The 72,089-nt window shown below is 35.4% G+C and overlaps 4 protein-coding genes, 1 long non-coding RNA gene and 2 pseudogenes across 5 annotated transcripts; 5 read left to right on the top strand and 2 right to left on the bottom strand.

Annotated features, from left to right (window-relative positions):
• Positions 1-17,039: 17,039 nt before the first annotated feature.
• Positions 17,040-38,672, top strand: LOC120216926 (annotated as a pseudogene).
• LOC120216925 lies at positions 17,921-18,868 on the top strand. Its single transcript, XM_039214203.1, has one exon. The coding sequence runs from the start codon at positions 18,424-18,426 to the stop codon at positions 18,865-18,867; it is 444 nt and encodes a 147-aa protein (XP_039070134.1). The 5' UTR covers positions 17,921-18,423; the 3' UTR covers position 18,868.
• Positions 38,673-44,744: 6,072 nt separating the features above from the next.
• Positions 44,745-59,663, top strand: LOC120216924. Its single transcript, XR_005525105.1, has 3 exons — positions 44,745-44,846; positions 54,870-54,873; positions 59,653-59,663. It is a non-coding gene; the product is annotated as an uncharacterized LOC120216924 (long non-coding RNA).
• On the top strand, positions 56,158-59,601 carry LOC120216923 (annotated as a pseudogene).
• Positions 59,664-60,435: 772 nt separating the features above from the next.
• On the bottom strand, positions 60,436-61,055 carry LOC120217014 (non-specific lipid transfer protein GPI-anchored 11-like). Its single transcript, XM_039214252.1, has 2 exons — positions 60,716-61,055; positions 60,436-60,620 (listed from the first exon to the last, which is right to left on the bottom strand). The coding sequence occupies exons 1-2, from the start codon at positions 61,053-61,055 to the stop codon at positions 60,436-60,438; spliced, it is 525 nt and encodes a 174-aa protein (XP_039070183.1).
• Positions 61,056-63,057: 2,002 nt separating this feature from the next.
• Positions 63,058-63,767, top strand: LOC120217013 (chemocyanin-like). The gene is made up of 2 exons (XM_039214251.1): positions 63,058-63,235; positions 63,343-63,767. Exons 1-2 carry the CDS (start codon positions 63,058-63,060, stop codon positions 63,765-63,767), a joined length of 603 nt encoding a protein of 200 aa, XP_039070182.1.
• A 1,874-nt stretch (positions 63,768-65,641) lies between these two features.
• Positions 65,642-66,981, bottom strand: LOC120216922 (FCS-Like Zinc finger 6-like). The gene is made up of 2 exons (XM_039214201.1): positions 66,531-66,981; positions 65,642-65,992 (listed from the first exon to the last, which is right to left on the bottom strand). The coding sequence occupies exons 1-2, from the start codon at positions 66,887-66,889 to the stop codon at positions 65,833-65,835; spliced, it is 519 nt and encodes a 172-aa protein (XP_039070132.1). The 5' UTR covers positions 66,890-66,981; the 3' UTR covers positions 65,642-65,832.
• Between the last annotated feature and the right edge of the window lie 5,108 nt (positions 66,982-72,089).

The raw sequence follows: 72,089 nt of genomic DNA, 5'->3' as shown, positions 1-72,089 counted from the left end.
GAGCAGGCTGGAATCGGGAGAATCATCATCTTTCAAGCGCTTCAGGGTACCAAAAATGGAACCCAAAATTGAGCCTTAGAATAAGTGTAAATTATGGTTTCAAGCTAATCTTGTCTTCGTCAATTACAGAGAGAACCCGTCCTGCCACAAGCATCCAGTGCTGAACAAGTGAACAATAACCCTCCATCTCTACTGAATGATGCCAGTTCTCGAGCTGACATTAACAGCTTTCTTCTTAATCCAAGGTTGTTTAATTTTAAAAATTCACATTTGTTTATAATATATATCCTGAAACCCTGAATAAGTTTCTGTTGAAAATCCTAACTAAAGAGTACGATGATTTCAGGCCATTGCCAAATTCATTGTATGATCCAATGTTTGAGGAGCTTGGATTGCCGATTGATCCCCATTTGAGGCTCTTTGCTCAGTTTAATAAGGTATCCTATCTATGCTTGCACCCCAAGTGTAAAATGTTTACAAACAGGCAATATTATCAGTAAAAATGTGTTAATTCTGCATTAATTAGTGAATTACTCTTACAGGATCTGATTATTTACCTTCAATTTTGCAGAAATGAGAAATCGTGGGGTGTGTTTATCAAGTATGTTCGTTGATGTCAGCAATCACAGAATTCTGAATTTTCTGATTATAGTTCTGGATGATACCTTTATTATGTGTTTGGATTTCTGTTTCTTTGAAGTTTAATAATTACAATCTATCCATATGGATGAACTACAGAGATTTGATTTTGATGTTTTGATTTTAGAACCTGATGCCAATATTTAAACTCATTTCCGGGTCTTTAGAATTATTGTGTTTCGATTTTAGGCCTTTGGAATTTTCTAAAAGTAAAATTGTTATGCAAAGTTTCGATCAAGAATTATGAATATTAGACAATACTAATATTTTTCGTCGCTCTTTCATCAAATTTTATTTATAATTAATTTGTTATCTCAAATATAAAAGTAAAATTTGATGACAAGTAAGCTGTCGGAACCATCTTTCGGTTGGACCCGGAATTGGGCTTCGACTTGAATAATTGGGTTAGGTCGCCACAGACCATTTTAAAACAAACTTAGGTGGCTCGGACACTATCTTACCTGATCTGCGTTATACCAGAAACGTTTCAGGTTCGGGAGTCGGTTACGGTCAAGGAAGGATTAGCACCCTTGAACCGCCCTTTCGGTACCAATTAATTAGTCGGTTGTCTTTAATTGCGAATATTAAAAATTTAAATTGAAATTTAAAAATCTGATTCGAATTGCTTACCTTTGATCGATCGAAAGTATCCTTTTTTAAAAAATCAGAACACTTGTAAGGAAAAAAATATAATGAAAAATAAATAAAAGAACAATTACAAACACATGAAATAAATAAGATAAAATAAGGAATATAAAAAGGATATATAATAATAAAGAGAAAATAAAAATATATATATATGTACGTTAAAAATAATAATAACAATAATATTAATATATATATATATATAAAAAAAATATATATGAGAATTAAAAAAATATATCAAAAAGGAAATGAAAAAATGACTAATTTAAAATAAAATGAAATTAGGGGACGAAATTAAGAGGAAAAGCAACATTAGATTCGAATTAAAGGGGCAATATGAGCTCTTACAGAGGATGAGGGACTGGAAAGGCGATTTACCCCTTTTTACATGAAAACACGCAGACCCTAAGCTCTCCGACCCGGGTCGCGAGCTCCACGGGTCGAAACCGGGTTGGTATAAATGCCATTTTTACCCAAAAATTCTCATTTTCTCTCATCTCCCAAACTAGAACCCTCTCTCTTCTCTCAGATCCCCTCTCGTCGAAAGAGATGGTCGGCCCTACTTCGGTGGTCGGTCCGCCGTATGTCGCCGCTCCGGCCGCCACCATTGGCGGCCGAAAAAAAAAACAAAACGCCCCTAAATACTCATCTTCACCCCGTAATCCCAGATCTAAGCATCAAATCTCACAAAAAAGTCACAAAAAAATAGATCTACACTCGAAGCCCCGACTTTTTACCCTCGTCAATGGTGACTCCTCGGTTCTGCGACGTTTCGATGATGACCCTCGTTCTGCTCTGCTTTATTTTGTTTCTTTGTATTTTTGCGTGTGTTTTTTTACGTGTTTGTCTTCGGTATTTGGATGTTGGGGTTTTAATTTTTCTGTGTTGATGTTTGGTTTACTGCGTACTGTAGATGTGTGTTATGGTTCTATTTTTGTGGATTCTGTTTGTGGTGTACCGTGTTGTTGGCTTCTCGATTATTCTCTCGGTTTTGGCCGTGCTTCTGTGGGTTCTCGGTTGATGGCAGTTTGATTTTTTTGTTGATGGTTCTGTGTTTGATGGTTGCTGTTTGGTGGTGGGTTCTCGATGCCCGGTGATGGTTTCTGGTGAGGTCGGTATCTCCGTATCGTTTCCCCCTGCATGACCTGACCGGGGGCTTTTATAGTCCTGGTGTTAGCCGTTTTGGTCTCGAAATAAGGGGCTCGTGGCCGTTGTGGGTTGATCGGCTAAAACGGGATGGGTCAGTCTCGATTTAGCCGGGGTTGGTTGTTTCGTGGCCGGATTTTGATCGGTTTTCTCGCCTGGCAATGCGTACTATATAAACCCTAATTTTGGGTTTTGTTTTTAGGCTGGGTCAGGCCTCAAAACATACTGGACTTTAGTGGATTCCATTTTAGACCTAAACAAAAAACGAAATAAATTAAAATGAATACAATGAAATGAAATAAAAATAATAATAATAATAATATACTAATAATATGATATAAACTATATAATATATATATTTCAAAAAAAATATTTTTAAACTATATATTATATTTTTAAAAATTTCAAAACTATACATTATATAGTTTTCAAAAATGGTTTAAAAATATTATATAAGTTTTTAAAAATGTTTTTAAAACTATATATTATATAATTTTTCAAAAATATTTTTAAAACTATATATTATATAATTTTTCAAAAATGATTTTAGAATTATATATTATATAATTTTTCAAAAAAGATTTTAAAATTATATATTATATAATTTTCAAAATGATTTTAAAATTATATATTATATAATTTTCAAAATGATTTTAAAAATTATATATTAAATACGTATTTTCAAAAACTGTTTGCAAACTAGATAATATATATATGTGTGTGTGTGTGCGCGCGCGCGTATGTATAGATATATATTCACAAAATAAAAATAAAAAATAAAAAAAGGACGAAAATGAGTGTCTACAGCTGCCCCTCTTTGTCCTTTTTCGTTCGTGGAACGAAAAAATAGGACAAAGATAAAAATACACAAATTTTCGTTCGGTGGAGTTGAAGAATAACTCCCTGTCGAATTGAGTTGCAGATGGCTCCTCCGTCGCGAAGTCGAGTCCACCTTAAAATGATATGGAATTGAAGTCATAGTTCGAAATCAGGATATGGCTTCAAATTGCAACCCACCTCAGTCTTCTTCTCAGTTTAAAGATCTTGGTTGGAAAATTCGACTGGAAAGTAGTTCCTTGACTCTACCATGTGGTTGATAAGCCCTCTAGCTGAATGAAATCGAACTCGAAGGGTCTTTGTTGATAGATAGCTTTGATCTACTTAAGTTATGTTGCCGGGAAACGTTTTTCTTGTTACTGAGGCACGTTTAACTTGGGTCTTCTTCTCGACTTGAAAACCTTGATAACAACCGGACAGTAGTGTGATGTGTCATCGAGCTGAATGGAGTCGAACTCGACAAATTTATTTATAGATAGCCCTTCTTGCCATGAGCTATGTTGTAAATTTCGTTTGCCTCTGAGCTGAATGTAATTGAACTCGGAGGTCTTCGGTTGGGAGATAGCCTTTCTCGATTTAAGCTATACTGCAAATGATATGCCTAGGAGCTGAGCGTAGTCGAACTCGAAGGTCTTTGGCAGATAACCCTTTTTTACTTAAGTTGTGCTGCAAATGATATGCCTTAGAGCTAAGCGTAGTCGAACTCGAAGGTATTTTGGTGATAGATAACCCTTCTAGCCTTGAGTTATGCTGTAAATGATGTGCCCTCAAAGCTGAGTGTAATTGAACTCGAGGGTCTTTGGCAGATAACCCTTCTCGACTTAAGTTATGCTGCAAAGGATGTGCCTTGAAGTTGAGCGTAGTCGAACTCGAAGGTCTTTGGCAGATATCCCTTCTTGACTTAAGCTTGCTGCAAATGATATGCCTTGGAGCTAAGCGTAGTCGAACTTGAAGGTCTTTGGTTGGCAGATAACCCTTTTTGACTTAAGTTATGCTGCAAATGATATGCCTTAGAGCTAAGCGTAGTCAAACTCGAAGGTCTTTTGGTGACAGATAACCCTTATAGCCTTAAGTTATGCTGTAAATGATGTGCCCTCAAAGCTGAGTGTAATCGAACTCGAGGGTCTTTGGCAGATAGCCCTTCTCAACTTAAGCTATGCTGCAAATGATGTGCCTTGAAGCTAAGCGTAGTCGAACTCGAAGGTCTTTGGTAGATAGCCCTTCTTGACTTAAGCTATGCTGCAAATGATATGCCTTGGAGCTGAGCGTAGTCGAACTCGAAGGTCTTTGGTTGGCAGATAACCCTTCTCGACTTAAGTTATGTTGCAAATGATATGCCTTAGAGCTGAGTGTAGTTGAACTCAAAGGTCTTTTGGTGACAGATAACCCTTCTAGCCTTGAGTTATGCTGTAAATAATGTGCCCTCAAAGCTGAGTGTAATCGAACTTGAGGGTCTTTGGCAGATAACCCTTCTCGACTTAAGCTATGTTGCAAATGATATGCCTTGGAGCTGAGCGTAGTCAAACTCGAAGGTCTTTGGTTGGCAGATAACCCTTCTCAACTTAAGTTATGCTGCAAATGATATGCCTTGGAGCTGAGCGTAGTCGAACTCGAAGGTCTTTTGGTCACAGGTAACCCTTCTAGCCTTGAGTTATGCTGTAAATGATGTGCCCTCGAAGCTAAATGTAATTGAATTCGAGGGTCTTTGGCAGATAGCCCTTCTCGACTTAAGTTATTCTGCAAATGATGTGCGTTGGAGCTAAGCGTAGTCGAACTTGAAGGTCTTTGGTTGGCAGATAACCCTTCTCGTCTTAAGTTATGCTATAAATGATATGCCTTGGAGCTGAATGTAGTCGAACTCGAAGGTCTTTTGTTGGCAAATAGCCCTTCTTGCCTTGAGCTATGTTGGAAATGATGTGCCTTGGAGCTGAGCGTAGTCGAACTCGAAGGTCTTTGTTGGTAGATAACCCTTCTAGCCTTGAGTTATGCTGCAAATGTTGTCTTAAAAAATTGGTTTCCCTTCACAGGTCTAAGCCGATCATAGTTCTTCAGGTGGTTCCTTTGAGCGGGTCTGAACCAAGTAATATGATTTTGGGAATGACTCATCTTCACGGAAAAGCCCACTGATGAATTCTGTCAGCCGGATATCTTCCATTGTGGAATTGAAATCTAGCTTGAAGACGTTAACTGGAAACATGCTGCTCATTGTTGAGTTGAGCCGAACTGTATTTGTTTTGAATTAGTTCTCGAACCCACCTGAAGTTTATTGTCAATCTTTCAATCTGTTGAGTTTGTTGCGGTGTAGCTTCTTGTTGCTGAGTTAAGCAACCCCTATCAATCTTTTAAGGTGCTCTCGAATAGAGTATTCTTCGTCTTGAAGTCGAAACTTGACTCTAAAAAGCTACAAAAAATCATGTATGCTAAAATGATGAATGTGATGCACCTAAGTATGTCTAAGATGCATGCAACATGAATGAATTATGTGTTATTTCTTGAATGGAGTCCCATGTTTTGTCTGCCAATCTGGTCCTTGGGATCGATCGTGCCCCATTTGCTTCTCGAGCTTTGGCTTTACAGACCTTTCAAATCTGAGACTATTCTATTTGAAAATGTTTTTCTCCTTTTTCTTGTTTTAGGAGGGAAAATGATAGAAATATTGCTCCTTAATTCAGGCTCGCAATCGAATCAAATTATAAACATGAGTTCAAAGAATATCAAAGGAATCAATAGCTCGTTTAATGCTTCCAGAGTTATAGCTCTTTGACAAATATTCAAATGGATGAGTTGGTTTTAGGTTGACCTAAGGTTTCAACCATAAAAAGGTCATTTTTTGGAATGCTATTGCAACAGGCTTTTCTTCGGCTTGGCATTTTAATTGGATGCGGACAAAATGACGCAACTAGCCTGATCAATTACTAGACCTTCTATTTCGGTCCTATAAAATCTTCCATTTGTTCAAGTTTTGTAAGCTCTTCTAATAAAGGTAGTGCAGAAATATCGATCTAAAAATGAAATTCTTGAGTGCTCGTGTGTATTTGACTATAACAGGTGTTCCTTAACTCCCTTAGTCCATTTTACCGAAAATCCTTATTTAAATTTGCCATTAAATGGCTAGCTGGATCCATAAAGCCGGGGTGTTGACCAATTGCTCTAAAGGGACAATTTAATACATAAACACCTTTATCAGGTTAACTGAATCTTATCCATAAATTGGGGCGTTTAACCAATTGCCTTATAGGGACAGCTCAAGCTTTATTGTATAGTATAATTACCTTTATCAGGCTAGTTGAATATTATCCATAAAGCTGGGGCGTTTAACCAATTGCTCTAGAGACAACTCAAGCTTTATTGTATATATATAATATTATAATCTTTGTATACAAATCCAATTTCTTAAGTTTGTGAAGAAGAACCTGTTATAGTCTGTGTTTTTGAAAGTCAAAGAATCTCATCTTTAGAGCTCAATTTCCAAGAAACTGACCTAAACTAGATTTACCTACTCGACTATTCCATCTGTAAAGATTATGATCAGCACCGAACATCTTAAATAAAAAATATAGTAATGTCATAAGCAAAAGGATACCCCATGTTGTCCACACCTTATGAAAGGAAAAAGGTTATATTGGTTAATTGCAAGAGCAGAGTACGGTGTTTGGGGGTATATTTTGGGTAAGATCAAGGTCTTTGTTTTTAAAATATGTTACTTTGTCAAAGATCTGTAACTTTGAACCATTTACAAAGTTTCTTAATTCAATTGATATTCAAAGAATTGCAAGTTTGCAAATGTGATTCATTGCTCGTCATCATTAAAGTAACATAAATTTATTCAAATGTTTTTACAAAAAAAACTTGAAAAAGATGAAAAAAACAAACTCAAACAGAATTCCTCAAAATTGAATAAGGTCTCATCAGGATGCCCCATTTGCCATGACTCTTTCTGCTTTGGGAGTGTCATTGCTTTCATCATAAAATTCCAGCTCTTTTCTGTCCATCATTAGCTGGATCAAGGCTCTAAATTTGGCACATTCTTGTACATTATGTCCATCTTCATTGTGATAATAGCAATGACTGTCACCTGTGGAATCTGATGTGCTAGGATGTGGTGTAAGAAACCTCGCATTTATCATTTGCCTCCATACCCAAGTAAGAGGTGTCTTTACTTCAGAAACTCTGGTTTTGGCCTTTTTACCCTTTCCCTCGGTGATTGCACTTTCCTTATTCTCTTGATGATTAGGTAGAGGGCTCTATGCAACGTGGGTGATTCTGAATTGTTCAAATGAATCCAACCCCGGTTGTGTATCCTTTGGATAACCCTCTTAAATGGGAGGCAATTTTCAATAGCATGCCCCAGAACACCGTCGTGATATTAACAGTGCGCATTTTTGTCATACCACCTGGGGTATGGGGGCTTTATAAGTATCTCGGGATAGGGTAACACCACATGTGCGTCAAACAGTTGTTGGTAGAGCTCCTTGTATGTCATGGGAATGAGATCGAAATGCTCCTTTTTTTCTCCTTGGTTCTTGCCTAGAAGAGGGTACAGATGCAAACAATTTTGAAATGTTGATGATCTCTCTTTCTTTCTTCTTCAGAGGAGGCTTTCCACTCGTCCTCCCTCCTGGTTTAATGGTAATTTCTACCCTTGTTGTTTTGACCTCTTCATCAAATTTCGAAATGCGGTAACTATCCGAATTATCTTGAACTCCTGGTAAGATTCTGGGTGAGGTAACCACTTGCGAGGTAGGTGGCATGGTTACCCCTTCCGATGAGCCTGCCCCAGGGGCACTTGTCTGACGTAGGTCAGTTAACTTGGCGACGGTCTGATCGACCAAGGACTCCTGGACTTTCGTGATTGCATTTAGGGTACTCTGGCTATTCTGATTTATATTTTCTTCTAACTCTCTCTAGAGCTTAAACATGTTCTCTTCGAGCTGAGTAATTCTGCTTCCATCTTCTTTTCAATTTGAATGAGAATGACATGTGTTCGAAGCTTTTGGAGGTATGTCCAGTATTTGTACCCTTCCGTTATGAAAATCTCTTGTTAGTTCATGTGAATGCAATGAAAAAAAGAAAATTATACGAAATATGCAAGAATGCATGATGCATGAAATGTTCGAGGCATTGATCCGAAAAATGTGTTTGTTATTATAAATAATCCTTATTAGAGACAAAAGTGTTTTATCTTTTAAGAGACAAAAATATTCTGATATGTTGACTAGTCTTCTGCCTTCGTCTGTCACTGGTTGAACAACCTATCAAACCGCTCTGGCTTCTCTGGATGAACCATGCAAATGTTGAGTTGCTTTTTGCACTAGCCCAAGAAGTCTTGAATGACTGTATCTCTGGCTTTTATCTTTTGTTGAACCTTTTCCCAACGAACACGTCATTGGAGCCCTCAATTGATAGGAACTATATGAAGTTCATTTGTCTGTTTCTTGAATTCGTCAGCAATTGTCTCCAATTTTAGCTATCATTTTTTCATTGTTGCCTTTGAAGGGACTCCCAGGATCAATAACCTTCATCTTGCCCCTGCAACCTCTGCCAGTCAGTTCTTCAAAGATAGGCTTTCATTGTGCTTGATGTAGACCCAGTTCATTCTGAGTTCTTTTATATTGCAGCAGAGTGATATACTCTTCAATTGTGGGCACCACGTCTTCTGGATTGAATGTGACACAAAGTCGACTTGTAGATTGTCCTCTGCATTTTCATCTCTTGTATTACAACCCCTTTGTCCATTAATGCAGATTATTCATGTTTAACACACACGTTTTTGGTGGATCAACACCTCTTTTAAATGATGCAAGTGATGAAAATAAAAGAAAAGAAAACATAAATGAAAAGAGTTAGTGAGATAAATAAAAATGAAAAAATCCTACCCCACATGCTTTAATTCCTACCCGGACATGATCTCTATCTTGCATGCTAATTTCAAACAAATCCGCATATTTGTCTAGTTCGCACGCTTTAAACTGAAAGTAAAATAGGAAATAAAATAGCCTAGGGTTTGGAATGAGGTTTTGGGGTGGGCTCTAATTCCCTGTACTCTCCCGATTTAGGTTCTAAAGAGGGTACTCGAGTTCTCCTTGTCGATGCCCCCTTCGGCTTGCCAGACCATTAGTCCTAATCCCATTACAAGCTTGTGTGGACTAAGTTAAACTCGAGAGGACACATTCCCTTATGTCTGTGCGGTGAATAAATTCACACGAAGACATAAGGTATATGAATCCTAAAGGCTACTTGCTAGGCTTATGCGGTGAATAAATTCACACGAAGGTGTCGCTTTCACCCCCACTTAAATAGGGTTTGGAGCTCAGGTATAAAGCCAAAGATAAAAGTTTTTCAAATCTCTGAAATCATTGAAAGAAAATATCAGTACAATTATTTATTTGAAAAATAATCAAAGGTAAATAATTGGAATTAAATAAATAAATTTAAATTTATCATTTTCGCATAAAAAGACAACCAAAAATTAATTTTGGCCTACTCACTTACCTTTCCCCAGCGGAGTCGCCAAACTGTCAGAACCATCTTTCGGTTAGACCCGGAATTGGGCTTCGACTTGAATAATTGGGTTAGAATCCTCATCGACCATTTTAAAACGAATTTAGGTGGGTCGGACACCATCTTACCTGATCTGCGTTATACCAAAAACGTGTCGGGTTCGAGAGTCGGTTACGGTCAAGGAAGGATTAGCACCCTTGAACCGCCCTTTCGGTGCCAATTAATTAGTCGGTTGTCTTTAATTGCGAAAATTAAAAATTTAAATTGAAATTTAAAAATCCGATTCGAATTGCTTACCTTTGATCGATCGAAAGTATCATTTTTTAAAAATTCATAACACTTGTAAGGAAAAAAATATAATGAAAAATAAATAAAAGAACAATAACAAACACATGAAATAAATAAGATAAAATAAGGAAAATAAAAAAGGATATATAATAATAAAGAGAAAATAAAATATATATATATATATGTGCGTTAAAAATAATAATAATAATAATAATAATAATAATAATAATAATATAATATATATATATATATATAAATGATAAAAAACATATATATGAGAATTAAAAAAATATATCAAAAAGGAAATGAAAAAAGGACTAATTTAAAATAAAATGAAATTAGGGGACGAAATTAAGAGGAAAATCAACAATAGATTCGAATTAAAGGGGTAATATGAGCTCTTACAGAGGACGAGGGACTGGAAAGGCGATTTACCCCTTTTTACATGAAAACACACGGACCTTAAGCTCTCTTGATCCGGTCGCAGGCTCCACGGGTCGAACCGAGTTGGTATAAATGCCATTTTTTGCCCAAAATTTTAATTTTCTCTCATCTCCCAAACTAAAACCCTCTCTCTTCTCTCAGATCTCCTCTCACCGAAAGAGATGGCCGACCCTACTTCGATGGCCGGTCCTCCGTATGCCGCTACTCCGACCGCCAAGGTGGAGGCCAGAAAAAAAAAACCAAAACGCCCCTAAATACTCATCTTCACCCCGTAATCCCATATATGAGCCTCAAATCTCACAAAAAAGTCACAAAAACATAGATCTACACTCGAAGCCTTGACTTTTTACCCTTGTTAATGGTGACTCCTTGGTTCTGCGGTGTTTCAATGATGACCCTTGTTCTGCTCGGTTTTTGGTTGTTTCTTTGTATTTTTACGTGTGTTTTTTACGGGTTTTGTCTTTGGTATTTGGCTGTTGGGGTCTTGATTTTTCTGTGTTGATGTTTGGTTTACTACGTACTGTAGATGCGTGTTATGGTTCTGTTTTTGTGGATTCTGATTGTGGTGTACCGTGTTGTTGGCTTCTCGATTATTCTCTCGGTTTTGGCCGTGCTTCTGTGGGTTCTCGGTTGATGGCAGTTTGATTTTTTTGTTGATGGTTATGTGTTCGATGGTTGTTGTTTGAAAAATTCAATGGGAGAAATTTCTCATTATGAAAATTGAAGATGAATGACATCCTGAGGAAAGACGGTTGTCTAGCAGCTATCAGTGAAAGGCTCGTAGATTTCACAGATGAAAACAAATGGAACGAGATAGACGAGAATGTTATGACAAACTTTCATCTAGCATTAGCAGATGAAGTATTTTCAAGCATCGAGGAGAAGAAGACATCTAAGGAGATATGAGATCATCTCACCAAATTGTACGAGGCTACATCGTTACACAATAAAATTTTCCTTAAGATGAAATTGTACACTCTCCATATGTCAGAATCTACTTCAGTCACGGAGCATTTAAACACGCTGAACACTTTATTTTCTCAGCTCACATCTTTAAGATGTACAATAGGAGAATAAGAACGTGCTAAACTTCTACTTCAAAGTTACCTGATTCGTATGATCAACTCATCATCAACTTAACAACCAGTAATGTCAACAGTCTAGTCTTCGATAACGTTGCAGCTGCTGTTCTACAAGAAGAAAATTGGCGCAAGAAAAGGAAGACAAACAAATAAATCTGCAACAAGCAGAAGCGTTGACAACGATGAGAGGAAGATCAATGGAACGTGGCCAAAGTAGCAGTCACAAACATGGTAGATCAAAGTCGAGAAGCAAGAAGAATTTAAAGTGCTACAACTGTGGAAAGAAGGGTCACTTGAAGAAGGATTGTTGGAGTCTAAAGAAAAACTCCAATCCACAAGGCAATACCACAAACACTTCAAATAATGGAGATGCTCTATGCTGTGAAACGTCAACCACCGTGGAAGGTAGAAAAATATTTGCAGATATATGACTCATTGATTCGGGAGAAACATATCACATGACCTCAAGAAGAGAATGGTTCTATCATTACGAATCTCTCTCAGAAGGTTCTGTGTATAGTTGCAATGATCATGTCTTAGAGATCGTTGACGTGGGAACAATCAAATTGAAGATGTATGATGGAACAATTAAAGTTGTTCGAGATGTGCGGCACGTGAAAGGCCTAAAGAAAAATTTATTATCCTACAGATTGTTGGATAATAATGCAAGCAAGATTGAAACACGGAAACAATCATGAAGGAGTTTTGTAGAGCACTTGTGGTGCTAAAAGACAAAAAGATAGCAGCAAACTTGTACATACTGAAGGGAGAGACTTTGCTAGAAGAAGAAGCCTCTGTTGCCTCATGTAGTTCAGATTCTGCGATGCTATGGCATCAGAAACTTGGACACATGTCAGAACAAGGAATGAAAGTCATTGTGGAACAAAATCTACTTCCAGGCTTAACAAAAGGTATCACTTACTTTGTGTAAGCATTGCATAACAAGTAAACAACACCGGTTGAAATTCAACACATCAAATTCTAGAGGCAAAAGTGTTCTAGAATTGGTTCACTCTGACGTATGGCAAGCACCAGTTACATCCCTAGGCGGAGCAAAATACTTTGTCTCATTTATTGATGACTACTCCAGGAGATATTGGGTGTACCCTATTAAGAAGAAGTCAAATGTGTTTTTAACTTTCAAAAACTTCAAAGCGCAGTGGAACTTGATTCTGGAAATAATATCAAGTGTTTCAGAACAGATAATGGAGGACAATACACAAGCGAAGAATTTGATGACTTTTGCAGGAAAGAATGCTTTAAAAGACAGTTCATAGTGGCGAACACTCCTTAACAAAATGGAGTGGCAGAGCGGATGAACATAACCTTGTTATAAAGAACAAGAGCAATGTTGAGGGATGCAGGCCTAGAAAAATTATTCTGGGCATAAGCAGTCAATACCACCTGTTATTTAGTGAATCGAGCTCCATCAACTGCAATAGAGCTGAAGACACCAATAGAGATGTGGACTGGAAAACCAGCTGATTATTCAAACCTCCATGTATTTGGAAGTATTGTTTACGTGATGTACAACTCCCAAGAAATTTCAAAGTTGGATCCAAAATCCAGGAAATGCAAATTCTTGGGGTATGTTGATGGTGTAAAGGGGTATCACTTGTGGGGTCCCACTGCCCATAAAGTGATCATCAGTAGAGATGTTATCTTTGTAGAAGATAAACTACAAAGAAAAGAAGACGATGATAGCACTGAAAAATCAGAGACTACACAGATACATGTGGAAAAGGAGTTTGAATAAGGAGATCTTCTGAAGCAGAACCAGCACATGATGAACAAGAACCATAGAGTTCTGAAGCTCCAACAACTCGTCAATCAGATCGTGTGAGAAGACGTCCCAATTGGCACTCAGATTATGTTATAGAAGGTAATATTGCATACTGCCTTTTAACAGAGGACGGACATACCATGAGGCAATAAACAGCTCAGATGCTTCACTGTGGATGATGGCGATGCAAGAAGAAATTGAAGCCCTTCATAAAAATAATACATGGGACCTTGTGCCACTACCACAAGGAAGGAAGCCAGTTGGTAACAAATGAGTCTTCAAAATCAAGCAAAATGGTGACGATCAAGTTGAGAGGTATCGTGCAAGACTGGTGGTCAAAGGATATGCTCAAAAAGAAGGTATTGATTTCAATGAAATATTTTCTCCTGTGGTTCGACTAACAACAATTCGAGTAGTCTTGGCAATGTGTGCTACATTGAACTTACATCTAGAGGAGCTAGATGTTAAAACAACTTTTCTTCATGGAAATCTTGAAGAAGAAATTTACATGCTCCAGCCTGAAGGTTTTGAAGAAAAAGAAAAGAAGAACTTGGTTTGCAGGTTGAACAAATCTTTGTACGGTCTAAACCAGGCGCCGAGGTGTTGGTATAAGAGATTTGATTCCTTCATTATGTCTCTTGGATTCAACAGACTTAATGCAGACCCTTGTGCTTATTTCAAGAGGTTTGGTGATAAAGATTTTGTTATATTGCTATTGTATGTGGATGCCATGTTGGTTGCAGGACCCAACAAAGATCATATTGAAGAATTGAAGGCACAACTGGCTAGGGAATTTGAAATGAAGGTCTTGGGATCAACAAACAAGATTCTAGGGAACAAATTCACCGAGACAGAAGTAATAGGAAGATTTGGCTTTCACAAAAGAATTACTTGAAGAAGATCTTGTCAAGATTCAGCATGCAAGATTGTAAGCCAATTTCTACCCCTCTTCCTATTAACTTCAAATTATCCTCCAGTATGAGTCCTAGAAGTGAAGAAGAGAGGAGGGAGATGTCTCGAGTACCGTATGCATCAGCAGTGGGAAGTTTAATGTTCGCTATGATATGTACAAGACCAAACATTGCACAAGCAGTGGGAGTGGTTAGTCGGTACATGGCGAATCCAGGCAAAGAGCATTGGAATACAATAAAGAGGATCCTGAGATACATCAAAGGGACCTCAAATTTTGCATTATATTATGGAGGATCAAACTTACTAATCAATGGGTATGTAGATTATGACTATGCAGGGGATTTGGATAAAAGCAAATCTACTACAGGATATGTGTTCAAAATTACTGGTGGAGCTGTAAGCTGGGTTTCAAAATTTTAGTCAGTTGTGGCTACATCCACAACAGAGGCAGAATATGTAGCAGCTACACAAGCCAGTAAAGAAGCAATCTAGTTGATGATGCTATTGGAGGAGCTTGGGCACAATCAAGAGTATGTCTCTCTATTTTGTGACAGTCAAAGCGTCTAGCATCTAGCAAGGAATCCAACATTTCATTCAAGGAAAAAGCATATACGAGTTTAGTACCATTTCATTCGTGAAAAGGTGGAAGAAGGGATGATAGATATGCAGAAGATCCATACCAAAGACAACATAGCAGATTTCATGACGAAGGCAATCAATACTGATAATTTACCTGGTGTCGATCCTCCTATGGCCTGTCAGAAACGTAAGCAACATAATGGTAGAAGGTAGAAAGAATGGTGTGAAGATATGATTGTTCCAATCAAATATTCAAGTGGGATATTGTTGAAATTGTTTGGTGCAAGTTGTAGCACCGAAAGGTGCAAAATTAATGCACCAAAAAGGTAGCTGGAAATTTATTATTTTTGACAATGGTAAAATCTCAATTTTAGTCATTGTAATTTAGGGTATTTATAAATTAGTCCTTAAGCTTCAACTATAAATACCCTAGCTCATTTAGCTTCAAAATCATCCCAAATCATTCTAGCTTTCTCCCAATACTAGAGAATTTAGAGAGTTTCTTGAGAGTTGTTTTCTCCTTTTTTATCAAGAGAGAATTATCATTGTTTTCTTCTTGGTAGATCGATAGAGGTTGTAATTCCTATTTTCTCATAGTAAATTCTTTTACCGTTGCCCGTGATTTTTACCTATATTATTTAGGGATTTTCTATGTAAATTTTGTGTCTTCTTTATCTTTATTTTTATTTTCTCAAATTAACAGTTGCAATTTTGTTTTATCCGATAGCCGTCTTCCGCAACACCATGCAAAGTTGGGAACCAAACAGTGAGCCTTTGAATTGATTTTTGAGCATTTTTTTCTTTCCTTTTTGTTATGTATTGTCCCTTCGACCTCCCTTTGCAGATATTTTTGAAGTAAAGCTTCTTTAGGAAGGTCGCTGGGGAAGGATAGTGACTTCCACTATGAATGGCTTCAATGCATGTGAAGTATATGAAACGAGGACTTGCTAGCTTACCCATTATTCTTCCTCCTTAAAATGACATGCAATATAGAAAACATATATATTCTCTTATGAACCATATATCAACTCTTTTTTGATGGAATACAAATAATGGGATGTTAATCTTTACCGAATATGATGTGGCTGCTGAAATCGAGATTTAAAGTAAATGAATTGGAATTGCCTGCTACTTTCATGCATTGCATCAATTGACAGTTCAAATGCATTCTTTAATCTAGTCAAATTTACGTTTTTGGTCTTGCCAAGGGTCATCGTTGAATTTTTTCAACATTTTTTTAAGTATTTCATCTTGCTCTCTTTTAATTAAATCGTTTATTTTGGTACAGCATATATTTTCCAGTAACCCAATTTTTGAAAGGGAAAACTCCATCTTTATTAAGCAAACAATTGGAAAAAGAAAACAAAAGACAATAATGGCCGGTTGCGATGGACAAATTCCCCCTATTTCTACATCAATATTAGTTACGTGCATTCCACGTACAATATATTCTTTATTGCCCGTATTTTTCCTGGGAAAACTTTTCTTGAAGAAATTATATATAGTAAGTTAGGAAAAAAAAGATACCCAGAAAGATATGGCTAAAGTATTTGCCACCTGCGCAGAATATAGTCAACATTTCCCTTAAGAGCATATTTTACACAATTATGGAAGATAGATGATCAGCCGCTTACATCAATAGCTGTGTTGAATACTTTGCAATATTAAAATTTGTTACCAGTTGATTATCTGTATGTGAAATGTAAGAGATCCAGATTCATAAATTATTATTACTTATCAATTTTGTATCAAATGTTTGACTTTCTCTATTGATATAAGCAATATCTTCCCTAGCTTCTTTTCCAACTTTAAAAGAACTCGCTGAGTTCTCTAAATCCCATCTGCCCATATCCACCATCTTTGGTTAGCTTCTAATTATTTCTTTTTCACTATTAGCTCAATAGATTTTCATCAATTTTTAAGCCTGACGCGATGTTCCCATGTTAAAAGTACATGTTTTAGAGAAACATTATGGCATGCAATAACTAACAAGATTATTACCTTTTGATTAGTGCACTAACCTTTAGCCTTCCTGTCAGTTTAAAATTCTATTAGCACTGAGATATTAAGCTTTTAGGGTTTCAATGGATATTGACTCGAATCTTGTTTCTGTATCACTTTATGTTTATTAGTGATGTTTTTGGTTATACTCCACTGTAGTCTGTAAACATACGTAGAACCACGTAAACTCTATACCTAGTCAGTTTATGTTATCTCCAAAACAAATATTTCTTAATCATGTCTCGCATTTCCTGTGCTACAGATGTGATATGGCTTGGAATCCTGATTCAAATAATGAGCAAGCCGAAACCAAGGAGATGGACATTAGAAGCCTGTCGACATCTCGGCGTCTCGTGCACAGTGAACACTATCTACACAAGGTGGCGGCTCCGCCTAAGCAAAAGCTGTTCCAGGAATTCAAATCCACTGTGAAAGAAACATTGTTTGCTGATGACCCTCTGCGCGCCTTCAAGCATCAACCCAGGTCTCGAAAGTTCATCCTGGGAATCCAGGCCATCCTCCCCATTCTTGAATGGGGAAGGAGTTACACCTGGAGAAAATTTCGTGGTGATATCATTGCTGGACTCACTATCGCCAGTCTCTGCATTCCTCAGGTTCTATATAAGATATACACCATTAACATAAACACCATTAACATATACATAAACACTTAGTTTCCTTATTTAACTATTCGATTAAATTACTTGAAAAACAGGACATAGGTTATGCAAAGCTAGCAAACTTGGATCCGCAGTATGGACTTTGTTTCTTTTTTATGTTGTAGACACTCATTTTCGTCGGGATTTACAAATTATTATTATTATTATTATTATTATTATTTTATTTTTTATTTTTGTAGGTCAATGTTCAACCCTCACCTTCCACTACCCCATTTCCATTCACGTTCTCTAACTCCACTACCCTACCCATTCCATTCCTATCCATTTTTTTCACTACTCCCACTAACTAAAAAACAAATCTACTTTTGGGGCTTTTAATATTTAAACATATTATTCTCATCATTTCAGGGGGCCTTCTTTCTCTTCCTTCATGGTATCCACTTTCCAGTATCAAATGGCAATTCCATTCCCACATTTAATTGGCGTTAGTCTCACGCTCTCTGGTGGCTCAAATTTCTTTGTCTCTCTTCTTACTTCCCTCTGCTTCAATAATTGAATTCAAGTCCAGAATCTCTCACGTATCATTCTGCAATTATCTTCAAAGGGATTGGTAATTAAGGAAGAGAAATGGGGTTGTCATTTGCGAAGCTTTTTAGCCGGCTTTTTGCCAAGAAGGAGATGCGAATTTTGATGGTGGGTCTTGATGCAGCCGGTAAAACACCATCTTGTACAAGCTCAAGCTTGGAGAAATTGTTACAACTATTCCAACTATCGGATTTAACGTGGAGACCGAGAATCCAAGTTCCAAAGCTTAGTAGAAGGGTTGGAGTCAAAAGATCGGATTAAAGTTTGCGAGTCATTGAATGACGTTCGGCGTTTCTCTTTATATCACTCCACACTACTGCTTCCAATCTTAGAGAAGGTAATATCGGTAGTGGTGAAGGCAATGAGTAACCCGAGAAGTGCCCTTTGCAAGACCTCGATTATGGCTGCTTCGGATATCTTCAATGCATTTGGTGAAAAGTTGCTCGACTTAACCGCTTCCGGTGCATTTGATCGGTTGTTTCTGCAATTGTTACTTAAAGCTTCTCAAGGCAAGAATTTTGTATGTGAAGAAGCAGATAGGTCACTGAAAGCAATGGCAAACTTCATTCCTCCTTTGCCTCTGCTTAAGAAGCTAGGCAGATATGTTACCCATCGCAACCTTAGAGTCCGAGCTAAATCGACTGTTTCTGTTTCGAACTCTGTTTCCATGATGGGTGTGGAAGAAATGAAAGAGGTCGGGTTCGTTACACTGCTTCAACTGGCTATGGATTTGTTGAACGATAGACTCCCCGAGGCCAGAGAAGTCGCAAGAAGCATTGTGTTTTCGGTATACAAGGCTCACTGAAAACGGCAATAGATGAAAATTCATGGATTGTTTTCGTTAGCTGATTCATGGTAATTTTCTGACGATAAGTAGTGTTAAAGAGTATCTTGTGCAAATCGAGAATATTTCATATAAATGTTGAAATTCGCTGCAACTTTCTAGTGTAGTTTCAGTTTGTAATGCTTTCATTAATTTCCTTTAATTTTATTTTAGTACTTTATTATTTATTATTATTATTATTAACATTTTTACTAATTTTTATTTATTTTTTTATTATTATACTAATATTTTTTCATTTTTCATTTTTATTTTATAATCTAATAATATTTTTGACTTTAGAGATACTTTTCAACCAATTCGAGGTAAGTAATTTGAATCGAGTTTTTTTTTTAATTTAAATTTAAATTTAAGTTTTATTTTCGTAATTAAGACAACCGGCAAATTAAACGGTACCGAAAGGGCGGTTCAAGGGTGTTAATCTTCCATGACCGTAACTGACTCCCGAACTCGACATATTTTTGGTAAAACGCAGATCAGGTAAGAAATTAAGGTATCAGATCAACCTATTTGTTTTTTAAAATAAATAATCGGTGGCGACTTCAATTAATTTAAATCCAAGTCGAAGCCCAATTTTGGGCCCAACCGAAAGACGGTTCCGACAGCTTGGCGACTCCATTGGGGACAGGTAAGTGAGTCAGGCCGAAATTAATTTCAGACTGTCTTTTTGAGCGAATTACAAGTTTAAATTTTAATTTATTTATTCGATTCTAATTATTTATCTTTGATTATTTTTTTTCAAATAAATAGTTGTACTGACGTTTTTACAATGATTTCATATTTTTAAAATTTTAATCTCATACTTTATACCCGAGCTCCAAACCTTTTTTAAGTGGGGGTGAAAGTGACTCCTTCGTGTGAATTTATTCACCGTGCGGGCCTAGCAAGTAGCATTCGGGATTCATATACCTTATGCCTTTGTGTGAATTTATTCACCGTGTGGGCATAAGGGAATGTGTCCTCTCGAGTTTATCTTAGTCCACACAAGCTTGTAATGGGCTTAGGACTAAGGGTCTGGCAAGCACAAAGGGGCACCAGCAAAGAGAACTCGGGTACCCTTTTTAGAACCTAAACCGGGAGAGTACATGGAATAAGAGCATGCGAACTAGACAAATATGCAGTTAGAATTTGTTTGAAATTAACATGCGGGATAGAGATCATGTCCGGGTAGGAATAATAAGCATGTGGGGTAGGACTTTTATTTTCATTTTTTTAATTATTTTTACCTCACCAACTCTTTTCATTTTTGTTCTTTTTTTATTTTCATCATTTGCATCATTCAAAAGAGGTGTTGATCCACCAAAAACGTGTTTGTTAAACATGAATAATCTGCATTAATGGACAAAGGGGCTATAATACAAGAGATGAAAAACTCAAAAGTCCAGTTATGGTCAGAAAGGATTCAGAACAAACCTGGATTACACCGAGCACGCCAAAAGTAAACTTTTTGAGTTAACAAGAGTTGCAGGGGAAAAGGTTGTTGACCTAGAGAATCCTTTCAAAAACAACAAGAACAAGATGGCGAAACCCTAGCCAAGCTGGAGACCATTATTGACGAATTCAAGAAGCAAACTTCGGATAGTTCCCATCGATGGAGAGCCCCAGTGGCACTTTTGTTAGGAACAAGCTCAGCAGAGGGTAAAAGTAGGAGATGCAGTCATTCGAGAATTTTTTTTGGGGCAAGCAGCTCGTCACTTGCACAACTTAGCCAGAGGAGCCGAAATAGCTCGATAGGGTATTCAACCGGTGGCAGAAAGGACGGAAGACGAATCAACTTGTCAGAGGCTGTTCGGGATCTATACCATCAAAAACTTTTTTATCTCTTCAGACGTAACACTTTTGTCCCCAATAAGGATTATTTCTAATAATAGACACATTTTTTGGATCAATGCCTCAAACATTTCATGCATCATGCATTCTTGCATATTTCACATAATTTTTCTTTTTTTTCATTGCATTCACATGAACTAACAAAAGATGTCTCATAAACAAGGGTACAAACACTGGACACTCCACCTCAAGCATTGGACATACCTCATTCACATAACACTCGTTCAAATAGAAAAGAACAGGAATTTTTCGATGAAAGCAAGGACACTTCCGAATCAAAGATTTGTTCATCTGAGAGTACATCAAAAGGAGCCCCGACAAGTGAAAAGGTTGAAAGATGGGGAGTAAGTGTAGATGAAGGCACTAATCCTCGACATTCTGGAAATAGTAGGGCATCCTAATGAGGATTTATTCCATTTTGCAGCGTCCTGTTTGGACTTGTTTTTTTTACCTTCTCATATTTATTTTTGTAACTTGTTTTTGAACTTTAACATATTTCTTTTTATGAGGTCATTTCAATGAATTTGTGTTGAGCATTGAATTAAATTTACTACTTGAAATTCTTTGAATATCAGCTGAATTAAAAAACTCTGTAAATGATTCAGAGTTACAGATCTTTGACAAAGTAACTGTTGAGTTAATCGATTGACGGAATCGGCCAAGAGGGGGGTGAATTGGAAATTAAAAATTTGGTGGAAGCTTTTGTAGAAAATTGAAAGTAATTGCAAAACGATTTAGAGTGGTTCGACTTTCTTAACCAAAGTCTACGTCCACTACCTTAGCTATCCACACTAAGTATTTTCCACAAATTCACTAATTTGTCTTTCTTTTGAGGACAAAGAGTAAACTTACAAACCCTCAAGAATTATACTCCAAATTCTTGAGAACACTCTCTCCCAAAGAGAACAATACAAATTTGCAAACTTAAAAGGAAATCCTCACAAGGTAGATTGTTTGTACAATTCTAGAACAAAGAAAAGAACACTCAAGAATGAATACAATTGAGTACAAGTAGTGTTCTTGAATGCAAAATGAATATTGAATGAAAAATAAGCTTGAAATGCTCAAACTTGAGGTTTGATGCTTTCTCTTTGATTCTCTCTTGATTCTAGTTGCTTGTTGTTTCTTGTTATTGATCAATGGCTTATAAGTTTCTTGAAATACACCTTGAATCACTTCTGAACGTTGGGGATCATTAATGAAGTTATTGGAGCCGTTTAATTGTGAAAACAATTAATATTTCTATTTGAAGCGTAGGGGGAATCGGTACCCCCTCATGGGGAATCGGTTCCCTAAGTGTAAAATTCAAATATTTCGACCGTTGATCAGGGGGAATCGGTACCCCCTTGGGGGGGGAATCGGTTCCCTCTGAGCAATCTGGAATTTTTGGCTTTGAAATGGTTCGAAATATTTTGTAAAATTGTTTTGAAATTATTTTAAGATTAAAACTTAATTTTACACTTTAGTAAGGATTAAAAATGACATTTGAAAGATTTGGAGTAATATTTTGATATTCGAATAATTATATCGAATATACTTAGAAAATCTTTTTGGAAAATCTTAAAATTCATTTAACTTAATTTGTTGTATCGAAATATCAAAATGTTTTCAACAATCTCCCCCTTTTTGATATAACAAAACATTTTAGTAATTTTAAGATTTTATTTTGAAATCAAGTTTGAAATTACTCCCCCTTACTCTAACACTTCTCCCCTTTAAAACATTTTTAACATTTCTCCCCCTTTTTGTTAAATCAAAAAGACTCTTAAAAGATTTTAAACAAGGTTTTGAAATCATTCAGCCAACTGATTATATATAGATAAATAGCTTAAGCTGCTAAGATCACAATCAAGAGAAACGTTAGCCATTAGTTTCATAATCAATATTCATAAACAATGTGACATGGCAAAATTGGTCATATATCTAATTGATGTAAATGATACAATAATGAATAAATTTAATCAAACCAAATATATAGAAATATAAGTTCAAACATCCATAATTTATCAAATTAGTTCAAATATCCAACAACCAAAGTAAAAACAATCCAAAAACATTCAAAATGTTGAAACAATAAGCTTTAAGTTCAAAGTACTAAAGCATAACACATAATCAAGCATCCGTAAGAGGATCGGAGGAGGAAAATGAGCTCGTATAGCGGCCATATCATGTGAGAGTGCATCAATGCATTCATTCATAGAAGCGTTGTTTGTGCGCATCTCCCGGAGAATTTCCAATTATTGAGCTCCCATTGTGGATAAATGAGATTCTATGGAAGTGAAGCGTGAATCCATGGAAGAATATCAGAAATCGAATGTCTCCATAAAGGATCGAAAGTATGGAGGCATTTGATCCTCTGGTTGTGCTTGTTCCTCTGCTCGTGCTTGTTCCTCGTGTTGTTCTGGTTCATCGTCGGAGTCGTCAACTTCATGCGGTTGCTCACCGGTACGAACCCAAAGACCAGTTTCTTCATTGTTCTTCCATCCTGATTTAGTTAAAGAGAATAGATTGATTTGGTTTTTGAGGGGAAAGGAAGCATCAAGACCAACTCTAAGCCCAGCCTTCTTAAACAGATTACTAAGAATGCAACCGTAAACTAAAGAAGAACACAATTTCTTATTAGGAACAAGATTTACGATTTCAACAAGTTCAAAAATAATATATGGAAGGTTAATTTTGTGATTATTTTGGACACAATGAAGCCAAAATAGATCTAAGACGCGAAGAGTAGAGTAACGACCCGCGGATGGTCGAAACCACCAAGAGATCATTAGGTGAAGAAAACGGTCATGAAGGTCTAGAACACTTGTACTATCCCTTCGTTTATACTGAGATCCTACCGTAAGTTTTTCATTGTCTAACCCTTCATTATCTAATCCTAATGCTTTGGCAATGGATTCCGAGTCAAGATGAAAGAATCGTCCTAGAAGATAGGATCGGATCCCTATGGTTAAGGTTTCCTATCGGTTTTTAATACAAACGGCATTAGAGTAGAAGATACGAACAAGTTGATGGTAGACAATTGGTTCAAGCTCGAAGAGATTGTCAAATTTCCACTCATGAAGAGTAGGAAGATGACGAAAATTGATGTCTAGCATGGCTTGAAGAGGTGAGATACGTTCTTCCTTGATTTTGTAGGACTCAAAGTATTGACAAAACCTATAGTAGAGATTTTGTTTACGACCGGGTTCATTGAAACAAGAATTGCGAATGGTCATGTTTGGATCATCAGGATTAGGAATAGGAATTTGTGGGATAGGTGGAGGATTTGGAGTTGAGTTTGGAGGTTGGCTAGAACGACTAGAGGAGGCCCTAGAACGTTTATGAGACATGATTTAAGATAATCGGAATGGAAAGATAACCTGCAATTTAAAAAAAATATATGTATGCAAAATAATCAATCCCAAAACTCAATTGAGTCCTCAATATTTCAAGGTTCTCTAAACCAATCCTAATGGGCAAAGTTTTTGAAAACTTATTGAAAAATAAGGTTTTTAAAATCAATATATGTATAGTTTTCATAACAACAACGTAATTCAATCAAAACACAATAATTTGAAAAACAATTTTTTTTATTTCGAAAATTTCAAAGAATTTTGAAAATTCTTGTGTTTTTGATGAAATTAGTTGTAAAATCTAGTTTCTAATCACTAAACAATCAATGTCCGATCTAAATTTCAACCTAGAACTAATTAAAACTAGTTCTAAAATTAAAAATTGATGAAATAGAGGTTTTAAAAAAATACCTTGAAGAATTTTGGATTTGAGTGAGATTAGATGAAGTTTGCACGTTTTTGATGATTCAAACAGGTTTAGGAGATGATATTTGAAGAGAATTCCGATTAAAAATGATGTTTTGATGAAATATGGAGATAGGGTGAGTGTAGAGAGGAGAAACGACGTGAAGAGTTGAAGAGAGTGTTTGAGTTTTTGGGTGTTCTACCCGTGTTAAAAACCAGAACCCCATGGGGGTATCGATTCCCCTACAAGGGGGAATCGATTCCCCTTCAAAGGGGGAATCGGTTCTCCTTCAAGGGGGTATCGATTCCCTCTGCACTAAAATGCTAAAATCTGATTTTTAAATACTCAAAATGCTAAATTAATTTTCTCTAGTGGTATTGGCAACTCATATATTGAAAATTAATCATGTTCAATCAATCAAATTTATCATTAAAAATTATTTGAACATAAAGTTAATTTTCACCAAAAATCATAAACTCCCCCTAACTAAAAGCAATGAATGTAATTAAAAAAATTACTATTATATGCATTTTTCATTTATTATTAAAAGTGCTAGAATTATTTTAAACACTATGTGAAGATAGGTTGGTCAAACCTAATTCTCTCCTAAGTGTCCAATATCTTTTCTTGTATAAAGGCTTTGTAAAGATATCCGCTAATTGATGCAAAGTATCAACAAATTCTAGAACTACATCTTCCTTAGTGACATGGTCTCTAATGAAGTGATGTCTTATTTCAATGTACTTAGTTCTAGAGTGTTGGATGAGATTTTTAGTGAGACAAATAGTATTGTCACACTTGATAGGAATATTACCTACTTCAATTCCATAATCAAAAAGTTGTTGTTTCATCCATAAAACTTGTGCACAACAACTACCGGTTGAAATGTATTCCGCTTCAGTGGTAGATAATGCAACACTATTTTGTTTCTTTGAAAACCAAGAAATCGACATATTTCCAAGGAATTGGCAAGTATCGGAGGTGCTTTTCCTATCTAATTTGCATACTCCATAATCTGCATCAGAAAAAGCATGCAAACTAAAGCTAGAGTCTCTAGGATACCAAAGTCCTAAACTAGGAGTGTCCTTAAGGTATCTAAAGATTCTCTTAACAGCTAGTAAATGTGATTCATTAGGGCATGATTGAAATATAGCATATAAGCAAACACTAAACACAATGTCCAGTCTACTTGCAGTTAGATAAAGTAAAGATCCAATCATTGACCTATATAATTTAACATCTACATATTTACCTCCTTCATCTAAGTCAAGCTTTGTTGAAGAGCTCATTGGAGTGTCATGAGGCTTGCCATTTTCCAGTCCAAAATTCTTGAGCATATCTTTGACGTACTTAGCTTGATTGATAAGATGCCATCTTTTCTTTGCTTGATTTGGAGTCCCAAGAAAAATGAGAGCTCCCCCATCATGCTCATTTCGAATTCGCTTTACATTAGCTTAGAAAATTCTTGGCAAAGAACATCATTAGTAGAACCAAATATTATATCATCAACATAAATTTGAACTACTAATAAATCTTTACCTTTATGCTTTAAAAACAATATAGTTCAACCTTCCCTTTTGAAAAACCTTTTTCAATTAAAAAGTTTGACAATCTTTCATACCAAGCTCTAGGAGCTTGTTTTAAACCATAGAGTGCTTTTGTCAATTTAAGAACATGATCCGAAAATTTTGAATCTTCAAAACCTAGAGGTTGTTCCACATACACTTATTCTTTTATAAAACCATTTAAAAATGCACTTTTAACATCCATTTGATATAATTTAAATTCATGAAAACATGCAAATGCTAATAACATTCTAATTGCTTCCATCCTAGCTACAGGAGCGTATGTTTCATTATAGTCTATGCCCTCTTCTTGAGTATACCCTTGAGCAACAAGTCTAGCCTTGTTTTTCATTATATTACCACTCTCATCAAGCTTATTCCTAAATATCCATCTAGTACCTACAGTAGATTTATTACTAGGCCTTTCAACTAATGTCCATACTTTACTTCTCTCAAATTGATTTAACTCTTCTTGCATAGCCATAATCAAATTTTCATCATTTAATGCTTCTTTAATATTCTTAGGCTCTATGCATGAGATAAATGCAACATAATTACAAATATTTCTAAGAGAAGATCGAGTTGTTACCCCTTTGGATGGATCACCTATAATCTCACCATCCTTGACATAGTTGTACTCTCTTGGATAAGATACTTCCCTTTCTTCAATGGTTGGATTCTCGAGAGGATCATGAGTCTCCTCATCTTTCGTTCTTCCTTTGATGATGATTCTCCAACGTCATATCTAACGTTATTTGTATTTATAATACCCACATCATCATTCAAACAAGAATCCTTCCTCGGAATGAGATTATCATCGAAAACAGCATGTATAGACTCTTCTACAACCAAAGTTCTTTTATTAAATACTCGATAAGCTTTAGAATTTAAGGAATAACCCAGAAAAATTCCTTCATCACTTTTAGCATCAAATTTACCAAGATTGTCTTTACCGTTGTTTAAAACAAAACACTTACATCCAAAAGAATGAAAATAACTAATGTTAGGCTTTTTATTTTTAAAAAGTTCATATGGAGTTTTCTTTAAAATAGGCCTAATAATTACTCGATTAATAACATAACAAGCGGTATTTGTGGCTTCCGCCCAAAAATACTTTGGCAAATTATTTTCACAAAGCATAGTTCTAGCCATTTCTTCTAAAGTTTGATTTTTCCTCTCAACAACTCCATTTTGTTGAGGGGTTCTAAGTGCTGAAAAATTATGGCTAATACCATTAGAATTAAAAAACTCAGTAAATCCAATATTTTCAAACTCGGTTCCATGATTACTCCTAACACTAGTTATAGAGTAACCTTTTTCGTTTTGGATTGCTTTTGAAAACGTGATGAATTTTTCTAATGCTTCATCTTTAGTACTTAAGAATAGAACCCAAGTATATCTAGAATAGTCATCTACCAAGACAAATGCATATTGTTTTCCACCCAAGCTAGTAGTTCTAGATGGCCCAAAAAGATCTAAGTGGAACAATTGTAATACTCTACTAGTTGACACATCATTAATGGATTTAAAAGAAACTCGCTTTTGTTTTCCTTTAGCACAAGCATCACAGATTTTATCATTATCAAATTTTAGTTTAGGCAGCCCTCGAACCAATTCTCCTTGAACTAACCGTTGCAAAACACGCATGCTAGCATGTCCTAGTCTCCTATGCCATAACCAACTATCATGCTCATCTTTTGCAACTAGGCATAAATTAGTCACATTAATAGAATCTAAATGCACCATGTAAATGTTTCCTATTCTATAACCAATAAGCATAATCCAATTAGATGCAATGTCAATAACTTTACAACCATTAGTTTCAAACATGACATTGAATCCTTTATCACAAAATTGACTAATACTCAAAAGATTATGCTTTAATCCATTCACATATAAAACATTTTTAATTTTTTATGGAAGAGGTATTACCTATTGTACCTATACCTTCAATGTGACCTTTTGAATTATCACCAAAAGTTAATCCTCCTCCATTTTTGGCGTTAAGCTCTATGAACCGGTTTTTGTCCCCGGTCATGTGTCTTGAGCATCCACTATCAAGATACCATGAATTTGAATTTGTTTCCCATGCCTTATAACAATGCACCTTTCCCTACAAACATAGATTAATTTTTGATTTTTGGTACCCAAATTCTTTTGGGTCCATATTCATTAGTTTCCAAAATCCTAGTCCCCTTAGGTATCCATTTGTGTAAGATATCTTTATCTTTAGTAGTAATGAGTTCTTTAGGAACCCACATACTTCTAACGATTTTTCCATTAGAGGTTCTTTGGGGACCTCTATGATTGTAGTTTTTAAAATCTTTTCTAACAAAGTTGGATTTTGAATTTTCTCCTTTTTCAAAACGTTTTGTTCCAACTTTATCAAAAGAAGTTTTAAGATCATCAATTTTCTTTTGATGATCATCATTGACCTTTGAAAGTAAATTTTGCAAACCCAAATTTTTCTTTTCAAACTCTTCTAGTTTGATTTACAAATATTTGATTTTACTTTCAAGATCGTTGTTGGTTTTGAATATGAGTTTGTTTTCATTTTTCAATTTTGAAACATCATTTTTATATTTTAAAAATAATTTCTCATAATCCGAAGCCAACCCATTATATTCCTCTAATAGCTCATCATAGGATAAATCATCAAAATTAGATGAGTTAGAGGTTACCTTAGAATCTTCCCCGAATGCCATCAAGCACAAGTTTGCTACTTCTTGTTCCTCTTCTTCGCTCCATGTAGCCACATGAGCCTTGTGTTTATTCTTTGATTTATCATTTCTCTTCAATTGTGGGCAATCATATTTGACATGCCCCGACTTTTTGCATTCATAGCAAATGATCGGGTCCTTCTCTTTTGGTTCATTTTTTAGGCCTTCATTTCGTTTGAATTTTCTTCCTCGGTAAGGTCTCATCATTTTTCTAAACCGTTTGGCAAACAATGTCATTTCCTCGTCATCGTCATCTTCATTCGAATCACTCTCATCTTTTGTGGATTTGAGAGCAACTCCAATGTTTTTCTTCTTCTCGTTCTCCTTTGGTGTCTTGTCAATCTTATCAAGGTCCACCTCATCTTCAAGCATCATTTCATGAGTGAGGAGGGAACCGATTAGTTCTTCAAGAGTTAAGGATGTTAGGTCCTTAGACTCGATGATTGCTGTCTTCTTTGATTGCCATGATTTTGGAAGGGAGTAAACTAACTTCCTCACAAGCTTTTCATTTGAAATGATCTCTCCATATGATTTGAGACCATTGGCAATTGTTGAGAATCCATCTGTCATAGCTTTGATATCTTCATTTGGTTTCATCCTGAAATTTTCATAGATATGTGTTAGAATACTAATTTTAGATTTTTTTTACCTCATCGGTACCTTCATGAGTGACTTGAAGCTTGTCCCATATTTCTTTGGCGGTTGTACAAGATGAAACTCTTCCGTATTCATCTGGTCCAATAGCACAAAATATGATATGAATGGCTTTAGAGTTGAGCTGGAACAATCTTGTCTCTCCTTCACTCCACATTCTTGGATGAGTAAAAGGCTTGATATATCTGTCTTCTACAACATTCCATGCTCCCATGTCACTTGCTTGAATGAAGTACATCATCCTATTTTTCCAATAGGCATAGTTAGCCCCATTGAAGAAAGGAGGCTTGTTGACGGGCATCGAATCGAGATCGGAGTCGAAGTTTGAAGTGGAGGCCATTGATGACTTTGATTATCAATGTAACTCTTCCTGAATCGACTCAAGAGGCGATTAAACCTTCAAATGAGTTAGGCTCTGATACCAATTATTGAGTTAATCGATTGACGGAATCGACCAAGAGGGGGATGAATTGGCAATTAAAAATTTGGTGGAAGCTTTTGCAGAAAATTGAAAGTAATTGCACAGCGATTTAGAGTGGTTCGACTTTCTCAACCAAAGTCTACGTCCACTACCTTAGCTATCCACACTAAGGATTTTCCACAAATTCACTAATTTGTCTTTCTTTTGAGGACAAAGAGTAACCTTACAAACCCTCAAGAATTATACCCCAAATTCTTGAGAATACTCTCTCCCAAAGAGAACAATACAAATTTGCAAACTTACAAGGAAATCATCACTAGGTAGATTGTTTGCACAATTCTAGAACAAAGAAAAGAACACTCAATAATGAATACAATTGAGTACAAGTAGTATTCTTGAAAGCAAAATGAATATTGAATGAAAAATAAGCTTGAAATGCTCAAACTTGAGGTTTGATGCTTTCTCTTTGATTCTCTCTTGATTCTAGTTGCTTGTTGTTTCTTGTTATTGATCAATGGCTTCTAAGCTTGTTTAAATACACCTTGAATCACTTCTGAACGTTGGGGATCATTAATGAAGTTATTGGAGCCATTAAAATGTGAAAACAATTAATATTTCTGCTTGGAGCGTGGGGGAATCGGTACCCCATCATAGGGAATCGGTTCCCTAAGTGTAAAATTCAAATATTTTGAACGTTGATCAGGGGGAATCGTTCCCTCCGAGCATACTGGAATTTCTCGGAGCCAAACCATTCAGGGGGAATCGGTTCCCTCTGAGCAATCTGGAATTTTTGGCTTTGAAATGGTTCGAAATATTTTGTAAAATTGTTTTGAAATTATTTTAAGATTAAAACTTAATTTTACACTTGAGTAATGATTAAAAATGAAATTTGAAAGATTTGGAGTAATATTTTGATATTCGAATAATTATATTGAATATACTTAGAAAATCTTTTTAAAAAATCTTAAAATTCATTTAACTTAATTTGTTATATCAAAATATCAAAATGTTTTCAACAGTAACAAAATAAAGGACTTTGACCTTACGCTGAATATACACTTAAACACCGTACCCTTCTCTTATAAATAGCCAATAGAGCCTTATCCTCTCATAAGGGAATAAAAAAGATGTTTGATATTTAGGTGTGCATAGGTGTGGACAACATGGGGCATCTTTTGCATATGACATTACTATACTTTTTTAAGACGTTCAATGATGATTATGATCTTTACAGATGAAATAGTCGAGTAAGTGAAACTAGTTTAGGTCAGTTGCTTGGAAATTGAACTCTAAAGATGAAATTTTTGACCTAGACTATAACAGGTTCTTCTTGACAATCTTAATAAATTAAATCCGCAAAGCTGAGCTATTCCACTAAGGCAATTGATTATAGAGAAAACTTGAAAGCCATGGCCTTATGAATAGATTACGTTCAAACCATGACATTGCTCGAACACTTGGCAATTCGGTGTTTTCTCCACTGCTATTGTCAGGTCGAAGACTTGGTGATGAGATTAACCCTTCAGTTAACTTGATAAAAATTATTATAATGTTAAGTTATCCCTCTAAAGCAATTGGTTAAACGCCTCGGCTTTATGGATTCAGCTAGCCAGATAACTGCAAATCAAATCAAATTTATCTAAACAATAAATTTTCAGTAATGATAGACTAAGGGAGTTAAGGAACACCTATTATAGTCAAATTCACACGAGCACTCAAGAATTTTATTTTTAGACCGATATTTCAGCACTACCTTTGTTAGAGGAGCTTACAAAACTTGAACAAATGGAAGATTTTAGAGAACTGGAATAGAGGGTCTAGTAATTGATAATGCTAGTTGCGTCATTTTGTCCGCATCCAATTAAAATGCCAAATCAAAGAAAAAACATGTTGTAATGACCGAAAAAATGACATTTTTTATGGCTGAAACCTTAGGTCAACCTAAAGCCAACTCATCCACTTGAATATTTGTCAAAGAGCTATAACTCTGAAAGCATTAAAAGAGCTATTGATTCTTTTGATATTCTTTGAACTCATATTTATAATATGATTCGATTTGATTGCGAGCCTGAATTAAGGGGCATGTTTTACAAAATTCTTCTATTTTCATATCTTTTTTCCCTCCTAAATAAGAGAAAGGAAAAACATTTTCAAACAGGACAGTATCAAGTGTGAAAAGTCCTGGAAACTGTTAAGGCTCATTTTGCCTCTTTTGAAGAAAGAACGAATAATGCCGAATTTTGAGCATTTCACAAAACAATCAGTTCGAGAGACCAGATAGAATTTGTGACATCAACCTGAGAAGAAAAGGGGGTATGGTCGATTCTAAGGACAAGACCAACATACATGATGCTCCATCCATAATTAATTCATGTTGCATGCATCTGAGACATACTTAAGAGCATCATATTTATCATTTTTAACATACATAATTTTTTACAGCTTTTAAAGTTAAATTTCAATTTCAAGACAAAAGATACTCGATTCAAAAGCACATTTAATATTTGATGTGGTTGCTCGACCTCACAGCGAAGGGGCGACCGTCTGACAACAAAACAACTTTTTGAGTCTCGTTCAGAGTCAATTTCAACATCACATCAAAGGATATTGAACTCAAAGCGACACAATTTGTTTGAAATTGAATTTCAACTCCACGACGGAGGATATCCAACTTAAAACCAACTTTCTCGAGATTGGATTTCAACTTCACGATGAAGGATATCCAATCAAAGCTCAACTTCATGGCGAAGGGGCTTTCATGTTTCATTCAGAGCCAATTTCAATTTCACGGTGAAGGATATTGGACTCGAAATAATACAAACTTGGATTTCAACTTCACTTCATAACGAATGGGCCATCCATGATTTCAACTTCACGACGAATGGAATCGTGTTCACCAGCAACATTCATTGGATTTTAACTTCACGACGAAGAATATCCGATTCAAGGCTCAACTTTACAACGAAGGGGCCATCCACGATTTTAACTTCACGATGAAGGGAATCGTGCCCACAAGCAACAATGCCATTCACATATTTGACTTCCTTAAGTCAACGATTAGAGCTTCTGAAAGGATTTCTTTAACATGCAGGAACAAGCAGATTATCGATTGCCTTTGAGAATAGTTTCTCTCGAAACAAGGGGTCGTCTCGCTTGAGACTAATTTACTCAAAACAAAGTTTTGTCTCTCTTGAGACAGTTTCTCTTGAAACAAATTTTGTCTCTCTTGAGACAGTTTCCCTAAAAACAAATTTTGTCTCTCTTGAGACAGTTTCCCTTGAAACAAAATCTTTGAATATGTGTTCCTTGAAATAAATTTTGTCTCCCTGAGACAATTTCTTTTGGAACTAAGTTTTGTCTCTCTTGAGACAAATTCTCTTGAAACAAATTGTCTCTCTTGAGACAGTTTCCCTTGAAACAAAGTTTTGTCTCTCTTGAGACAGTTTCTCTTGAAACACCAACCTTTGAGTATGTTTCTCTTGAAACAAAATTTTGCCTCCTTGGAGACAGTTTCTCTTGAAACACAAAAAAACCTTTGAAATCGTTTCTCTTGAAGCACAAAAAACCTTTGAAATCGTTTCTCTTGAAACAAAAAAAACCTTTGAAAATGTTTTCTTGAAACACAAAGACCTTCGAGTTCGACTACACTTAGCTTCGAGGGCACATCATTTGCAGCATAACTCAAGGCTAGAAGGGTTATCTGCCAACAAAAGACCTTTGAGTTCGACTACACTCAACTCCAAGGCACATCATTTACAGCATAACCCAAGGCTAAAAGGGTTATCTGTCAACGAAGACCTTTCGAGTTTGACTTCATTCAGTTCGAGAGCTTATCAACCACAGGGTGGATCAAAGAATTATTTTACAGTCGAATTTTTTAACCAAGGTCTTTAAACCGAGAAGAAGACCAAAGCGGGCTACAATGAGAAGCTACATTTCGATTCAAATTCCAAACTACGGCTTCAATTCCATATCATTTCAAGTTGGGCTCGACTTCGCGACGGAGGAGCCATCCACAATTCAATTCGACAGGGAGTTATTCTTTCAGAGTCAAATTTTCAACTCCACCGAACGAAAATTTGTGTCAATTTTATCTTTGCCCTATTTTTCGTTCTACGAAAAATGTGCAACGAAAAATGTGCAAAAAGGGACAGCTATAGATACTCATTTTCGTCCAGGTCTACAAATTATTATTATTTTTTTTTTTTTTTTTTAAGTCCCATGTTCAACCCCACCTTCCACTACCCCATTTCCATTCACGTTCTGTTACTCCACTACCCCACCCATTCCATTCATATCCATTTTTTTCCCACTACTCCCACTAACTAAAAAACAAAACTGCTTTTGGGGCTTTTAATATTTAAACATATTATTCTCTTCATTTCAGGGGGCCTTCTTTATCTTCCTCCATGGTATCTACTTTCCAGCATCAAATGGCAATTTCATTCTCACATTTAATTGGCGTTGGTCTCACGCTCTCTGGTGGCTCAAATTTCTGTCTCTCTTCTTACTTCCCTTTGCTTCAATAATTGAATTCAAATCCAGAATCTCTCATGTATCCCTCTGCAATTATCTCCAAAGGGATTGGTAATTAAGGAAGAGAAATGGGGTTGTCATTTGCGAAGCTTTTTAGCCGACTTTTGCCAAGGAGATGTGAATTTTGATGGTGGGTCTTGATGCAGCCGGTAAAACCACTATCTTGTACAAGCTCAAGCTTGGAGAAATTGTTACAACTATTCCAACTATCAGATTTAACGTGGAGACCGAGAATCCAAGTTCCAAAGCTTAGTAGAAGGGTTGGAGTCAAAAGATTGGATTAAAGTCTGCGAGTCATTGAATGACGTTCGGCGTTTCTCTTTATATCACTCCACACTACTGCTTCCAATCTTAGAGAAGGTAATATCGATAGTGGTGAAGGCAATGAGTAACCCGAGAAGTGCCCTTTGCAAGACCTCGATTATGGTTGCTTCGGATATCTTCAATTCATTTGGTGAAAAGTTGCTCGACTTAACTGATTCCAGTGTATTTGATCGGTTGTTACTGCAATTGTTACTTAAAGCTTCTCAAGGCAAGAAATTTGTATGTGAAGAAGCAGATAGGTCGCTGAAATCAATGGCAAACTCCATTCCTCCTTTGCTTCTGCTTAAGAAGCTAGGCAGATATGTTACCCATCGCAAACTTAGAGTCCAAGCTAAATCGGTTGTTTCTGTTTCGAACTCTATTTCCATGATGGGTGTGGAAGAAATGAAAGAGGTCGGGTTCGTTACACTGCTTCAACTGGCTACGGATTTGTTGAACGATAGACTCCCCGAGGCCAGAGAAGCCGCAAGAAGCATTGTGTTTTCGGTATACAAGGCTCACTGAAAACGGCAATAGATGAAAATCCATGGATTGTTTGCGTTAGCTGATTCATGGTAATTTTCTGACGATAAGTAGTTTTAAAGAGTATCTTGTGCAAATCAAGAATATATCATATAAATGTTGAAATTCATTGCAACTTTCTGGTGTAGTTTCAGTTTCTGGTAATGGTTTCATTAATTTCCTTTAATTTTATTTTATTACTTTATTATTTTTACTAATTTTTATTTATTTTATTATTATTATTATTATTATACTAATATTTTTTCTTTTTTCATATTTATTTTTTATTTTACAATCTAACAATATTTTCGACAGGATATTTTTTAACCAATCAGAGGTAAGTAATTTGAATCGAGTTTTTTTTAAATTTAAATTTAAATTTTATTTTTCGTAATTAAGACAATCGGCAAATTAAATGGTACCGAAAGGGAGATTCAAGAGTGTTAATTCTTCATTGACCGTAACCAACTCTCGAACCCGACATATTTCTAGTAAAATGCATATCAGTAAGAAATTAAGGTACCCGGTCAACCTATTTGTTTTTTAAAATAAATGATCTGTGGCGACTCCAATTCGTGTAAATCCAAGTGGAAGCCTAATTTCGGGCCCAACCGAACACATGTTATTTATCTTACATTGCTAATATAGCTTTTTTTGAAGGATTTTTATTTTATGAGTAATATTCTTTATATCCATGACAGACTCCAGCTTTGTTCCTCCATTGATTTTTGTGTTTATGGGAAGTTCAAGAGATATCGCCATTGGACCAGTCGGAGTGGTATCTCTTTTATTAGGGACCATGCTTTCAGATGAGATCGACCCTAAACAAAAACAAAGCCGAGTATCTGCGGCTTGCATTTACTGCTACCTTTTTTGCAGGCGTCACTCAAGCAACTCCCGGTGTTCTTAGGTAACTACTTTTATGAATTTCATTCATGAATAGCTTCTACATACTGTACATCCACTATACACATTTCTCATAACTTCGTGTTACGTTACTAAATTGATTAGGTTGGGCTTCTTGATTGATTTCCTGTCCCATGCTGCCATCGTGGGTTTTATGGCCGGAGCTGCCGTCACAATTGCCCTTCAACAACTCAAGGGACTTCTCGGTATAAAAGATTTCACAAAGAACCCAGATATTGTTTCTGTAATGCAATCTGTATGGAGCCACATCGATCAAGTAAGCACTTCTCTCTCTGTATAGCTTATTTCTCTAACAAAAAAATTCCTACATTCCACGGTTACTACATTTATACGGTACTATAAATTTTGCAGTGGAACTGGCAGACAATAGTCATTGGAGTTTGCTTTTTATCCTTCCTCTTGTTCGCGAAATACATTGCAAGAGATCCTAGGTATATCCATCGCTCTTATTTCTAGGCTTGTAAGTTGTATCCATTTGCTAACTTTCACGTGCTTCGATTTGTGAAATAGGGGAAAAAGAACAGCAAATTCTTCTGGGTGCCCGCTATAGCTCCTCTGATATCTGTCATTCTCGCCTTCTTTTTCGTTTTATAACACGTGCAGATAAGCAAGGAGTTGCCATTGTAAGCATTCCCCCCCCCCCCCTTTAGTTGTACAATATTGTCAAGTGATGGCAAAATTGTAATGGCTTCTTCCATCTTTGCAGGTGAAGAACATTAAGCAAGGAATCAATCCCTCGTCTGTAAATCAAAATTTACTTCACTGGTGAATATCTTACAAAAGGTATAAAGATCGGTGTCCTGGCTGGTACGATAGCACTGACGGTAAGCCATTTTTGTTTATCCATCTCCAATTAACCTAGAAAAAAAAACCAATTATGACATTGCATCTAAATTAATAGCCCCTTTGACGTCCATTTTCATTTTCTTGGGTCGATTTAATAGGAAGCTGCGGCCATTGGAAGAACTTTTGCTTCAATGAAAGAGTATCAAATAAATGGAAACAAAGAAATGATGGCAATAGGAGCAATGAATATCGTTGGTTCAATGACTTCCTGCTATGTTGCCACGGGTGAAAACGGAGACAACACATGTTGAGTCACAATCATATATAGGTATATCTATAACTGATGTTATTATACCTTTGTTACTGCTGCAGGTTCATTTTCTCGATCTGCAGTAAATTTCATGGCAGGATGCGAAACTGCGGTCTCTAATATCGTTATGTCCTGTGTTGTATTTTTAACCCTGGAATTCATAACCCCTCTTTTCAAGTACACCCCAAATACCATCCTCGCTGCCATCATTATAAATGCCGTGGTTGGGCTTTTCTATGTTCCGGCAGCAATTTTGATATGGAAGATTGATAAATTTGATTTTGTTGCATGTCTGGTAGCCTTTCTTGGATTCATCTTTCAATCTGTCGAGATTGACCTCCTAATTGCTGTAAGAACTTAGATGACCACTACCTAAACTTCCTTGAGATTAATTATATATACTCTGTTTTATATGTTTGATATAAATCTGTTGTCACCATGCAGGTCATAATATCCTTTGCTAAAATCCTCTTACAAGTTACTAGGCCTCGAACTGCTCTTCTTGGTAAGATACCTAGGAGTACTGTGTATCGAAATATATCCTGAAGCAACTAGAGTTCCTGGGGTTTTGGTCGTTAGAGTTGATTCTGTTATTTACTTTTCCAACGCTAATTATGTCAGGGATAGGTACACATACATTCTTCTTACCCAATTTCTCTCATGGATATATAGGTTTCACTCTTCCTAGTTAGGTTTCGATTCGATTTCGGGATGCTCTTAGCTAATTCGTCGACATCGTTGCAGGATATTGAGATGGTTAATGGATGGAGAAGAGCAAGTAAAATCTGCATGCGAACCAGCAATCCAGTTTTTGATAATTGAGATGTCACGTAAGAATCCACTAAGTATTTCTTCTCTAGCTTTATTGTACCTTATGTATTTGTTAGTTAGTATGCTCACTTTTTTTCTTCCTTTCTAATTTTTGTGCGTTAGCTGTAACTGACATTGATACCAGTGGCATCCATGCCATGGAAGAACTACACAAGAGTCTTCAGAAAAAGAATGTTCAGGTAATTAAACAAATGATGGCTCAATACATATAAGCTTACTTAAGAATAACAAAGTCTAGGTTTTAATTACTCCAGTAGTTACCTGAGTTTGGCTGCGTTTGTTGAACAGCTGGTTCTGGCAAATCCTGCACCGGTGGTGATTGAAAAGCTCCACTCGTCGAAATTCACTGATATAATCGGCGATGACAGGATCTTCCTAACTGTTGCAGATGCCGTGTCATCGTGTTCTCCGAAATGGGTGGAAGAAGAATTTTGAATTAATAATGAGGGTGCCAAGTAGGAAATTGAATATATAATAATATAATATGTTTATAAATTTGCTAATAGAATCCGGAGTTGTATCTGAGTGTGTTAACATGCGGAATCAGTTATATAAACCCAAGTGTTTGATTGATTGATTCTCCATGGGGTAAGGATAACCAAGTGTTTATAATTGTGGGAAATGGAAAAAACATAGACATAAGGTGCAGCTAGATTCATTAAGAAGTCTACCCACGTTCAGATGTTATGAAGACGTAAGATACCATTATTCTTTCTTTGTTTAAAATCCATTGTGTTGGGAAATAAAACAAGTAACAAATAATTTCTCTATAATCAGATTAGTGAGAATGCGAAATAAAAGCGGAAAAATAATACCCGAAATTGATAACGACGTTCAGCCAATTGTGCTTACGTCTCCGGACTGCTGCAGATCTTTTACTAAAGAGAAAATTTACAGGTGTTTACAAAACACTCACTACTCACTAGAAAACTCTCTAGTATTGGGAGAAAGAAATGATTTGGGATGATTTTGAAGCCAAATGGGTAAGGGTATTTATAGTTGAAGCTTAGGGATTAATCTTGTAATTATCCTAAAATACAATGGCTAAATGTATGATTTAACCATTACCATTTTCAACACAAATTTCAAACCTTTGAAATAAGCACCATTCAGTGCCAAACATTGTTGAATTTCCAATAATCCGGTGCCTACCCTTTGAAAACCCATGCGTCTTTTTCCTTTGTTGAAAACCCCATGTGATGCGCCTTTTTTGACTTTACAATCTCCCACTTGAAGACTAATTTTAATTTGTCTTCACACCTCGATCGATGCAACAACATTTCTGGTCTTGTTACTCTAGCATGCCAACTGAAGCTGAACACAACTTCAATTTGTCCGTAGTCACCGTCTTTGTTAACATGTCTGCCGGATTTTGAGCTCCACTAATCTTTTCAAGTTTCAAAATCCCATCTTCCAGAAGAGACCGGATAAAATGATATCGCAATTGTATGTGCTTCGTCCTAGAATGAAAAGATGGATTCTTCGCTAGATGGATAGCACTTTGACTATCGCAATACAAGACATTGTTTTCTTGTTTCTTGCCTAACTCTTCCAAGAAACTTTAGAGCCAAACCATCTCCTTGTTGGCTTCCGTAACAGCGACATATTCTGCTTCAGTTGTGGAGAGAGCAACTATCTTCTGTAGTTGAGAAACCCAACTCACTGCAGTTCCTCCTAGAGTATAGATATACCCTGTAGTGCTTCTTCTGATGTCGACATTTCTGGCCAAGTTAGCATCTACATAGCCTGTCAGTATCGTATCTCCACCTTTGAAACAAAGTGCTTTGTTTGTGGTACCCCGCAGATATCTGAGGATTTTATTTGACTACTTCCTAGTGTACCTTGCCTGGATTATTCATGTACCTGCTAACAGCTCCCACTACATGAGCAATATCTGGTCTAGTACAAACCATGGCATACATCAGATTTCCAATTGTTGAGGCATACGACACCTTCACCATGTGTGCACGTTCTTCCTCCGTCTTTGGTGACTGTTCTTTGGAGAGTCTAAAATGAACACCTAAATGTGTACTTACTGGTTTAACATCTTGCATGTTGAACCTGGAGAGTACTTTGTTGATGTACTCAGCCTGTGATAACATCAAAGTCCCTGACTTTGTGTCTCTCTTGATCCTCATCCCAAGAATCTGATTTGCAACGCCCAGATCTTTCATTGCAAACTGCTTCGATAATTTTTGCTTCAAGTTTATAATCTCTTGCATGTCTGATCCTGCAACGAGCATGTCATCAATGTACAACAATAAAATAATAAAGTTGTTGTCGAACCTCTTGATGTAGCAATAATGATTTACTTGACATCTGGTAAAACCACTGCTACTCATGAAGCTGTCAAACTTCTTGTACCACTGCCTAGGAGCTTGTTTTAAACCATACAAGCTCTTCTTCAACCTGCATACCAGGTTTTTCTTTCTTGCCTCTATAAAGCCTTCTGACTGCTTCATATAGATTTCTTCCTCCAAATCACCATGAAGGAAAGCTTTCTTTACATCCAACTGCTCAAGATGTAAATTTTCTGCAGCTATAATTTTCAACACCAGTATGATTGTAAACAATTTTACAACTGGAGAGAAAATTTCATTGTAGTCAATACCTTCCTTTTGCTGAAAACCTTTGACAACCAATCTTGTTTTGTAGCGTTTGCTCCCATTGTGCTCTTCTTTGATCCTGTAAATCCACTTGTTATGGAGCGCTTTCTTGCCTGGTGGTAATTCAGCTAATTCCCACGTCTGATTTGACATAAGCGAGTCCATCTCATCTTTCATGGAAGACTCCCACTTGACTGAATCCTCCACTTGCATTGCTTCATCATAGCACTCAAAGAAGGAGAATACCATTGGGTTGGTTTAGGAATTCTGGAGGAGCGTCTCAGTTCTGGTGTGACTGGTTCTTCTTGAATTGCTTCAGGAGTGATCTGAACATCATTTCCAGAAATCTCCTCAAACTGAACAAATTCCTTTGTTTCAGCTTCGGTGTTGGAGCTACATGATTCCATGGTTGACCTGTCTTTGTACATCACATTCTCATTAAAAATAGCATCTATGCTTCTAATGATCTTTCGATTTTCATAGTCCCAAAATCGGTAATTGAACTCATCACCACCATAACCAACAAAGACGCATTTGTTAGACTTGACATCAAGTTTACTTCTTTCAGTAGAATCTATGTGTACATAAGAAATACAACCAAACACTCTAAGTGTGAAAGATTTATTTCTTTCTTGCTCCAAACTTCCTCTGGTATTCTGCCATCCAAAGGAATTGAGGGCCCATGGTTGATCAGGTAAGTTGTAGTGTTGATAGCTTCAACCCATAGAAATTTGGGTAATCCGGCATGTATCCTCATGCTTCTGGCACGTTCATTCAGAGTTTTGTTCATGCGCTCTGCTACGCCATTCTGCTGCGGTGTCATGGGAACTATTGTCTTCATCTTGATCCCATTGTTTGCGCAGAAATCTCTGAATCTACGATTTCTGTACTCTCCTTCATTGTCAGACCTCAACCGCTTGACTTTCAGACCAGTCTCATTTTCCACCATGGCCTTCCATTTTCTAAAGGTATCAAAGACTTCTGATTTCTTCTTTAGAAAATAAACTCACACCTTTCTTGTAGAATCATCGATGAAGGTGACATAATATAATGAGCCTACAAGAGATGGAACTTGAGATAGTCCCCATACATCAGTATGAACCAACTCTAACTTTTCAGCCTTGGATGTCTTACCAATCTTTGCAAAGTTGACTTTCTTTTGTTTGCCAAAGATGCAATCCTCGCATAGTCTGACATCTACATTCTTTAGATCCGACAACTTCCCTTTTGACAAAAGTGTCTTCATCCATTTCTCGCTCATATGACCAATCCTTTGGTGCCATAGGTTTGATTTTCCATCAGCAACTGCTACATCAATGATATTCTCTAAGTTTGAGGTTACATAGAGAGTATCAGTCTTCTTACCATGAGCAATGACGAGTTCTCATTTGGTAATCTTTCATTCACAGCCTGAAAAGGTTGTACTATAACCTTCTCCATCAAGCTGTCCTACAGAAATCAGATTTCTTTTGAGGCTAGAAATATGTCTCACTCCTTTCAGCGTCCAGGTGGTCTGGTTTGGCAACATTAGTTGGATTTCTCCTTTTCCGACGATCTTCAAGGTTTCATCATTAGCTAGATGAATCTTCTCAAAATCACCACTGACATAGTTCTCCATGATTTCTCGACATGGGGTGGAGTGGAAATATGCCCCTGAATCCAAGATCCATGATTCAATCGGACTGTTGATGCTTAGAATCATGGCATCACCTGTCTCCTCTGTCACGTTGGCAGATTCCTGTGTGCCGATATTTTTCTTCGGTGCTCGGCAATCTCTTTTAAAGTGACCCTTCTTGCCGCAATTATAACAGGTAAAATATTTCTTTCCCGTTCTTGATTTTCCCCTTTTGGATTTGGATCTGCCACGATTTGAATTTCTTTATGAAGTTCTCCCTCTGGACTCCGCGTGCAAGGGCTGAGGAGGTTGATGCTTCACCCGATTCTTTCCGTCGAATTTCTTCGCTCAGTACCAGATCCCGAACATCGTCGAATTTTAATTTGTTGTTTCTCGACGAGCTGCTGACTGTTGTAATAGTAGTATTTCAACTATCTGGTAGAGATGATAAGAGAATTAAAGCTCGAATTTCATCATCAAATTCAATTTCCACGAAACTCAACTGGGTTGTGATTGTGTTGAGTTCATTCAAGTGTTGAGCCACTGATGCCCTTTCCGCCATCCGCAAATTGAATAATCGCCTCATCAAGTGAACTTTGTTTGAGGTTGATGGCTTCTCATACATACTGGAGAGAGCCGCCATAAGATCTGCCGTGGTCTTTTCCTTTGCTATGTTGAAAGCAACATTGAAGGACAACGTCAGTCGGATAACTCCGAGGGCTTGTCTGTTGAGAAGAGCCCAGTTTTCATTCTTCATTCCCTCAGGTTGCTTTCCTGAGAGAGGTTGATATAGATTTTTCTGGTGTAAAAAATCTTCAATCTGCATCTTCCAAAAGCCAAAGTTCGCACCATCGAACTTTTCAATTTTCACATTCTCTTCGTCTACAGCCATCGCTCCCAATCGAATCTGGCTTCTTTGGATCGTTTCTGACAATTTGTGCAAACCACCGTGTATTATAACACCTTCGTCGACAAACTCGTATCGCCGACAAATTTTTTACTATTCACGAAATTTACTATTCATGTGAATAGTAATAAATAGTAACCTCGTAAAAAATTGACAAAATTCACAACCAAAAGCTCTGATTACCAGTTGTTGGAAAATAAAACAAGTAACAAGTAATTTTCCTATAACCAGATTAGTGAGAATGCGAAATAAAAGCGGAAAAATAATATCCGAAATTGATAACGAAGTTTAGCCAATTGTGTCTACGTCTCCGGACTGCTGCAGATCTTTTACTAAAGAGAAAATTTACAGGTGTTTACAAAACACTCACTACTCACTAGAAAACTCTCTAGTATTGGGAGAAAGAAATGATTTGGGATGATTTTGAAGCTAAATGGATAAGGGTATTTATAGTTGAAGCTTATGGATTAATCTTGTAATTACCCTAAAATATAATGGCTAAATGTATGATTTAACCATTATCATTTTCAACACAAATTTCAAACCTTTGAAATAAGCACCATTCGATGCCAAACATTGTTGAATTTCCAACAATCCGGTGCCTACCCTTTGAAAACCCATGCGCCTTTTTCCTTTGTTGAAAAACACATGTCGTGCGCCTTTTTGACTTTACACATTGGGCACTTTTTGAGGATAAGGTTATGACAATAGTGGTTCCCAGTTTTCCAATTTTTAAAAGACATCTAAGTTGAAATGGTTTATTTAACTGATTTAATTCGATTAATTTGGTTAAAATCAAAATTTAAATAATTTTAAAATTATTAATATATAAATAATATATTAATATTTAAAAAATTTAATTAATCCAATTAATTAACCGATAACTAAACTTTTAAAAAATTATTAAGCATTAACTGACCAATTAACCGAAAAAATTTCAATTCAATCGGTTAACTGAAATTTTCAACACCTTAGTTCTTTCCCTAATTGACGTTTCTCCTCTTTTCCAAAATAATATATAAACCTAATAAAAGTGTAGAGAGTAGCAGATCAAATTACCTAACAAAAGTTTGGTTTAATTTGTTTTTTCTTTTAATAATAAGAATGTGCATAAAATTTTATGCTAAAAAAGAAAATTTTACAAGATTTAGAAATATAAAATTATGGGTAAACTACATGATTGATTATTTCGTTTATATTTTATCCATTTTTCTTATTGATTTTAAAAAATATAATATTTAGTTATTTTTATTTAATTAAGATATAACTACTTAAGATTAAATGTCATTAGATTTTTAAAAGATTTTTGACAAGATACGTTAATAAAAATGTTTAATTTTATTTTAATCCCTAAATTTTAGATAAAAAATTAATTATAGGTATTTCTGTAAATAAAAAACTTTAAGGACAAATTTTTAATTATTCCTTTGTTACTTTTCTTCAATGCCGCACGGCCTCCGTCCGTAGGTTTCTTATCTTCCCCGTCGTCGTTTAGTCCAACTTCGAGGCTATGAACAGACTGAAAGCTTTTGGTGACGATAAAATCAAACAAATCGACAGGGAAAAGCTAAATGTTACCTATTCGAAGCTTTGCTTCTCTCTGTAGCTGTGTTTAATATTTTTGTCTGAAAAAATATTCCCCATCTCGTCCGGCTACATCTTCGGTCAGGTAAATTTCTTCTTCCACGCCAAATTATTCCCAAGAAAGCTAAACTAGTCGAGAACCCAAGGGTTACCTGGTTAAATTTGGTCACTTTAGGTCTTACATTACTGTACAGTCTTAGATTTAGGGTTTTGATTGCTTGCATTTTCTTTTTAAACTAAGGGTGTGTTTTGTTCACATATGTAAGATTTGAGAATAAAAGATTATTAGGAATGTTGTATTTTGTGTTTGGCTGATTTATCAAGAATGTAAGATTACCGTGTTTGGTTAAACGAATAAAAGATTATTGAAATGTATATTTAATTAAATTATCTTTATTATATATTTATTTTTTAACAAGTTGAATTCTAATATAATATTACTATAAAATATTTATATATTTTCTTTAAAAAAAATTAAATTTATAAAATTAATGTAATTTTTTTTATAAAATTAAAAAGATAAATAGATTTAATGAAAGATTAACATTTTATTTTAACTCCTGAATTTTATTTAAAATTTTAATTATAGATTTTTTTTTGTAAATCTAAAATAGTTTAAAGATAAATTTTTAATTTAACTTTCGTAAAATTTTTATTATTCAACGACAGAAAAATAATATTTTTGAAAAAAATAAATTTTAAGAGTATTTTAGTGTAAAACGCCGATAATTCAACAATACCTAAGAGAAGAAATAATCATGTTCCCGGTAATATATCTCAAAAATCTACTGTTGATAATAAAAGATTAGCGGGAATGAGATTACCGTCCAATCAAATGAGAGAATGAAGATTTCATTATCCGGTAATACAACATTTCTTGAATTAAATGGAGATAAGGGTGTTTTGTTTCTAAGCTAAAGAAGGATTTTTTTTTTGCTGGGAATCTCGTCTAACTAAGGGTTTGCTTATTAAAAAGCTCAGTGACCAAAAATCTCATATAATATACGATTTTAACCAACTTTTTCTGGATTTGCCAAAATGACCAATAAAATCGCAATGTGATCGCTAATTCGCAACGCGATCTCCATTATCGCAAATCAGTTTCCAGATTCGTAACGCGATTATTACTATCGCAATACGATTTTCCAATTTCGCGTAGCGATTTTCCCAATTCGCAATGCGAATAAGTAAATCGCAATGCAAATTTGGAAAATCGCAATGCGATACTGACTATCGCAACGCAATAATACAAAATCGCAATGCGAATTTTACTGACTATCGCAACGCGATACTGACTTTCGCAACGCGATACTGACTTTCGCAACGCGATTCTGACTTTCGCAACGCGATTCTGACTATCGCAACGAGATAATACATAATTGCAATGCGATTTTTCAAAGTTCGCAACAGGTTTTAGTTTCGCAACACAAATTTTTTGTGTATATATCTACGCAGCAGCAACAACTCATAACCTAAATCCCTAAATCGCAACTCATTCCATCTCCATCTATCACTCTCTCCGGCGACATCCGTTCCTATATCCAACGACATCCTTCCCCATCCGGCAACAGGTCTTAGTTTCGCAGCTCGTTTGTTTAGTAAATTAATTTACAACCATGAAATCATCTAATGTTGATCATGTTTGGATAGATTTGTGTTTTGGAGGGTCATGGGAGAATGTTCATGGTGTTTTACAATATATGCCTTTACCCATGAATCTTCAACTAAAACTGTCATTAAAAAAGTTAACTTATGAAACTCTAATGTTACGTGTTTCAAAGAAATTGAATTTAGAGCCCCTAAGTGGATTTAGGCTATCTTATCAGAGAAATGGTAAAGTTTATTTGTTAACCGACAATGAAGATGTTGAACGATTCATTGCTTACATTAGTGTTTCAAGTGATGATGTTACATTGTATGTTGTTGAACCTAGAAGTAGTATTGTTGGGTCAGTAGTGGGTAGTAATCAACTAAGTTTTTCTCAAAACATACAACCTTTCTCTAATCCAAATCCCAATAAACTTTCAGCACCAAATTCCGATTTTTTGTATTGACCAATTAGACGATGATGAGCCAACAGAAAAAATTGTGAGTACTAGTCAGTATTCGAAATTTGGTCTTGGTCAATACCCGGACTTTGATATTGGTCAATACTCGGATTTTGATGATGTTTCAGAAGAAGAAACAGACCTTGCGTGTAATGATTTTGATATTGGTCAATACCCGAATTTTGATGATGAAACAGCCGTTGCCGAGGAAGATGTTGTTGATGATAATGAGGAGGAAGTTACGACTGTGAATGAACATGTTGAACATCCATTCTGTAATTCATATAATCCTGAAGAAGAAAAAGAAGAAGAAAAAGTCCCCGAAGAAAAGAAAATGCCACGGGAGTATAACTGAAATATGCCAGAATTACTTCAGCTACCGGAAGAAGAGTTGGTAAAGAAAGCAGTTGATTGTTACACAAAAGTTATTCGTATCAAGAAAGATGATTGTTTTGATACAAAGGAAGACTTGAAGATAGCTTTGTATACGAAATGTGTGGAAGATGGCTATCAACTAAAAGTTAACAAATCAAGCAAAGATCGTTTCAAAACAAGGTGTATGATTGACAAAAACTGTACGTGGCTTATGATTACAAAGAGGATAAAAGATTACGAAATGTTTCAAGTTAGGACTTTTATTGATAAACATACATGTTCAAGAACCCAAGTTTTTCCTCACCATAAACAGGCAGACAAAAAGGTGTTGGGTGATTTTCTGGCTGAGTTAATGTTTTTGAATGGCAGGGTATATCGGGGACATGAAATTATGACTGACATGAATGCTCGGTTCAAGATTAGTATATCATATTCTCAAGCTTGGAGAGCCAAATGTTATACATTGGAATTGTTGAGGGGGTCGCCAGAAGCATCGTTTGCCCAACTGCCGACTTATTGTCACAATTTAAAGCTGAAAAATCCTGGGTTGGTAACTCATATCAAAACATATAGAGATGGACGCTTTGAGTTGCTGTTTATCGCCATTGGTGCTGCGGTTAGTAAATCAATATAATTATGTTGACTCATTTTTGTTAGTTACATGCATTTCACATTTAAATGATTATATTTCTTGTGTATATTATTTTGTAGATTCGTTCGTTTATTACTTGCATGCGCCCAGTTATTATAGTTGACGGAGCACATTTGAAAGGTCGATACCTTGGAGTAAACTTATTAGCAGTAGCCATGGATGCTAACAATGGGATATTGTCAATAGCTTACGGGGTTAGCAAATCTGAAACCTCTGATTCATGGACATGGTTTATGGGGCATCTTAGGGATTGCATAGGTCCTATTAGCAATCTGACAATCATATCCGATAGGGCAAACTCAATTGACAATGCTGTTAGAAGGTGTTTCCCATATGCTTTTCATGGACTTTGTGGTGTTCATTTGTATAGAAATCTAAAATCAAGGTCTGCTGGTATAAAAAATCACAAATGTACATACTGGAAGGTTGTAAAAGCTTATCGGGAAGTGGATTTTAATAAGCATATAAACTGTTTAAGACGTGTTTTGCCTCAGTGTGCTCAAACACTAGAAGATGTCGGGTTTGAAAGATGGTCAAGAGTACATCAACTTGGAGCAAGATATGGTTTCATGACGTCTAATAGTGCAGAATCAATCAACGCTCTAAGTCATCATTCCCGAAAATTACCCATTACTATATTAATGGAGTTTTTTCGAGCCTCTATTCAACAGTGGTACTACAAGAAAAGAAACCATGCATGTATTATTTCTTTAAATTCGTAACTTATCATATATTTTACTAAGTATTATTTATTTAAATTTACAGGAACATTGGAACATCGTGTTACACCATGGACAGAAAAAAAGATAACGAAACGTGTTGTGAAGTCAACGTCATGGAGAGTTGAACCATGTTCAAACACTTTGTTTGAAGTACTGGATAATAACTTAAATGGGCTTGTCGATCTAAATGCAAAGACGTGTAGTTGTATGAAATGGCAAACATCTGGTTATCCGTGTGGCCATGTTATAAAAGTTTCTCTTCATCTAAACCAAGATGATTCAAGCGCATACGCTATGGATTGCTACACTACAGAAGTATATCGACAGACTTATGGCGAGATTATCTACCCTATTCCACATCCTTCTGAGTGGGACATACCAGATGACTTACAAAAAGTTTTGCCACCAGCCATGAATAGAAGGCTACCTGGCCGACCAAAAAGTCACGATCGTATACCGTCTAAGGGTGAAGAGAAGAAGAGATCGACATGTAGTCGGTGCAAGGAAAGTGGTCATACAAGGTTGACATGTGGATCACCAGTGCCATCACAATCATCTTTTCCTCTACCAAAATATGGATCCTCATCAAAATCCAAAGCTCGTATGGTGTCAAGAAAAAGGCAATCAAAAAGGCAATCATCTTTAAAATCCCAATCACAACTGGCTTCACCTTTTGGGACTGTTAACTTAGGTGATTTTTAAATGCAAACGTTGTATTATGTAGATTTTATGTGTGAACTTTTAACATTTTCAGTTAGGCATGTATTAGTAACTTGAGTTTGAAAATTGTTATGATTTGTTCAATTGTTATCACTTATTAGGCAATCATTTGACTATCGCAACACGAAAATGACGTTCGCAATCATCTTAATGTCTATCGCAACGCAGAAATTACTATCGCAATGCGAAATGAAAATCGCAACGAGAGAATCGCAATACGAAATGAAAATCGCAACGAGGGAATCACAAAGCGAAATGAAAATCGCAACGCGAATTTAGTTTCGCGTTGCGATTCTCTCGTTACGATTTTCATTTCGCATTGCGATAGTCATTTTTACCTTCAACATAATACAGATTGAAATCAACAAAATCAACCATTACATTTCAATCAATTAAACAAGCACAAATAAGAATTATGTTCACATCAATTAAACAAATCAACTTTTACAAATCAATTAAACAATCAAAAAATAAGCAATAATTCTTATTTCCTAATCTACTATTGAATCAACTTTTGCAGCCATACATCATTTTCACGCAACTCAATTCTGAGATTAACCTGCATAAACCAAACATTTGCTCAAACAACACTTTCTACACATCTAAAACCTACAAACAGTAAATTATTGAATTCTAGGTACTTAACCAAACATTTTCAAACCACAAGCCTATAAACTTACCAATTATTTATGGACATTTTTATAACGCGGATGCAGGTAGGCAGTGTCTCGTATATATCGATCTAGCCATATAATGCCGAAACCACAAGCCTACTGCAGCTCTATCTCTATCGGTGGGAGGTAGATACTTTATACTTCTTGTGATCAAACGCTCCAACGCCAAGAATACGAGAGGATCACAATCCCCTCTGGGTCCTTTCGTTTGTTGTGGTGCGGTCTCGTCTCTGCTAACTGTAATATTGAGCTTCTTTGGCTTCTTGTTTCCAGAACGAGTCCAATAATTTATCGCATCCAAGAATTTAGCCAAATGAGAGCTCCATCCCTTAATAATATCTCTTAAATCAGCCAATGATATATAATTTATCATGCTGTCATATTCTATTACCTTAAGGGATGGGAGCTGAAGCTCGACGAGAAGCCAATGTTTACGTTCCAAAACAGGGATAAACACATGCAATCATAAGTAATAATTCATTCATTTGCGCACTTATTTATGAATACCTTTAAACTCAATCTAAAATAAATACTAACCTTATCGACCTCCCACCATGCAGGATAAAGTTTAGCTTGTCCATTGCCCAACGCAAATGATTCATCTCGTTGATTCTTCAAGTGAACGGCGTTAAAAGACGTCGGCATAATTGTATATCGTGTATTTCTTTTATTTTCCTTAAGTTTCCTAATTATTAGAAGACGTGACACCCACGCATCGATATGCTGTTTTACAAAAAAAGACATATATTAGTAACTTACATAAATTTAAAAAAAAATAATCAAATTAAAATATAAGAAAAATATAAGACTTACCCCTCCATCGAAATAGCCATTGTCTTCGACCCCTAATAATACGCCCCACCAAGACCGATCAAGCAACAAATAGATATCATTGTTGAGCTTGCATATGTCAGTGAAACACCCCTGGCTCCGCTCATGTAGATAAAAATCAACTGTGGTCTTAGCCCAAAGGGTGTTATCCAGAATTGTGTCCGGTAGTTGTCTCCTCTCCACTTCAGATACCGGTATGGTACTGTCCGGTAGCTCATACGAAAGCCAACTTGAATCCATCATGTCCGGCACGTCAGAGGGTTTCTCAAGAATCCTACATATGACGCCATATGAATCGGGCTCTTGAATGGTGGGAGGGACCTCTTCAACGATGACAGTGGCCTCTTGAACGGTGGAAGGGGACTCTCGAGGAATGATAGGGGCCTCTTCAACGATAGGAGTGTACTCTTGAGGGATGACAGGCGAGTCGGGCTTCTTCTTGCGGTGTCTTCGCACTATTGGGGTATACGGAGACTTAATAGCACGTGCACGCCGTCTGATGCGTGAACTCTGTCGTGTAAGAAAAACCCGACGTAAAGCATCCACCTTATCGGTCCGCTAAATAATTAAATACAAATATCAGTAAATAAACAGACATGATATTTAAACAGTGAAAACAAAGACAAATATGTTTCAAACTTGCATTGAATTCCCCCAAGTCATTATTCTATCATAGTTCACAAAATGCATCAGATAACAAAGGCAAATATGTTTCAAACTTGCAACACTGTCAACTTAGTATTTGTCTTTGTCTATTGGTTGAAATAATGCAATTCATTCAAGTTTCAATTTGCAGAAGAAGAATAGTTTCAATTGGCAGCAAACGAACAAATTTACTTTCAACCAAAAGACAAAACAAAGACAAATACTAACTTCACAGTGTTAAAGAATACACAGTTTAGCAGAATTGGCAGCAACCGAACAAATTTACTTTCAACCAAAAGACAAAACAAAGACAAATACTAACTTCACAGTGTTAAAGAATACACAGTTTAGCAGAATTGGCAGCAACCGAATAAATTTACTTCAACCAAAAGACAAAACAAAAGACAAATACTAACTTCACAGTGTTAATAAACAATTTAGCAGTATTGGCAGCAACCGAATAAATTTACTAAGCAATCTAAGTGAAATGGTTAATCTAAGTGAAATTACGAGTAAATTTATCATCAAGTTAAATATGGAAAATTTTAAACTTACCTCGTTGCGTAGAGTATGAACCTCATTCTGCAACGATACTACCATCTCACGTAGAGCGGCAACCTCACCACGTAAAGTAGACACCTCCACACGCCATGCACCATCGTTATCGCGTAGAGTACCGATCTCCTCACGCAAGGCATTGACCTCATCACGTAACTCCCTTGACTCATCCCATGGAGGTGGAGGTGGAGAACAGGGAGATAGAAGTCGTGGCATCTTTGCCGGTCGCCTATCATGAGGTGATGGTGGAGAAGAGGCTCGATGATGTGACGGGATAGGTGATGGCTCTCGTTGTAGAGGTGTATAGTCGGGTCGATCAGGTGATGGCTCTGGGTGAGGTGATGGCTCTGGGTGAGGTGATGGCTCTCGAAGTGGAGGAAGTGGAGGCTGCTCATCATTCGTGCCATCAAGAAAACGCTGACTAGCTTGCCACCAATCAGTGGCATGCTCAGCCTCCGTGGGTGTCAGTCTTATTAATGGAGTGTTGGCCTCCTAAAAATATAAAAACTCAAACAAAGTTAAACGTCTACTATTAATAACTTGTTTATATATGATAGTATTTGTGTTAACTTACATTATTTATTGTCGCATATGGTATTAAGTCTTCCCAATCCAACAGACGTTTCCTCTTCCAGGAAATAGCCCTAGGAATATCATTTGAGGTTTTTAATGCATATGTCCGCATGCTGGGGAAAGCCTCGAATATCCAAATCTACAAACAATAAAATAACAAACATTAGTAATTGTTAAATAATTAATTATAATTTTGAAAACATTATATAGAAATTCTTACCTTAAAGGCCCAAACAAAGCCTGACAAAGTGTATTTCGACCCATCGCCCCGCAAACTTTTGCGGTCATCAAAGGCAGACGACAACTTAGTCCAGGTAGCTTTCCATATATACGAACCCCACGGAAATAGATTCCATGCATTTAGGTCCTCTACCAATAATAGTAGCTCCTGAGGAATAGGTTGTCTGGCCTCTCTGCCTAAAAAGCCGGCATACAAAAGTAGTAGAAGGCATACTCGGACAACATCGGCGTCATTCATCCGAGTAAAACCATCTTTCTTATTAAACAATTTCTTCATGTCGTCGACGTGTAAGTTCGGCTTCTCTATTGACTCATCAGGAAAAACCCTGGATAACCATGATGGGCGGGTGATATGACGAGTGTACCGGCCTACATCATCGTGTCCGAATCGTAGACCAGTGATTAAGCAGAACTCCTTCCGCCCAAAACAAGTATACGCCGGTGGAAAATGAAACCATATCTCTTCCTCACCACGTTGTATACTGTCGGGTAGATCGTTAGTCATGGTCTGAAGCCACAAATGGGTCAAATTAGCATCTCCACCCGGATGTTGTACTCTCAGCCATGGCCCGAAGCAGGTTTCCTCAAACAATTTTCTTTGTGCAGGTGAAAGCTTCGAAGCAATTGTAGTGGCTAGGTTAACTTTATTCCTTAATGTCAATGAAGCTGAAAAGAATTTCTACAAAAACAATAAACATACCAAGTTAGATATACCAAAAACTACACTGTGAAGATATACCAAAAACAATAAACATAAATAGTAGTTTATTCTTGAAACTAAAATTTGCAACACTGTTTTGTCTTTTGGTTGAAATGAAAATCGCAACGCGGAAATGACTATCGCAACGAGAGAATCGCAACGCGAAATGAAAATCGCAACGAGAGAAACGCAACGCGAAATGAAAATCGCAATGCGATTTTGGTTTCGCATTGCGATTATCTCGTTGCGATTTTCATTTCGCGTTGCGATTTTCATTTCGCGTTGCGATTCTCTCGTTGCGATAGTCATTTCCGCGTTGCGATTTTCATTCTCGAAACTATTCTTCTTCTGCATTACTTCAACCAAAAGACAAAACAAAGACAAATACTAACTTCACAGGGTTAAATACTAAACAGTTTAGCAGTATTGGCAGCAATCGAATGATTTAATAAGAAATTTAAGTGACATGGTTAATCTATTATTGAAATTACCAGTAAACTTATCATCAATTTCAATATGAAAAACCTAAAATAATACAAAAATTTCAAAATAAAAATAATTAAAAAAACTAACCCTCGGAGGTTGATTTTCCATTTCTGAATGATTGTGAGGGATTTATGACCGTGAATGGTTGTGAGGGATTTCGCCGGCGATGGGGATGGAAATCTTCGGAGATGGGGACGGATTTCACCTTAGAGAGTGAGAGATAGAGATGGGACTGAGTGTTGTGATTTTAGGTTTGAGGTTATGAGTTACGATTACTGTGGACGGTTCAGTTTCCGATATATTAAGAAAAAATTCGTGTTTGGAATTTAAAAAAAAAACGCGTTAATACGAATGGCGCTATGTAAATCGCATTGCGATAGTCAGATTCGCATTGCGATTTACATATTTACATTGCGATTTTCCTAATTCGCATTGCGATTTACTTAATCGCAACGCGAATACGTAAATCGCAATGCGAATTAGGAAAATTGCATTGCGATAGTCAGTATCGCATTGCGATTTTCCAAATTCGCATTGCGATTTACTTATTCGCATTGCGAATTGGGAAAATCGCAACGCAAAATTGGAAAATCGCATTGCGATAGTAATAATCGCGTTGCGAATCTGGAAACTGATTTGCGATAATGGAGATCGCGTTGCAAATTAGCGATCGCATTGTGATTTTGTTGGTCATTTTGACAAATCTGGAAAAAGTTGGTTAAAATCGTATATTATATGGGATTTTTGGTCACTGAGGTTATTTTCTCTATTAAAAATGTGTTCTTTACCTCGTTTATTGAACAATTCTTAGTGGGTCTCTGGTTATATATGTTAAATCGTTCAAAAATTTTATCTCTTGCTTGCTTCTTAAAACATTGCTTTAGGTTGGTACTGGGCTAGGGCAAGAGGGTGCCTGCCCGGGGCCCATAAATTTTAAAAAATCTTAATATAATATTTTTTATGTTATGATAATAGATTTTAAAAAATTATAAAATAAAATAATGAGATCTATGAATTTATTAAAATGTTATTTTTTATTATTAACTTTTTTTTATATTAATGTTAATAAATTGTTTAACTTTTTATAAACTCTAATTCAATATTTATTTTTTAAAATTAAAAAATAATTGAATCTCTTTTATTTTGGTCTTTTCAAATTCTTACCATTAATTTATCAAATATCTTTCCTAATTTTTTATATCAATGAAAATTTCTATTAACGTTATTTTTTCTCTAAAACTTAATGTGAGAAAAAAATTAACTATAATTAGCATGCTTCTTTTATTCTTTATATTTCCCAATTTCTCTAAAAATTATTATTCTTGCTTTTTTAATTTCTCATATTTCTAAAAAAACAAAATCATAATTGTTTATCATCAATTGTGGTGCTTGAATCATATTGAAGATTGCTTTTAAGATTCTAGGTAGGATCATGTTTTCAAATTATTTCTTTTGATTTTTATGTAGTTCTAAATTCTAGAAAAGATCGTTCTTTTATTTCCAAATGCTATGTTATGCATTAAGAAAAATATGTTGGAAAAAATTAATGTTAACACTATCATTAATGATTATAAATCAATAAATGCTCGAAGGCAATGATTTAAGAAAAATATTTTTGATATTGTAATGAATTAATATTTGTTTAATTTAAAAAAAGTAATAAAAATTTATATTACATATATTTATTTTGAATTACGGATCCATTTTTCATTTTCCGCATGCATCAAAAATTAATCAAGACATACCCATTTATTAATGTGTTATGTTAATAATACATTAAAGGTAGAATGGATGATAATTTTTAGTGATTATATTTTAATCAAATAAAAACAGAAAAAAGACTAAATATTATGTTTTTAAAATTCAGTAAGAAAAAATGGACAAAACATAAAAAAATAATTATTAATCTTGTAGTTAATCTTAAAATTTTGTTTATATTGGATAAATTAAATCTAAACAATATAATAAAAAAAGAAGAAGTAGATGAAGCTGTTCATTCAGTAACCATATGGGTTTTTGGATCGAAAGAAGCCTACGGCTTATGTGAGTGAAGCTCTCCAGGATTTGAACATGTAACAAAGCCCAGTTGAACCCAATGGACAATTGCAAACTCCATAGATCGGCAAAAGGAAGAGAAGAGCATCCTCAAATACAGTGGTCGGCAGTCAAAAAATCAGACACAGGCAATGGCTCTACTCCCGTCTCTCCGTATTGCTGCCACTCGTTTTTACAGGCCAACAAAACCGCCTCCAAAACTAATCCTTTCCTCTCTTTTGTTCCCCAAAAAACTTTCTTCTCTCTCCCCTAAAACCCCACCACTTAAACCCCTTGCCTCCACTCACCAAGGTTATTCATCTTCTCTGATTCCCTCCCTCAAAATTCATTTTTTCTTCTCATTTTCACTTCTATATTTAATTGCCCGTTTCACCTCTTTTTCCACTGCAGAGACTGCCTTTGTTTCCAACAACGATGAGCGCTTGCTGGGTTTGGGTTCAGTGAACCAGGACGATTCAATTCAGACTCAGAGCTCGACCAGCACCATTGCAGCCATTGTCACTTCTTTAGGCGGCCCTCCTGCTGCCGTTGGCATCGTTCGTTTGTCTGGTCCCACCGCTGTCGATATCGCTGGCCGTGTCTTTTTCCCGGCCAAAAAGATGAGGAATAAGAAGAGACTCGATTCCTGTTCGGGTTCTTGGAGGCCTGCAAGCCATGTTGTTGAGTATGGCGTTGTTTTGGATTCTCAGGGAAATGTAGTTGATGAGGTATAACTTTTTTGTTGGTTGTTTGTGTTTTTCGTTATTGGAATTGAAGCATGGGGTGTAGATTGTAAAGTTGGCTTTTTTTAAGGTTTTAGCTGTGCCGATGCTGGCTCCAAAATCATATACTCGTGAAGATGTGGTTGAGCTCCAGTGCCATGGGAGTGAAGTGTGCCTGCGTCGAGTGTTGTGCTTTGTTTAGAAGCTGGAGCTAGGCTTGCTGAACCAGGTTGCGTTTAGCTTATGTAAAAATTTCTGTGGTGGCTCGTCGACTCTTAGATAAAAAATAAATTAATTGAAACCTTCAGTTCTAGTTGATCAGAGTGTCATGCCCATATATATATATATATTGTATCTTTTAATTAAAAAAATGTCCCTAATCTTTTGTGTTACTTCCTTCTCCTGTTTTTAGGCGAATTTACCCTCCGTGCATTCTTGAATGGTCGCTTAGATCTTTCACAAGCTGAAAATGTTGGGAAACTAATTTCACCTAAGTCTGTTGCTGCTGCTGATTCAGCTTTGGCAGGAATTCAGTCATTTTCATCTTTACATTCTGTTTTTCTAACTATCTTGTTGTTTTCTCCATCTTTTTTATTACCTTTAAATTTGCATATAATTCTTCCAATCAAGGATCTGTTGGCAGTGTGATTAACAATTTTGATGTGATTGACTGTCTGACAGGGGGTCTTTTCTACTTTAGTCAGTTCTTTGCGAGGACAATGCATTGAGTTGATTACTGAGATAGAGGCTCGTTTAGATTTTGAAGATGAGATGCCACCACTCGATGTCAACCTAATTATGAATAGAATCCATGCCATGTCTCAGGATTTAGAGCATGCATTGGAGACAGCCAATTATGACAAACTTCTGCAATCAGGGTTGCAGATAAAATCTCTTACCATACAAGATCTTTGAATGCGTGATTTCAATTGCAGAAAGAGGTTTCTTGTTTAGAATTCACATTTTACTCCCCAAACATATCATAAAAGTAACAGAGCAGTTCCCAACTTTTTTATCATTCAGTTGGATTATTTATATCTACCTGTGATTGTGGTTCTTTGGTAGTAAGATAGATAAAGCTTTTGGCTTTTACATGTTTGTACTTGTAGACTGGCTGTGCATCGTATGTTTAAGATATGTATCAATGATGCAGTCGCCTCCTTTTCCAAAATCTTGCAGATAGCAATTGTAGGACGTCCGAATGTTGGGAAGTCAAGCCTTCTTAATATCTGGAGCAAAGTACGTTGTTTTCCCTCCTTCCTTCCTATTGCATGATTTATGAGTGAACATCTCTCAGTTTTGATGTCTGTGTTACATCATCTAAACAATTTGTTTGACTGATGAACTGGCAAGTCCTTTCATTTGGGCACTGGTTCTTTCGCATAGAAATGACATGGCATCTAGTTCAGCCCCGTGTCTTGCTTTTAGCGTGCAGAGTGAGAGGGCAATAGTTACAGAGATTGCAGGAACCACTCGAGATGTGGTGGAAGCCAGTGTTAGTGTTGCTGGTGTCCCTGTAACGCTTCTTGATACTGCAGGCATAAGGGAAACTAATGATATTGTGGTGAAGATCGGTAAAATTTTTCTCCTTGCCTGATTATTTCCTAAAATACCTTAATTTATAATCATCGAATAGGAGTTCCAAGTTGATTATTTTGCTAGCTGATGATTTTTAATAGGAAAGTCGATTCCTATAAATATATATTTGACTCAGTTGCCAGTCTCTTGAACGCACACATAATGGGAAATTCACATTGGAAATGCTATGGTTTATGTCGTTGGTAACAATGCCATGCAAGATTTTAGTTTTTCTCTGGGTGAAGAAAATTGTATTTAGTTTTGCACTGCAGCACTGTATAGCAAATAGTAAATGTTTCAAGATTTAGTTGTGGCATCTTCAGGGTTCAACGGTTCAAGTATATTATTTTAACAGCTCTATTCACAGGTAGTTAATTTTATGCTTTATGGTTCTCTTAATATGTCAATAATTACTCAGATTTGTACGTTAACTTTGTTCTAGGTGTGGAAAGATCTGAAGCCGTTGCTATGGGTGCTGATGTCATCATAATGACAGTGAGTGCATGATGGATGGGCTATGGAAGATACTAAACTTCTTGAGAGGATTCAATCCAATATGGTAAGCTATTGGCATTGCTATTGATATCCAATTATCTCGCAGCTTTTTCCATTGTTAAGTACCTCATCCAATGAATTAATCTTCTTTGAGAACATACTGAAACTGGGTGTTGTTTTGGGGTTTCAGGGATCAACATCCATTCCAATGATTCTAGTAATCAATAAAATAGACTGTGCTTCATCTGCATGCTTTGATTGGGTCGACAGAGAGACCAAGTCTTTCAGTAAGCATGTCTTTACATGTGCCATCACGGGTCAAGGGATATATGATTTGGAGAAATCAATCTTAGAGATCGTTGGCCTAAACAAGATCCCCACTGGGGGACGGAGATGGACCGTTAACCAGGTTAGCATTTTTAAAACTGCCAAACCCTTTTTTCTTTTCTTGCTTTTAGACGACCCTAGTTCCATATCCATTTCTGGCTGCTGCTTATGGAATACTAATTTCATGGGGAGTCTCAGAGACAATGTGAACAGCTGATGCAAGCCAAGGAGGCGCTTGTAAGATTGGCATAGACTATAAAGGAGGAGTTGCCTCTTGATTTTTGGACAATTGATTTAAAAGAGGCTGCATTGGCTCTTGGCCAGATAAGTGGAGAAGACATTTCCGAGGAGATTTTATCCAACATCTTTGGCAAGTTCTGTATTGGTAAGTAGTTCTTTTTGAAAATACAACAAATTTTTGTTATTGTTTTATCTTCATTTGTAGACAGTTAAATTTTCGATTTTCTCATGCATATTAAAAGGCCTTTAAGTTAATATGTTTTGCAATAAGAAAGTGATTATTGATGTACCAAAAAAATGTGATGGGTTTTTATTACACCTAATGAAGACTGCCGTTTAGTATGTTTCGTTTGTTTTTCTTAACCAAATGAACAAATCTTTGTAGATCAAGGGTCCTTGGGTGGGTGGTGGTACAGCCGTCTCAACTTTTATTTGGTGTAACTTTATAATAATTGTTTTTGATTAAAAGTAAAAACATAGTTCCCAAAATTTAAAAGCATATATTGAAAATATTTGTAGAAACTGATGAAAATCAGGTTAGTTTTCTCAGTATTTCTTTCCATTTAAACTTCACTAAGTAAGTCCTATAGACTATCTCATGAAGTTTAACTCCTAAAAATCTGTACAATACAATTAAATTTCGAAGCAAAATTACGAACACGAGTTACTTTAATGGAAATGGAAACCACTATAAAATAGGAGCTAGGTGCAATTACGATATCACATACATTTATCATTCATAACTGATTAATACAAGTCATCATGTTCAATGCCGTTAATAAACCTTGATTTGGAGAAAAAAGGGTGAGAAAAAATTATGAAAAACTGAAAGCAATTATTTTGTTCAGGGGAGTAGCCTATTAAAAATTATAAAAAAGTGATTGTATTAGCAAATTTTTTGTTCTTAATGTTATTCAGGATGAAGGCAATAAACATTTTAAGGGTCTAAGCAAATAGTGTAAACTTTAGAATGAAAATGGAATTACAGGAGAAAAATAAAACAAGGGAGTATAATCATGACTTATTATAACCATTAAATCCAGCAAAAACAAAATTACACAGAGATATAACAAATACAAATGAGTAGCATGGTAAAGAGAAGAAAGAAAGAAGATGATAGTGAGCAAGTCCCAGACAAGGACGGTGAGGGAGCATGTTTAGCAACTTCACCTGCAGGTGCTGGTGTTTCCGCTGGCCCTGAAATTGGGATCGGAGATTCACTCGGTGGAGGAGGGTTAACTGTTGTAACGTTGCAGAAAACATTAACTCAGTTTAAAATATGGGTCACACTGAAATAAGTAACAATAAAAAAGAATACAATAATAGTAGGTGACCTTCTAAGTTGCATTCGGAGATGGGAGGTGCTGAAACTTGACAAGCTGAAGGCAAAGCAGCGGCCTTTGTAAGATTTATATCGGCACCCAGATCAACACTGCTTTTAAGGGCTTCACAAATGCATTCAGCATTGATTCCCACTACTATTTTAAACCCAGAACAACATGCAACTGTTGGTTTGTCTTCGGTGCTGTCTCCGCTCAAAAACGGGATACAATCTATCATATCATATATAATAGTTGAACAACTCTCCCATGGAGATAATGATGGCGATACCTCAGCCTTTGCCACTCTAATCAAAACCATTAAAATACAAGTGGCAGCAATACTAGATTTCATTTTTCAGGCGTTTGATATTATAGAAAATAATAGGTTGATGTCAAGAATTGAAAGTTTAAGATTGAAGTTTCAAATAACAAAAAGGTATTGTAAATAAATATTTAAATATGAGGATAACGTTTTAATTTTAAAATTTAGTTGGATAAGGATTTGATGGAAACAAAAGATTTCAATTTCAATATTTTTATTTAAAAATATTTTGTTTTAAATTTTAATCTTATTATTTTATCATTCCAATGCTTATCTCAAAAAACATTTTTAAAAAAGATTGCAACCAGAAGGAATAAAGATTTTATCATATATTAGAATTATTGGTTTTAATATTTAACAAACGAAATTTAATATTAGAATTATTGGTTGTTTTTTTATTGTTGAGATATCTCCGGTTGTTGTTGGAATGTCGAACAATGGAAAGCTATTATGTTTTTGAGATATCTATGTATGACTTCTAGCTTTGGAGTTTTATCTTCTGGTTTTTAAAAGTTTATGGTACCATCTCTTAAGGGTTAAAAACAAACCTTTTGATATTGAAATCGCATATAGATATTCTGAAAATATAATACACTAACTGTTACAAGGTTCTCATGGACAAAATGAGAGATCCTCAACTAAATAAATGTATAAAAAAAATTAACTCATATAAAATTATAAATATTTTTCGGTACTTTTAGAAGAATTTAGACCTTTTAGAAAAATTAAATTGATATTTTAATTATAATTAATTAATTAAATTAAAAATTTAATATGTCTAAGACATCATTTTATTACACCTTTAATATCAATTATAATATATTTTAATTATTAATGACTAAAATAAATGAAATGTTCAAACTCTAAAATCTTCTTTTTCTTCGTTCTTGATTGATAGGAGACGTCATCAGTCTTTGAGCTACTTATCATTGTAAAAATTTCTTGTTTTCCTTTTAATTTCTTGCATCATATCTTTGTTTTTCTTTTATTTTTTTGGTTTTTAATAGCTTTGCATTTACGGCATGCTTTTGGTCGTCTGACCATTATTTTTAATTTATTGTTTTTTAGGATTGAATCTGACATCGCCACGACTGATCAAACATTTATTTGTTATCATGTTGATTTTTTTTCTTTGGACCCTCGAATTGGAGTTGCATACTCAATTTGCATTTATGAATAGTTATTTCAGGTCATTCACTCTGATTTGTGGTTTGTTGATGATCTTTCAATAGCTTAATCCTCTTTTGCGGTTTTGAATAGTTATTTCATGTCATTCACTCTGATTTATGGTTTGTTGATGATCTTTCAATAGTTTAATCCTCTTTAGCGGTTTGTTTGCTGATGCAGTCTGGCCTATATGTATCCATCTTTTGTTCGATTTTCTAGTTAAAGTTTTTAATCTCTTCTTTGTATGATCTTTGTGTGATCTTAAGTGACTAATTTTTGTGTTAATAAAATGTCATGTGTTTATGGTTGTAAACTTTAATATTTAAACATAAATTATCATTTGTACCGTTTAACCGACACTTAATTAATACCAAAACACAACTTAATTTCATTCAACAAATAGCACAAATTAATACCAAAACACAACTTAACTTCATTTAACATATAACACAAATTCTAATTAAAAAAACAAATAACACAAAGCGATACCAAAACACAACTTAAACCAAAAACACTTTAGTAATGACATAAATAGATATCAAAATACAATTATTGAAAAAAATTAAACAATAAATTTTAAAAATTAAAATGAAAAAAAATGATATATTTTAGAGACCAACTCAAACATTAAACTAGAAGTCGCACATCATGTTTTAATTCATTGGAGAGTTCCATTTGGGATTTTTTAAAAAGAAAAATAGAAAAGGCTGAATCATTTAACAGAGAATGTTGTAAGTAGTGATTTATAAGAAAGAAAAAAAGTTAAACATTATGGGCTTATATAATAAGGTTATATTAATCAGACACATTTCACTCCAACATCAACTTGTTTGATTGTTCAAGCAGTCTGTCTAACACTGGAGGCATGGCATTTGCTAAGAGTGCGGTGCTTTTCATCTTTACAATGTCCATTTGGGGCGTCTCCATGGGAACCGTCCATTGGGTCGGCGGCTTCCTCGGTTGGACCACAATCACCGTCGGCTTGCCACTCGATTACAAACTATGGGCAGCAACCAGGAACTTCCATGTTGGCGATGTTGTTAGTACGTAAAGGATTTCTCACCTAAACTCTTCCTTTAAATCTATTGTTTTTCTACAGTATTACGTATTATCATAAACCAAGTTAATTTCTGTTTTTTTTTTCTTCCAGTTTTCAAGTACAACAAAAATTTCAGTAATGTGGTCCGTGTGACTCACCAGAATTACAACTCATGCAATGCAACATCTCCAATTGCATTCTACTCATCGGGTTCTGACACCATCAACCTAACAAAGCCAAGCCACTATTACTTCATTTGTAGTCTCCCGGGCCGTTGTCTCGCCGGCCAAAAGGTTAACTTCGAGGCGACTCTACCTCCGCCACACCTTTCGTCTTCAGCGTCGGTGGTTCAATTACCAAAGTCAAATTCCGTGTTGGGTGAAGCTTCGGCACCGAGTCCGGATACCGTGGAATCAATCCCCGGCAATGCTCCCGGTCTGAAACCGTTTGACTTCTGGTTGTCTCTCGTTGTCATCGCGTTCGTGGTGGGTGTTACTGGAATTGGCACTTACGACATGGTTGAGTTTCTTGTTTAAAAATGAATTTGTATCAACATGTGCCACCAATCTTCTGCTAATAAATATGGTTAAAATTGTTTATGCTGATAATTGAATTGAAAAACACTATGGCATGTTAATCTTTCTCCTTTTAATTGATCCAAGAGTGCTTGAATTCAACGTCTTACTATTTTTCGTATAATTAACCTCAATTAGATTTTCTTTATTGAAAGGATTAAAGAAGAAATCATTAATTTAATTATTAAAACTATAAAATTTAAAAATAATTGTTTTAGAACTTAATTATTGAGTTAACAAATTGTGGAATTCTCTATCGTTCTCATAATTATTTTCAACTTCCCGGAGAAGAAGATTGGTGTACTCAAGTAGAAACATTTATTTCTCTTCGGGTAAAATTAAAGATCATGATTCTCATTTCTAGCCCTTTTTTACTTTTAATTTGACTCTTATATTTTCATTAATTATCACTTTAGTTCATTATCATTAACCTTTTAAAAATTAATTGTGTGTGTTTAGTTAAATAGGTTGATGTAATACAGTTGTTAAATGCAAATCGCCAGATTCAAATATAAAAATTATGAAATGATTACAAAATTGGTTGTGAAGTTGGGATTGGATTAAAACTTTGGTATAACTCTTTTAAACGAGAAAGGTCATTGGAGGAGAGTTGGTAACGTCCAAAAAATACAAGTAGGGAGTCGAAAACAACAAAGGCCAATCAATGGAGGAAAACAACATACCAGTGATTGATAAATGGACTGACAATGACAATAAACCTTGCAATTTGTGATTATTAATTATTTAGTCAATTAGCTGTATAAATGATCATTGGTGTTTTAGCTTTCCAGCCCTCAGGCAGGCTCCGTCCTGATATTTTAAGGGTCCTAGGTCAGGACGTGATGACAAGAAGATAAGTGGAACTCACACATAGTTCTCCTCTTAATCATTAAAATGGGGTCCATTAGATTACCATATTTACGAATATTTGAAATAAAAAAATAATATTTAAAAATATTTTTTAATTATTAAATTTAAAAATATTTTCAAGAGTGGGCCCCTTATATTGTATCTACGAATACCGAACATTACACGCGTAATGTAAGACAAAAATAATCAATATCATAGTTTACTATAAATATCACAGTTTACTATAAAAATCAAGAATATTTATCATGTTTTCGAGTGTTTGAAATAAAAAAATGATGTTTAAAAATATTTTTTAATTATTAAACTTAAAAATATTTTAAAAAATGAGCCCCTCCGGGCCCTAGGCGATCGCCCCCCTCGCCTATGCTCAGGGCCGGCCCTGCCTCCAGGCCCTCCATTAGACCTAGATTCTATTTATTTAATACTTTTCTCGTCTCATAATTTATATCTTATTTTCACTATAAACATAATTTTAAAAGATATATTTAATCAAGATAAATAAAAAGAATTATCATTAAAAAATTATAGATAAATTTGATTAATTTATCTTGATGGATATAAAAGAATGAAACATATAAACATAAAAAAGAAATATGAATAATATTATTTATTGACTTTTATTATAAGACATTTTTATCAAAACAATTTAAAAAAAACATAATGAATAAGACAAAAAGAATATGATAGATTAATAAAAGGTAGAGTTAGTCAATTATTCCCGATTTTTTTTATATATTTAGTTGTTATTTTTTAACTTTATAAATTTATTATTCCTTATAATTTTATAAATTTATTCACCTAATATAAAATTATCCAAGTTTATTGTTTTGTAATCGAATGTATTAAAGTTTTCTTCATTTCATTATATTGTTATTTTAGGTTCTTCATCAACCCTTTAAACCATTAGAAAACCAAATAAATCTGCAAATCTTTAATAGCAAAAGATAAGGGAATATTATAGGGAATACTGAAGTAGAGATTTAATTTTTTTGGTATAGTTTTTTTTTTTTGGATCCACATAAAATAGCATGTCCAAAACTTGTCCCATTAGCATTACAAAGCTAAAACTTGTACTGCCCATACATTGATTTATATGTGTATTGGGCAGATGGATTCCTTTAGTAGCATGGAAATTGAGCCACGGTGATTAATATAGCTAAACGGCGGCAACCGTCTCACCTTTGGCGGAGACACTGGATCTTGCAGCAGATGAAGCGGAGGCTTGTTTCTTCGATGCTACCGAACATTTATCTATCTTCTCGTCTTGGTTCATCTGCTGTTGCCTGCACTCTAGGCTACAGAATGCGTTATCACCCCTGCAATTAAACAATAGTGATGGAGTATTATTTAACTTGGATTTCCCGACCAAATAAATGTCTAAAAGTAAGTCTGATTTTTTTAGTTAATAAAAATGAATAATGGGATTCATTCAATTATTGAAATATTCGCAGATATGAAATTTTCTACTAAATTATTAAAAAAAGGAGACGACGACGACGAACTCCCGAAATTGTTAAAGAAATGAGGAGATGTTGAGAATATTAACAGGCATGCAATAACAAATAAACACAACTGAAGAAGAGTCCTTGCAAGTAACTAAGCATCTTGAAATTCCATCCTGTGGAAAATCAAAAACTTCACTACCAAAAAGAAAAATCAGATCAGAACTGCAAACGAAAACCGTACTTTTTTCCTTTGAAAAGAGAAAACAGTGTTGAATTATATATATCCCAAATAATTAATAAATTCATATAAGAAGTTGAGATTTAAGATTCCAACTTTGTTCTTACTTTTTAAATTTTTTGTCAGTTAATATTTAATACACAAAACGTAGTTTAAGGGAAGAAAAATTACCTATACATGTAAATATCACGTCCGGGAACAAGGCGACGTCTGCAAAGGCCGCAAGACCTCAAGAATTGAGGGGTTTCCATGAAATCAGCTGAATGTCTTCTATGAACTCTAGGTAACACCGACGCCAACAACCGCTGATCTAACCCTCCACCATCAACGCCACTACCATCACCATTAGCCTGTATCTGTGGACCCCAAACGCCACCAGGAAGGCCAGCGTCCTGTTTCGGGTGAGTGTTATTATGTGGATCAGACGGCGGAGTTTCAACGCCGGTTGTGTTTAGATCAAAAGCGATCTCTGACAAGCTTGTTGTTCTCTTCATCGGTGGCCTCGGCCTGGGTCTCTTCCCTAGCATCATCTTCTGTGTTCCTTTATTTTCTTTACTCCTCTAAAGGTAAAAGCTTTGAGAGAACAACTGTGTGTGAGAGAGAGGACAGAGAAGTGAAGAAGTGGAGACGACCAGATGGGGGCAGATAAAAGAAGAGCCAGAAACCCATGAGTGAATCTGAGCCGTTCATTTCTTTCGCTTTAATTTTCTCTGTTTTCCTACTTTATGGTATTTACATCATTGGCATTGCGAATCCACGTCATACTGTATATTTAATTATATTTTTCATGTAAATTATATGGTTAACTTAGGATGCTGCTTCCGATTGAATTAAAGGTGAAATAACAAACAATATTATATAAGATTTAAAGTTGATATTACTCTTGGTTCATGTTTTCACTATTCCTTTGGAAAAGAAAACTCCTTCCAAAGTTCTTTTCCCTTATTTTGAATTAATAATATAATTTTATTATTGATAAACTAAATATGATAGATTATTATTATATAATTAGATAAAGATGTACACAATTCTAAACAGTTAAACTATTAATCCATAAAAAAAATAAGATACTCTAAATTCTCCCGTGACAGCTTAGATTGTTTAAGTGACAATTATATTCGGACACCTAAGCTTGAGGTTTTATTTTTCTCGTTTGGATGAGAGAGTTTCGGAACCTCCCTAATTAGGAAGTGAGTTATACCAGCAAAGCTGGATGAAAAATGCTTGCCATACATACATATTTTTGTTCTAAATATACTTACCATATATGTAAACGGAAAGCAATCATTCTAAAGCTAACTCACTTTTTAGAAGACAAATTATCCAAGTAGTCACTTAACTTTTGTTAAAATATTGATTTGGTCATTAAGCTTTAACACACTTTGATTTTAGTACTAAACTTCCGACAATGGAATGTGTGGTTGTTTCCTCTATGTGTTTTTATATAAAATTATCAACTCCTTTGATTGTTGCTATTAATCAATCGTTGACTTGATCATTTATTCTCTATATTTCTATAGAAAATTATCAATTTTTTTAATTATTGTTGTCAATTAATCATGGCTCATCATTGATGGTTATTCATGACAATCAAAATCATGCTTGTGAATTTTTCCTAAAATTTGATGGTATTGAATATAAACTTAATGAGCTTTAACAACTATATGTCATGTTGCTCAACTGCTGTTGGTAAATTGGAACACTGGTACCATGTATTTACGAATGAGAAATTTTCATAGATGAAATACATTTATAAGCAAAAAGAACCAAAACGCCGTACAAGTGAATCGAAGTTAAAAGTTGAGAGCAAGACAAAGCTTCAAACAAACTAGTACAGGTGCATGAAAACCAAAGTGTAATCACCATTTTTTTTCGTGATATATATATTATTACATAACCCGAGCCCAATTACAAACCCATCGACCCGAGCCCAAACTAAATTACAAACCAATCCAATTCATTTACCCTTTAAACCAAATCAACCCTAAATTGCCCTAAATCTAAAAACCCTAAACCCCAGCTGCTAACGTCGCCTCTCCTTTACCTCCACTAACGCCACCGTCGTCGACCACCTCAACAAATTCTGTGTTCCAAATCTCAGCAGATCATATCAAATACAATAAAAAATCAGAAATCAAATCTAATAAAAACAAACAAACAAATCACACCTAATCCCTGTTTCTTCACAAACCGGACACCCCCTACCATAGCCATACTCCTCTGCTGAACCCTCACCAAACAAGCAAGCAACCTTGGTAATTTTTATAGCATGCAGTAACTACACAAAAAAATGAAGGAGGAAAAAATGAGAGCATATTCGAAAAAACACAGAAAACCAAAAAAAAAAGAATCAAAAAGAGAGGAAGCTTACCGTTCGGCTGAAGCCTCTCACCGACGGTGGGAGTCTCCGTCGGTTAATTCGAACGGTGAGAAGGTCCGGAGCAACCCCTGGAATGTCATACCTCAGCCACAACTCTATCCAATGGTGGACGGCGAAGATCGGAGCCTGAAAAGTCGAGGATTTCTCGACCCTTTTCATGGTGAAAGAGGTCGAATCTCACAAAATGAAGCCCCGATCCAAACTCACCGTGATGAGATGAGCCACCATGTGAAATTTGGTGGCTAACGGGGGTCAGCGCAGTAGGCGATGACGGAAGACTCCACCACCGGGCACTCCTAGTTTAGAGACAAATGAGAGAAAAACCGGGGTAGAGAGAGAAAAGAATATGTAAAAAATGAAAAATAAAACTAAAGAAGTTTATTTATATGACCATCAAAACGATACCGTTTTGGTGCCCTCCTTGCTCCCATAAAATGACGACATTTAAGGCAAGGTAGGGCACCACGTTTCAGCGCATGGGATAAATAGCGTTCTAGGTCATCCGAGTTTTGTAAGCTTCCATTTCAGTCCATAAATGAAACATGAGTTATTTCTGAGTTTTAACTTCGAGTTTTGTCATTTTTACATTTTCTTCACCGTATGCTTTATTAATATCATTTGGTTAAATGGCTAGTTTAATTCATTTATTTAACGTTGTTATATTTTAGTCTTTATTTGTAATATTGCTCAAAATTGTTGTATTTATATATTAAGACCTTCTAGTTTTGTTTGTGTTTGTTTAACCAAGCTTTAGTATGGAATAATATGGATGCATAATTCGATATTTTTCTTGTATTTTTAGTATTTTAAATTTAGTCTTTGTGTTATTTTATATGTATGTTTATACCTTTGTTATCTTAGTTTTATATATTGTTAATCCTAAATATGTACGTGTTTACATATATATATATATGTATATATAAATATAAATAACACATTTTTTATGTGTCAAGCTTATATTTATTCATTGTAATAATATATTTATATATTGTATTTGTTTTTTATACAAAAATATGCATATGTTTTATTAAAGATAGTTTTTATATATATTTGAATGTATACATAATATATTTTTAACAAGGTGGTATATTCAATATTTTGAAAAGCTTTAAAATATTTAATTGTACAGTTAACTTATGAAAGACCTCCAAAGACTTGGAGTGCCCTTTTCAAGGGTTATTTGAATAAAAATTATATTTGTTATCGTTTATTATTTATTTGTCATGTTACGTGGATATTTCATCTAATTTGTACATTACATTTATTACTATTACACTCATAAATCAAATGTTTGATTACTCATTTTCCACAAGATTCCAAGGCAATGTTGTCTTGCTTCATGAGTTAACGAAATTACATCCAACATAACTGGATTTTAATTTATGTTAATTCACGTAGAAAAAAGACATCCTTTTTAAATAAAATCGAGAGAATTTAATCTTTCATCGAATCAAATATTTTACAAAATGAATTCACTCATTCCAGAAAAAGCATAGAAATAATTTAAATTTCGAGTTCAAATTTGTAAAATTTCATCGTTTTCGGAAACGTATAATCGAGAGGTATCAATCTTAGGCGCTATGGGGTGCTTATCACTCCCCACGCATAACCAACTCTCGAATCCGTAAAAATGAATTTATGGTTAAACGCAAACCAATTTTCATCTTTAAATATTTTTTTAAAAAATGACATTACTCAAAAATTGTGTCGTACATCTATTTTTTCGATGTCCAGTGAAAAAAACGGTGACGACAACTTGGTGATATTACTCGACTGGGGAAATTTTGAGAGTTGGGCCTGACTTGATTATATGTTGTCTGAGTGATTAGAATTTTATAAATTTTGAACCTTTACTTGAATTACGATCCTTTTAATTTCAATTTTCATATTTATGCATCATTTTTTACTCTTGTAAATAGTTGTATTGGTGTTTGATCTCATTGTTTTCAGACTTGTTAAGATTTTTGAAAATGAGTCTCAATTTTTTTTGTCGAAAGGTTTATGAGTTCCTCCTCACACACACAACACATGCATTTGCATGTCATAAGCTCTATACCTGATTTTTATCCCATTAACTGGGAGTGAATTGTTAGTGCCCTTTGTGAGCATCCCTCCACACAAGCTAGTGAATCACTCTCGGAGTGTATACCCTTATGATCTTCGTGAGTAGCCTTCTGCATAGACATAAGAAATATGTTTTCTCGAATTGAACTCGATCCGTTTTAGTCTATAATGGATGAGGATTGAGGGTTTGGTAGCCCAGGGGGCATCGACATCAAGGAGGAATGACTCTGAACCTTCACTTTTTACTTTAAATCCATAGAATAAAATTATTTTCGAATAAATCATGCGAACTATATACCATGTGATTAGGATTTACTTCCTGAAATAAACCATGTCAGGTAGAAAACATTTATGGGTAGGATTCTTATTAATAAAAGCATGCTCGGGTAGATACCATGATTAGGTAAGTATTATACTTATCTTTAAACATCACCTTTTATTGGTTATTTTACATATACTAACTCGTTTTCTTCTTCTTCTGATTTTTATGTCATTTTTGGTCTTTTTGCATTGCATCATCATTAAAGCATAACATGAAGGTGTTGATCCACAGATGAATCTCTAATTGGAAAATTTTTCAAAAATAGAGATAAAAGTTTTCAATCAAGTAGCCATATACACAAACAGACATTGATGGCTAAGGGAAGTTATAAAACGAGAAAGCTTGCTTGAAGATTTCGTAACAGAGTTGACTAATACGACAATGTGCCAGACTTGAAAGATGATCCCTTTATCCAAGAAACAATGCAGTAATGGATTCTTATTTATGACATTTCCACCTTTAACCATCAAAGAGTGACACGTGAATCTAGCATCACAGGGGCATCAACCGAGATAAGTAATATAGCGCTTGAGGGCATAATTTTAAGGATGAAGATCTGATATGAAGTATCGAGCCAATCCAGACCCCGTGTTCAAGTAAAATTATGTCTATAAAATGGTCTATCTTGTAGAATTAAGACTTTTATCTATGAAAAATTATTCTATGATATTCATCAATGAGATAAAAACCTTTGGCATTTGCATTTGCACTCTCATCTTTGCATCTTTACAGTCGCATTCACATCTTTATATTTACGTTCGCATCTTTACATTTGTGTTCGCATCTTTGCATTCACACTTTCATCTTTGCATTGGAAATCACATTCGTATTTATGTATTCACATATTTACACCATACATTGTATGATCTTCAAACATCTCAACATGGATTGATCTTGAAACTTGGAGTAACTCTTGGAGAGTCTTGTGATAGAAGTTTTTGAAGGCAAGTTGAAGCCACCCCAT

The sequence above is a fragment of the Hibiscus syriacus genome, unplaced genomic scaffold, assembly GCF_006381635.1.
Source record: "Hibiscus syriacus cultivar Baekdansim isolate YM2019G1 unplaced genomic scaffold, ASM638163v2 tig00110174_pilon, whole genome shotgun sequence".
NCBI classification, from domain to species: Eukaryota; Viridiplantae; Streptophyta; class Magnoliopsida; order Malvales; family Malvaceae; genus Hibiscus; species Hibiscus syriacus.
This window is presented reverse-complemented; position numbering and strand designations above follow the sequence as displayed.

Excerpts from the sequence above, each read along its gene's own strand:
- LOC120216925 (XM_039214203.1), top strand. The coding sequence starts at position 18,424 with ATGAGTAACCCGAGAAGTGCCCTTTGCAAGACCTCGATTATGGCTGCT.
- LOC120217014 (XM_039214252.1), bottom strand. The coding sequence starts at position 61,055 with ATGAAATCTAGTATTGCTGCCACTTGTATTTTAATGGTTTTGATTAGA. Across the intron at positions 60,621-60,715 it reads CTCCGAATGCAACTTAGAAG|TTAACCCTCCTCCACCGAGT; the intron begins GTCACCTACTAT and ends ACGTTACAACAG.
- LOC120217013 (XM_039214251.1), top strand. The coding sequence starts at position 63,058 with ATGGCATTTGCTAAGAGTGCGGTGCTTTTCATCTTTACAATGTCCATT. Across the intron at positions 63,236-63,342 it reads CCATGTTGGCGATGTTGTTA|TTTTCAAGTACAACAAAAAT; the intron begins GTACGTAAAGGA and ends TTTTTCTTCCAG.
- LOC120216922 (XM_039214201.1), bottom strand. The coding sequence starts at position 66,889 with ATGATGCTAGGGAAGAGACCCAGGCCGAGGCCACCGATGAAGAGAACA. Across the intron at positions 65,993-66,530 it reads CGTGATATTTACATGTATAG|GGGTGATAACGCATTCTGTA; the intron begins GTAATTTTTCTT and ends GTTTAATTGCAG.